The sequence below is a fragment of the Rutidosis leptorrhynchoides genome, chromosome 4 (assembly GCF_046630445.1).
Source record: "Rutidosis leptorrhynchoides isolate AG116_Rl617_1_P2 chromosome 4, CSIRO_AGI_Rlap_v1, whole genome shotgun sequence".
Classification (NCBI taxonomy): Eukaryota; Viridiplantae; Streptophyta; class Magnoliopsida; order Asterales; family Asteraceae; genus Rutidosis; species Rutidosis leptorrhynchoides.
Genome location: NC_092336.1, coordinates 23,113,994 through 23,186,082, shown reverse-complemented (window position 1 = coordinate 23,186,082; position 72,089 = coordinate 23,113,994). Strand labels below are relative to the sequence as shown.

Below are 72,089 nucleotides of genomic sequence, written 5' to 3'. Positions count from 1 at the left end.
GTTAATTTGTTGACAAGGTTCAGCTCAGCCCCTACCAAAAGACATTGGAATGGGATCAAACAAATAGTTTGATACCTTCGGGGAACTACTGATTTATAATTATTTTATTCTAACAACTCGAAACAAGATTTGTTTGGTTATACAGATGCAGATTATTTATCCGATCTACATAAAGCTAAATCTCAAACTGGATATGTATTCCTAAATGGAGGCACCGCAATATCATGACGTTCTCAAAACAAACACTTGTTGCAACATCATCAAATCATGCCGAAGTGATTGCATTACATGAAGCTACTCGGGAATGATTTTAGTTAAGATCAATGATACAAATCATTATTGATTCTTGTGGACTAGAACGCTATAAAAGCGTAACAACTATCTATGAAGATAATACAGCTTACATAATACAAATGAAAGAAGAGTATCAAAAATGACAGAACAAAACATAAATGCTGACGAGGCGCTAAAGCTATAAACGGTCTTAACGGTCATAAGTTTGATGGAAAAGAATGGTATATTGGTAAGGCTCAGAAAAAGACTGAAAGGGAATAGGAACTGAAACAACGGTTTGAACAAACCATGAATGAGACTGTAGACAAATCACGAGGGCCAAACTTGTACATAAAAGATTTAGATGATACAGTTTCAGATGAAAACCTCAGATTTTTCTCATATACTCAAGATATCGTAAAAGACAACCAGATTAAAATGAGATACGTTCAATCAACAACTCTGCTGATCTTTATACCAAAGCACTGCTAACTGCTATTTTCAGAACACACGTTCATAATATTGGCATGAGGCATGTTCAGAAGATGTAACAACTCAGGCGTTGCCTACTTGAGGGGGAGTCAACTTTATGCTGCACTCTTTTTCCCTTAGCTAAAGTTTTATCCCAATGAGTTTTCTTTAGCAAGGTTTTTAACGAGGCAGTACTAGTTATTCTCTAATAAAATTGTCATCCAAGGGGGAGTGTTATAAAATATCTAGATTGTGTTATAAAATATCTAGATTGGATGTTAATTTTATTATTATTATATTTCTTGCATAGTAATATTTTATACTATAAATAGACATGTATGGTAACCATTTAAGGTGCACCATTTCTCTTGAAATATCAATATCAATATTTCTTCTCTCCTTCTTCTCTCTTTTTTCTCTCTTTGTTCTTATAACCATTAAAGGTAGTTATAAGCCTACTGAATTATAACATAAATAATTTTTTTATATATAAAAGAATAATAAAACTTTTATAACTCAAAAACTTATAAAAATATTACTATAACTATTTAACATTCATGATTCATCGTCATTTTTATAAACCTTTTGGAACGTATGGATACGGAACGATTACAACAAACAAACTTTAATTACAACCAAGTATGAACTGATTTCTAAACTGGATAAACCCCCTCTCAACATCTCATCTCACCATCTTCTCAAAATATTTTTCAGAAGATTTCTTCTCAAATCAAATATTACTTCAACCACACATTTCCTCGAAATTAAATATATCTCTTCTCAAAACACTATTAAATGTCTAATTTCAAAACAACCTGCAAGATTTTTTTATTGTTGGTGAAGAAACGATGGTCACGATGGACCCTAGATCGGAAGCTGTCCGACGATTGTTGTCGGTAACATCCCTCGTGCACCAAATAATGATGAACTAGAAAAGGTTTTCGAAAATAACTTGTGTGATTTTATTAAGAGGTTTTGATTTTGGGGACAGAATCTTAAAAGAGGGAGAAGGGGTATGACAGGAAATAAGTTTGGGTGAATGGGGACAAGTCTACTTTTATGGCTGGATGCATAACTTGTCGGTCAGCTATTCATTTAGTTTTAAGCCCCAAGTAAACAAGATATATTGGTGACCGAATAATCATTCCATAACATCCAGCTCATTAATCCCTTAGTAAACAGGCCCTTAGTCATCATTTATATAAAAATTAAGTTTGCAAGTGACAATTTTATTCAATTAACTTTTAGATAACCGTGTTCTCAGTTTCAAAAGTTATCATTAGTCATCTCTAATTTAAACAACAGTACTACTTATTTTTTTGAATTGAATTGAAAATTTAAATTGTTTGAATTTAGTATAAAAATATGAGGGTTCATGATTTTAGGATAAAGGTAAGATGAGTTAAGGGGAGAAAAGAGAGTGAAGAGAAGAAAAAGATAAAAAGACAAAAATACCCTCACGTGCCTAGCACATGGGATGACTTAACAGAAAATTTAAACGGAAGTTAGACGGAGGGATGACCGGAGTTACAAAGTACAAGTTAAGGGATGACGCCAGCAAAAAAAGAAGATTAAGGATGACCTGAGAAGACTGGATACAAGTTCAGAGACGACGAGCGTAATTTTGTCATTTATTAATATAAGAACATGTTGCCTTTCGAGAAAAAAAAATATCTATAGTTCAATTTGACTAGATAGGTAATTTCACACTTTTTTGTTTTGTTTTTTAGCAACACTTATTTAGCCTTCAAAAGTATAATCTGTAGAATATGCTAAATGGACACTCATAGCTAGGGATGACAATGGATCGGATATGGATCGGATGATGCCATATCTATATTCATATCCGTTTAGTTTTTTGTTCATCCATATCCATATCCATATCCATTTAGTCTCAGGTCATCCGTTCATATCCATATGCAATGGATTAAGCGGTTTAATGCATATCCAATGGATATTAAAAAAATGTTATAATATTTACTAATATGTGATTAAAATAAAAAGGAGTATATCAAAAATAATTATAGCATGACATAATCAAATTATATCCATAAAAATGTGTAATCTTGTCGAAAATGTAACAAAATTTATTAAATTTACTAAGTATAAAACATAGATTATGAAAAATTAAATATATTAAATTTACTATAAAACATAGGTTATGAAAAATTAAATATGAAATTTGTAAGTTTATTTTGTTAGATATACGTGTTTTATTGTAATATATTATAGTTATTTCATTATAGGGTTGACAGCAAAATGTAAATCTAACGGTAAATGAGCTTGTAATAGTAAATATGTAAGCATATATCTATATTTATGTATTTGTATATGTATTTCGGGTGGTAATTGATATATCTATGAATGAAACTTTTTATCCATATCCATTTAGGTTCATCCATATCCGTATTCATATTCATTTAGGTTCATCTACATCCATTACGAAGCAGGTGGATTGGGTGGATATCCACCGAATCGGGTGGCCATTGCCATCCCTACTGTCATAGCCCACTTGAATGGTATTAGTTTACTCACTCGAGAGGTAAGGATTCGATCTCAATGATCATTTTCTTATATATTTCTCAATTCAGCACTTTTTTTATTTTTTCATTTTTAGTGTTTTTTTTTCTTTTTCTTTTTTATTCCTCCTTTTATTTTAGCCCTCTCACTTTTTTTTTTTTCATTTGAAGTCCTTCCACTCTTCCACTCTCTTTTCTTTTTCATTTTTAGTCCTTCCAATTTTTGATTTTAGAATTCTTCTTTCAACATTTTTACAGCCTTTTTCCTCTAAAATTTATTTTACTTCCTTTACTAACTTTTTCCTCTATTTTTTCACATTCTAATATTGATTAACAAAAGTATCCTAACAAAAGTATCCAAATTATGTGAGTTTTGATTAGTTTAGTTATAGATGATTACATTATGCGGATTTGGTATTTTGAAACGGGTTGTTATTTTTTAGGTTTCGTTAGGCTCACTAAGAGTAACCAGTTTTAATGGGAAATGTATAATAACTAGATGAAGGTCCGGATAAATAGTGTTTATTGTAGGGGTGCGTAAAGAGGTAAGTGTCCCATGTTAGTCCACAATTAGGGTGTTCGATCTGTTCTTGATAGTGTTAGTGGGTTTTGAGAGGATTTCTTGTAGAGAGATGCTAGTGAGAAAGTAAAATGTTATTAATGACTAGCAACATGTTCAATGGTGGGGAGCTTGCTTTATATAGTAGCAATCTCCCAAGTTACAAACACATGGTAAATACTAAGTTACCGTGGTAAATAACCTAATCTAGACTATTACAATTATAAGACTAAAACGCACACACCACTAGACTAATATAAGATATAAACCATACGACATTAAATATTACAATAAAGATTTTCAACAATCTCCCCCTTATCGTAAGGTTTTGGATTACGACCTTTGCTGAAACGCCTCCTGAGTGCGTGTACTTGCACTCTTCACCTAGGAGTGTTATGGTTGTGTAATCGGTGAGATTTTAAAAAATCTTCCCTCTTGATAGGGTTCATTGATCTTTCTTCTTTGAAAGGTGCGATCATGTCTTCATCGTTTTGTCTTTTTGCAGTGGCATGGGTTTCTCAAAATATAACCCCTCTCGTGACTCTTGTAGATTCTTATTGAGACTTCTTACGAGAGTGTTACGTTATATAAACATTAACACCTATTATGATCATTCTCTTGCAGGTTCTTGTGCAGCCTTCTTCTGGGCTTTGATTTTGATTTGAAGCTATGAAGCTTTTGATGCTATTAACTTTGAACACGAACTTTTGCATATATAAGGAGCTGATCTGGGAGTGTTATGTTTGCTTTGATTTATCTTCTTCTTGGGTTCAGACGAAGAGGTCTTGAGAGTGGCTTGATATGATCTTTCTTCGTTGTGAAGACCTCTTTTGCTCCCCCTCAAATGTTGAGTTGACTTTTTCATGATCGTGATTGATTTGTTTTGACTTGTGTGTCATTCTCCCCGCATGATGAATATGGTGTAACATGTTCAGCATGTGTAGCACGAATATGGCATCCCGTGTTTATCGCAAAATAGCAGAGAGAGAATATATGTTTATCTCCAGAGAGGAAACGTGTACCTACTAAGAAGAGACAAAGAGGTTAAGGTAAAATTTGATTCTTAGAGAAAACAGGATCTTCAGAAACCGTTTTTGGTTTTGTAAAAATCAGGCTAGTTATTACACTAGACAGGTTTAAATCACGCATGCTAGCTGTTACACTAGACAAGTTTTCTGAAACCAAAACTATTTTCAAATTTGGAGACCTCACCGGTATTGGTAGGTCCAAGTTTAACCTCGGTGGATGTTGAGGATGATTGGTTACCGAAGTTCCAGTCGGCGTTAACAAGCTATCTACCTCCATGATTAAAGTATCATGGGACTTTTGTGCGACTATGCCGCTCTTGGTTATACCAAGCCTTCCAACTGTACCTAACACCTCATTGGTGTCGGTCGAAATTGATGTAATGTAGGAAGATGTTACATCGCGTCCTGAAGTCATTGTTATGTCATGAGGTGACAAATCTATTTCAGTTGTTGTACTCTCTAAGGAGTGTGTGTGGTCATGCTTAAATGTTGACTGATCGTTAAGGTGATCATCCTTCCGGAGGTCTGATAAATCTACCAAGGTAAGCCTAAGCATTGTCATATTGCCTCTCCGTTGAGGTAGACAGATTTCCCTCATCAAGATAAGTTTGACCTCTGGATCCTATTTGACAATGTTTGACGTTGAGGTCCTACCTTATAAATTCAATAAGGCATTGATAGAGGATTTCCAGCCGATAAGAAGGGTTCCTATTCAAGATTTTTCGAAACCCCTTCGGCAGTTCGAGACTCCAAACACTTAATTTTCATCAAGTTGTTGGGTCATTCCACATTTGAGGCAGTCATCTAGACACATCCTCCTGAGGCAGTCAATAGGATACATCCTCTGTCATTTAGTGACTATTTTGTTTGAGGCAGTCATCTAGACACATCCTCCTGAGGCAGTCACTAGGACACATCCTTCGTCATTACTGACATTTGGATCTTTAAACTCCCCCTTGATAGTTGCATGTTTTGGGTGAGTTTGATGTGAAAGGTCGGGTTTTACAGTGTTATGTGTGCAAAATCCGTTTTGATGTTTAACACCACTTTGGGTGAGTTTAATGTGAAAGGCCGGTTTTTACAGTGTTATGTGTACAAAAGCCATTTTGATGTTTAACACCACTTTGAAGTGTGTTTAACACCACTTTGAAGTGTGTTTAACACCACTTTGAGATGAGGGTTCTACACAGATGTAACGACCCGGCTTTTTCGACTTGCTTTTGTGCTTTGTGCTTTCGCGAAACTGCATATTTGTGCGTACTGTGCTATTTTATACTCTGGAATCTTACTACACGTGGATTACTTTCATTTATATGTTAAAATGTGCCTTTAAGTACGTAGGATATTTAACTTGATCACCGGATGCCTTTATGACCGTTAGTGTCACTTGACGTTTCGAACAAACTGCGTACTGCGTACACGTTTAACTTTTGTCGTAATCGAAATATTATGACTACAAAATCTTAATTATTATTTTATAATAATAATTACTTGGGTTTTTGGATGCTTAATTATGCGTAGTAATTTACTTATGCTTACTAGTTAGTCTTGTTGGACTTTCTACCTTGTTGGGCCTTAGCCCACCCTACACTAGTTTGTGGACTATTTAATTAGCCCAATTATTATTAGCTAGTGACCCATTAATATGTAAGACAAATGCCCATTTATTAGAGGGAACATGCTAGCATTTATGTCAAGTATTATCCTTAATGTTGCATAGGATCCCAACTTAAGCACCAACTTTAGACAACCATTAACCAAAAAGCAAACTTTTGTCCCCCTTGTCCCCCCTCCTAATTCACGTCCACCTTCACCCCTCCCCTCCCTCATTCACCTATAAATACAAGCCTCATCCATCCATTTTACACTTGCTTTCATTTGTAATTCACACACACTCACTCTCTAATTCTCTCTCTAGTCTTTCTCTCTCTAAAAAGTGTAAGTATTTTGAATTTCTCTTCTTCTTCTCCTTCTCATCTTCACGAATTCATCATCATCATCATCATCATCATAGGTCTAGCTTTTTAGCTTTGATCTTGATTACATCTTGTAGATTCAAACATGGATTTGAATCCTTCAAGAACATGGAAGATTCAAGCTTTCTAGCTTTGAATCTTCACCCACTTTGTAGATCTATGTCTTTTAACTTTAAATCTTGTTATTTTATTATAAATATTCAAACTTGTGTTTGTAATCTTCATTTAACTTAAAGATCCAAGCTTTATGCTTCAAGATCTTCAAGAACAACCAAGATGCAAGCTTTCTAGCTTGAATCTTCATATCTTTTGATGGATCTAAGTTTTCTAACTTATGATCTCATTATTTTGTTATAAAGATCAAAACTTGTGTTTATGGTCTTCATGTAACTTAAAGATCTAAGCTTTATGCTTCAAGTTCTTCAAGAACACTAAAGGTTCAAGCTTTCTAGCTTTGTGACCTTATAACTTGTGTGAAATGGATCCAAGCTCTCCAGCTTAGGGTTTCATCACTTCATTTGACTTAGATTATGTTCATACTTGCTTAATTGAAGTAAAGTTTGTAGCTTTAGTTGTAAATGTAACTTGTAATTGTATTAAGACTAAGGATATGATGTAACCTTGGTTCATCATCCATCTAAGACTCTTAAATGAGTTGTGTTCTTACTTGGTCTTAACATATTATGTGTTGATGGTAGAATCTTGGTCAAGGTGATGCTAACCCATCAACGAGTTGTACACTTGAAGCTACATGCATCAAGGATGAGAACCGTGATGAGCATCAAGCACTAAGAACCCCACCGGAGCACCTTGCTTACTGTTTTCGGGATTTTATCAAACCACCTGGGATACTAGAAAGTTGATTTTCAGTTAGTTCGGTTCGAGTATATGATTTTCCATTTAGACCTAGTCTTAATCCGAGTTACGGTTTAGGATTTATGACCTTCCGAAAGTCATTACACCCTATTAATGTTGTGCTGAAATTTCTAACCTACTCGCACTTAAACCGTCGCCACGGTCAAACGAAGACGATTTTGCTTCTGGAAATTGGTCAGAAACTAGGGGACTCATATACGGAGCCATAGCCACTGATTACGCGTCTTTTTGATTTACGTAGAGGTCGTAGCAGCTGACCGAAGTCAGCCTATTGTTTCGATCTCTATTCTTGTCAAACTTACTTAGCTTTTATGATGATGAACGATGATGATGATGACACTTAAACTTATTTTATGCACTAATAGAACTTATAAAGACAACCTACTGACCTAGTAACCTTTGATTTAGGTTGACGAACTTTCGGACCGACTTACTACTTGCACACTTTCGTACAGACTTGTATTGCTTATTCACTGTGAGTTATAGCATCCCTTTTTACTTATACTATTTTTGAGACTAAGAATACATGCGCTTTTTATGTTTTACTTACTTGACACGAGTACGTAAAATTTACATATGTGTGGGTTATACAACGGCATAAACTTTCCCCTTAGCTCGGTAACGTTTAGTCATTGGTTTTTGAACCGGTGAACGCGAATCTTAGATATGGATCCATAGGGTTTGACATCCCCACTCGGGCTAGTCACGCTAGCATTTAACGGGTGTTTAATACTTTGTAAATATACGCACTCGCCAAGTGTACTTTTAGGGGGTTATAAACATTAAGTTAGTTACCAAGTGCCCACGGTTAAACATATACTTTTCATACTGTTTTGATACGCTGTCTTGAAACATTGAAATCTCGTGGTCAATCTTATATTACTGTTACAATTTAAACTATAGCTCTCCAACATTATTGTTGACATTTTTAAGCATGTTTTCTCAGGTTCTTAGAGGTATCTTGCTTCCGCCGTTTAGACTTGCTGTTAAGGACCTGCTGTGTTAGATATTCCGCTGCATAATCTTAGAGATGTCTCAATCATGGAACTTTTTCTTTTGCATTCGTAGTTTATGTTATTTTCAAATAATGACTTTGTAACGACCTTTGTGTCACGTTATCTTTTGTAAACGATATGACTTTCATGAATGCAAAACTGGTTTTCAAATAGCATGTAGTACTTGACCGTGTAAAGATCATGTTGTTGACGAATCGTACATGATGGTTTTGTACGGGGCGTCTCATTTGGTATCAGAGCATTGGTTGTAGGGAATTAGGTTGCATTAGTGAGTCTAGACCAGCTCGAGTAGGATTCACTAATAGGACTAATCTACAACTTGCTTGTTTATCTGTTTCTGCGGACCGCTGCATGCTACTATGTTATATTACTGCATGTTACTGCTTACTACTAATGCATGCCACTGCTTACTTCTACTGCTGTATGATCTGCTGCATGCTACTGCTTACTCTTACTGCTATGTGAACTCGCTGTATGCTATTGCTTATCCTCGCTACTACATACTACTATCTGCTTTCGATTGCATGTTACTTCTGTTTAGTACTGTTAATATTGCCATGCTATATACTGCTGTAGACGATCTAGGTTGCTGTAGTGCCTGATTATGTGCTTGCTTCCTGCCTGCTATTCGCTGTACCGACTTGGAAAACTTACCTTTCCTAGTTCAGATGTTTTTCTGAACCCTTTTTCCACACGTCTAACCCTAAGGATTGGTATTGTAATCTACCTGTTACTATCGTCCCACCGTTCTGGAGATCGAAACGATTCTTCACGCAATCTAGGAGGAGTACCCCTCGGATTACACGCCCACTAAAGTTGACCTCGGAGGAGGAGATATTGGAGGATTTGTCAGAGTAACCGCACCCCGAGCTCACCTTAATTAGCCACGTATGACGTATGAACATTAGAAGGTTGTTCAGTTTCTGCAAGATGACCCGAATCCCGTACGCTTTCATGACCGTCACTTATCTCTTTCATTCTTCACCACTACTCGACGATCTAACGACACTTCTGGACTTAGGTCCCCAACACTCTTAGGGATTGGAGAAGTTCGGAGGACATCTCCTTTCACAAGATCGTAGTGTCTTCCACTGATGCTCAGCCATACCCAAAGACTTGGGAGTCACCTCAAAACATATCGTATTACTACTTGCTACATTTACAACTCGACGCGAGACCCATATTGAATTTCTAGAAAGGAACCTAACGACGTTACCTGAACCGAACATTTTGAAGAAATTTCGGGACATTTAGGCATTGGTGCATGACTTACGGAACCTACGCACCTACACCGAGAAACCGTGAGATTAATTATGTAGATTTTGTTTTGAGATAGCATAGATAAAGCACCGTTAGATGAAATTGAGTAGAACTGGAAGTGATCACGTTACATTGACCATATGAAATGATATTGGAATGAACGTACGATTTAGTACAATATAATGACGCCAGACCAGTGTGATTATATTGAAGTAAATCATGCAGAAGTTCCAATGTTACTACATGAGGGATATGAGGTGATTCAGGGAAAACTTTGGTAGGAACCACCTGAGTATACGCATTATGGTCTGTTAAAGGTAGGGAAAGGATAACCACTTCGCCCGGATACTGTACAAGAAGGGCCTCGATTGATAACTCAAAAATTTGTTATAGATATAGACACCCTGGACACTTAAGGAAAAAGTTCTCAAATAGGAAAAACTTTGGACTTACTTGCGGTAGAGCAATCGTTATCTCAGCTATGGAGACTCGCATGGATCCTGATTTTAGTTAGGGTAAGTTTCGTCACAACATTTTATTGTCTCGAAATTTTTTAATACTAGAGCGATAGAAACCTTATATCTAAGAACTTTAGTGTTATGACTAACAAGCCATTAACAACCATGAGAGTTACGACAAACTAACGGTAATCTGGCAGAGATAGAGGAGTAATTTAAGGTAGTACCTTAAAATTAATAGGTGGGTCATTGGAGATGACCTCATGCTAACAAAACTTGGAAGTTTTAAAGTAGTAATTGGAAAGGATTAGCTACCTACAAGCAGACGTTATCTGAGAAGATTGATAGAATTTTTCACGGTAGTATATTAATGAACCATTAAAATTGAATTACTAACAACGAGCTGCTAACTACGGACTAAGGAATTATTCAAAGTATTAAAAGTATAACAAGTATATATATGTGACGTTTGTTTAAAAAGAAAAGGTATTGATATATTATATATGGATAGGTTCGTGATATCAACCGGAGACCAAGTCAAATTATATATATCTTCAAGACGAAAGTGAGTATATAGTCCCACTTTTAAACTCTAAATATTTCGGGATGAGAATACATATATTTTATGTTTTACGTTATGGACACAAGTAACTGAAAAATATATTCTACGTTGAGTTGTACCACTGGCATACTTCCCTGTAGCTTGGTAACTAATATTTACAGCGGTATTGTAAACGCGAATCCTGTTGATAGATCTATCGGGCCTGACAACCCCAACCGGACTGGACGACCAGTATTCAACGGTTGCACAGTACTTCGTTTCGTGACTACACTTAGTACAGTGTAGTAAGATTTCATATTAAAGGGAATATGCGACGTGATTAATTGTTAAGTATGGTTACCAAGTGCTCAACCACTTAGAATATTTTTATTAAAATGTTTATATATGAAATCTTGTGGTCTATATTTATATCGCTGTCGACATTAAACCTATATCTCACCAACTTTATGTTGACATTTTAAAGCATGTTATTCTCAGGTATGAATTAAGTCTTCCGCTGTGCATTATCTCGTACTAAGGATACTACTTGAGGCCATTAAGGACTTATATCATAAGGCGTTGCATTCGAGTCATTGAAGTTCATAGAGACTATTATTAAGTAAATGGCGGTTTAGGTCATTTGAATATTATGAAATGTCAGGCGAATATGTCAATTATGGATGTAACTATAGATTGCCTTTTAAGAATAAATGCAATGTTTGTAAGATGTATCATATAGAGGGCAAGTACCTCGCAATGTTATCAACTATTGTAATTCGTTTGTAATCAATATGGACAACGTCCGGATGATTAGTTTCGGATCCTTTCAGTTGGTATCAGAGCGTTGGTCTTAGCGAACCAGGCCTTGCATTAGTGTGTCTAACTAGTAGTTGTTAGGATACATTAAGTGAGTCTGGACTTTGACCGTGTCTGCCTGTCAAAAGTTTTGCTTATCAATCCTAGTCGGAAATCATCTGCTTATCATCCTTAGGGAACTGCCTGCTTATCATTCTTAAGTCTAGACACGTCTTACTGCATTTAGTGCATCGATAATGTATAGACAAAATTCATATCCTAGCGTATCTGTTACTATAGACATTGCCTGACGTATTTCAAAGATTCTCCGTAATTCATGGGATTTTGATATTATATATACATATGTAAATTATGTATTGAAGAGTACCAAACCCAACTCCTATAATCTATTCCAAACCAAAAATTCATTTCTCCGACCATACAAGATGGATTCTTCATCCAGCTCAAATTCCTCCGACTTCGATAGTTTCGCCGATATGGATTTCCATTCGAGCTCCGAGAACAGCGTTACCGGAATGGATCAACCAATTTCCCATCATCTATTCTGGATGAATTGGGGATGGGTTCGTAATATACTAAATTTCTGGAGGCAAGAAGAAGGTGATCCATTCCATCCACCAAATTGTCCTCTTAACGATGAACCTGAAGCACTTACCGGCGAACCTATTCGAAACACCATTTTCTCGCTCATTTCTAGAGTATCTCGTCATGATTACATACTATCCCATATTTCAAATCTTGTTCATTCGCTCGTTCCAACCGTCAATCATCCCGGTATAATAGAAGAAGTCAACGAACTCCGTGCTCGGGTAGTGGTTTTGGAGAATATGGTGCGAAGGTTACAAACACCAACAGCAGCACCAGCAGCATAATCCGTACTACCATCGTCAACGCCGACAGTACCTTTATCACCCCAAACACAACCGCGCCTTAAATCTCAACATCACAATCTGTATCTCGAATATCAACATCACACGACTCAATATCTGTACTTCGAGTATGATCTTCGTTCTATATATCGTTCTACATCGATTATCTTCGCTTTACGTATCGTATGACGATTATGTAATTTCTAAAGTCTTAGAGATTATGTAATCTAGAATTAACGATAAATCAAATGAGTTTAATATCTTATTGACTCATTAAATCTATGATTATCTCTGAAGAAAATATATATGCAAGTATATTTTCATAAAGATAGTAATTAAAAATTCCTTCGTACAAACTATTAATGATGAAAATATTTTAACGGGTGGGTAGTACCCGAGGAATATTTAGAATTCACATTAATAAGTTATATTGTACATTCTTGAATCTGATTCAACGGTTATCTATTATCTTACTTACAACCACCGATATTCGTATCCGCTCACCCCAGAATAACCATTTTCAATCAAATTTCATATTCGGATTTTGACCTACCAGAATCCAACAAGTGGCATAAAGAAGAAAACATTGGACAAAATAAAAAAAAAATTGTTAGAAACACACGATTTAACTAATTAAAAATCTATTAAGGATTCCACGCTAACTGTTCCGGCTAACTCTGGACAATTAAAATGAATTAAAATGTTGATTGTAACATATGAAGCTAAACAATTCTTCAAGCTTGCCACTTGATTTTATCTTAAACCTCATTCGTAACTTGACGATTACAATTCGCATTCAAATCCTTTCATGATTCCTGAAAACACCTCGACCGAGAAGTTGAACCCGCCGCACCTCGCCTACGGAATGAAGATTTATACATACAGTTATACACCTGAAGAACTCTCGAACCCAAATTCATAATTTAACACATAACGTATTGAATCCTTTGCCATTTATTAGCAAGAACAACCCTACAATTCCTTTTCAAGAAGCTAATTTTGTCACAGCTCCACTTCGACTTTTCAGTGAGATTATTTCTATTATAATCATGATATTTATACCTTGTCCTTTCGCCGTCATTACCGGAAAACCTTTTATATCCCTCGACAACATCAACAGGTGCACCAGCAGATCGTTATCCTTTTGGCGAAATCAACAATCATTATTTTGAAAATCTCGCGGAACTTCTTCCATCATATCTATAATGTCTATCCCTAAGAATTTCATAATCTGAACGTGAAGTTTCTGAAAAACACCCGGGACTATGAAATAGTTCTTGAAATGCTAACGAAGCAGCAAAAACTGTAAACGACTTTAACGGTCAAAAGTTTGATGACAAAGAATAGTAAGGTGGTAAAGCTGAAAAAAAAAAAAAAAAGTTTGGAACTAGAAAACGGATGAAGCAAAGTATGAAAGAGGCTGTGGATAAATCACAGGGACTGAACCTGCTCTCAAAGAATACAAACGATTCCGTACCTCCTGAAACCGTCAGTAAGAACCCTACTCTTTATTCAAAACCTTGCCCGGATGATATTTTTCATCATCATCTTATCTTAGATATTATAAGATATCTTCATATCATTCGTTATACATATTTTTCATATTTCTGGAGATATTTTTACAACTATTCCTATCTGCGATCATTTATCTCTCCGTAACATCTGCGTTACAATATAAAAGAAACTGTGTTAATTTCTAAATTCTGAAACCTCCGAGATTAAAATATAAATGATTTGAAGTAGTGTTGGGAACTGATGCATGAATTAGTATAATATAATGAAACTTGATCAACTTTATTATATTACAGTAAGTCATGTTAAGTTTCTAATGGAATGTGATGATTCACAGTACCGTCATCATGTGCCATGTTACACGGCTCTTACCTTCTATCAAGTCTCCAAACATATTTGAACGTATCACCTTGATAGTTCTATTTTTCCGGAATATTCGAGTAATTTAACGAATCAAGATCGTGTCATTACAATTTCATTCTAAAACCAATAGCTAGGTTCATTCCAAATTTCCTACCTACGAATTTCGGACCATTGTTCGCTTGGCTCGAGGACGGGAAGAAGAAACGAAGGGACAAAACCTCAGAATAGAAATAGGAACATAAACCACAGCAAATAAGAGAGAGCATTAACTGTGGATGACAATGATTTTAAGGGACGGGAGTAGGAACATCGAAATATAAGGGAAGCTATAAAACCTAACAACAACCCCGAAACTACAAACCGTGCATATCAATACGTATTGCAACGTAAAGGCACGGGAGAATTAAAAACATTATAATTCCAAGGAAAGGATAAAAGAGAATAGATTCTTCTGGTGATAGATGAAAGAGAAGAATGAAAGATATGAAAGTTAGAAATATAACAAGGATTAGAATGGGATGGAGCATATTAGCGAATGTCTTAAAGTAGGAACTAAAGAGAAAGAATAGAAGATGTGGGAAGAAAGAAAGGGAAGGAGGTAAATTTATAGTGAAATATTCGACAAAGAAATCAAAACAGATTGCCGCGTTAAATCAAAGAAGATCCTGATCGCCGCAAAACTAAATCTTATTACATAAGATTTTCTTTAAAACCCTTAAATCCCGGAAATCGATCATAATCACGTCATCGGTTACAACAATTCTATATTTACTCATTTCACTCTTTTGTGATAGCTTCGCTCGTGCGTCTCACATAACCGAATCGTTTTATCTAAATCTTTCAATAATGATAAAATTTAATTATTACCTCATATTCGTCATGAAAACATTCCTATTGTTATTTATGACAACCTCTACCAAATTTCGAGGACGAAATTTCTTTAACGGGTGGGTACTGTAACGACCCGGAAATTTCCGACCAAATTTAAACTCTAATCTCTATATGGTTCCGACACGATAAGCAAAAACCCTAAAGTTGACCCGCACTTTTTCGATCGTTCTATACTCATAAGATTAATATTTACATAAATTAAACCTTACCAACATGATAAGCAATCCAAATTGTTGAGACTTATGTTTTCGAAAAGAGTTTTACACAACGTTTGACCGTCTAGTTTGACCGATGATATCACGAACTATACAATATATGATAATTATACGTTTGTGTATATATATGTATATATACATATTTAACATGATCTAAGAATGTTTTAATATCTCATTTTGTATTAATAACAATAAGTTATAAGTATATTTTGAAACTACTAACTTAAGTTTTCAAAACGATAACCATACGTAACGTTATTTGACTTAAATACTTATGACCTATAATGTTTATACATATATCGTATAAGTAATGTATTTAATCACTTTTAAAGACTTAAATACATAAAACAATATAAGTATATTTACAAAAGATAGCTATATTTGAATCCTCGTTCCGTTTTCTCAAAGATTTCTATACGTGTACCTAGGGTATATGTACCCGTATCATACGCAGCTTCTAGATGTATTTACTATTGGTATATACCAATAAAAATCTGCTCCTTAGCAGCCTTAAATGATTAAGAAACATGTGGAACCAACCATTTGTCAAGTAGCATGAATTATTTAGCAAGAAAACAAAGTTAGGTATTTTTTTTTCCTTTATAACCTAAAAACGTTTTTATGCATGCACACCATTTCTTCACCCTATTTTCTCATACTTACACTTCCATTTCTCTCTCAAAATACTCTTAACTTCATACTTGATCATCTCCAAGCATTTTCCCCATCATTTAGCTTCAAAAACCTTACTTAAACACCATAAGAAAACCATACAAAAACACTTCAAGAAATCCTTCCAAGAACACAAACTTACTTCCAATCTTTCATCCAATTCCATCACCCTTTTGGTTCTAGATTTTTACTCCTCTTTTACAGCAACCTTGTCCAAGGAACTTGAGGTAGTATCTATGTTCATAACCTTATTCGATTCATATATATATATAGCTATCATATTTTGTGGTATACAATTTTAACAACAAGAACATAGTTTGAAAGTTTTCAAACTTGTTTGCAAACTAAATAGATCCTTCTAACTTAACTTTTAAAATACTTCAAGACCTGTAATATAACTTAAATATATGCTAACTTAACAAGGTATAACTTGGTTTTTCAAAGAATATCTTAAAAACTGTTTTTACGACGTCGGAGTGCAACCGGGGACTGTTTTGGGTTGGATAATTAAAAACCATTTTAAACTTTGAATTGGAGGTTTATTTTCTGGAAAAATAATTTTTACTATGAATATGATAACACATAAAAATTTCATGATTTAATTCAAAGTATAAGTATTTTTAGAAAAATGGTCATTAAGTGTTATTTTTTTGTAATAAAAATGTTTAACTTCATAAGTTTCACTAAAGTTTCACCTATGCCGTGTGATTTTGAATACAAACCAAGGTATTTTCAGTTCATAGTCTTAAAGAGGGACTCGATCCAAGGAGATGGCAAGTTGAATCAACGAAAACGGATTTGTAACGAAGAAACTATGACCGAAACAAAATTGGTTATCCTAGACTTGTTTAACTTCGGGATTAATTGGGAAAAATTAAATAAATCACATATTTCTAAGATAACATGATATTTTATATATATGTACTTATAATTCAATTTTATATGGTTCAGGATCACCCGTAAACAACACGAGAAGATTAATCATAAGATCCCATGTTTGTACGCAACACGTCATTTGACAACACCGGTACTTTATGTACGCAACACGTCATTTGACAACACCGGTACCGTGGGTCAAGATTAATCTCGACCAATACATATACGATGGGGTTTTATTTATTTCGTTGGGGGTTTTATTTATTTCATTGCGGGTATATTAAACATCTAAAAATGAACCATTAAAATTGAATTACTAACAACGAGCTGCTAACTACGGACTAAGGAATTATTCAAAGTATTAAAAGTATAACAAGTATATATATGTGACGTTTGTTTAAAAAGAAAAGGTATTGATATATTATATATGGATAGGTTCGTGATATCAACCGGAGACCAAGTCAAATTATATATATCTTCAAGACGAAAGTGAGTATATAGTCCCACTTTTAAACTCTAAATATTTCGGGATGAGAATACATGTATTTTATGTTTTACGTTATGGACACAAGTAACTGAAAAATATATTCTACGTTGAGTTGTACCACTGGCATACTTCCCTGTAGCTTGGTAACTAATATTTACAGCGGTATTGTAAACGCGAATCCTGTTGATAGATCTATCGGGCCTGACAACCCCAACCGGACTGGACGACCAGTATTCAACGGTTGCACAGTACTTCGTTTCGTGACTACACTTAGTACAGTGTAGTAAGATTTCATATTAAAGGGAATATGCGACGTGATTAATTGTTAAGTATGGTTACCAAGTGCTCAACCACTTAGAATATTTTTATTAAAATGTTTATATATGAAATCTTGTGGTCTATATTTATATCGCTGTCGACATTAAACCTATATCTCACCAACTTTATGTTGACATTTTAAAGCATGTTATTCTCAGGTATGAATTAAGTCTTCCGCTGTGCATTATCTCGTACTAAGGATACTACTTGAGGCCATTAAGGACTTATATCATAAGGCGTTGCATTCGAGTCATTGAAGTTCATAGAGACTATTATTAAGTAAATGGCGGTTTAGGTCATTTGAATATTATGAAATGTCAGGCGAATATGTCAATTATGGATGTAACTATAGATTGCCTTTTAAGAATAAATGCAATGTTTGTAAGATGTATCATATAGAGGGCAAGTACCTCGCAATGTTATCAACTATTGTAATTCGTTTGTAATCAATATGGACAACGTCCGGATGATTAGTTTCGGATCCTTTCATGGAGATATGAGAGAAATGGTATTTAGAGAAGCTCATAAAACCAGATACTCAATACATCCTCGAACGGGGAAGATGTAGAAGGATCTTAAGAAACATTTTTGGTGGCCAGGTATGAAATCCGATATTGCTAAATATGTAGGAGAATGTTTGACGTGTTCTAAGGTCAAAGCTGAATATCAGAAACCATCAGGTCTACTACAACAACCTGAAATCCCGAAATGGAAATGGGAAAACATTACCATGGATTTCATTACTAAATTGCCAAGGACTGCAAGTGGTTATGATACTATTTGGGTAATAGTTGATCGTCTCACCAAGTCAGCACACTTCCTGCCAATAAGAGAAGATGACAAGATGGAGAAGTTAGCACGACTGTATTTGAAGGAAGTCATCTCCAGACATGGAATACCAATCTCTATTATCTCTGATAGGGATGGCAGATTTATTTCAAGATTCTGGCAGACATTACAGCAAGCATTGGGAACTCGTCTAGACATGAGTACTGCCTATCATCCACAAACTGATGTGCAGAGCGAAAGGACGATACAAACGCTTGAAGACATGCTACGAGCTTGTGTTATTGATTCCGGAAACAGTTGGGATCGACATCTACCATTAGCAGAATTTTCCTACAACAACAGCTACCATTCATGCATTGAGATGGCGCCGTTTGAAGCATTTTATGGTAGAAAGTGCAGGTCTCCGATTTGTTGGAGTGAAGTGGGGGATAGACAGATTACGGGTCCAGAGATAATACAAGAAACTACCGAGAAAATCATCCAAATTCAACAAAGATTGAAAACCGCCCAGAGTCGACAAAAGAGCTACGCGGACAGTAAAAGAAAAGATATAGAGTTTAAAATTGGAGAAATGGTCATGCTTAAGGTTTCACCTTGGAAAGGCGTTGTTCGATTTGGTAAACGGGGAAAACTAAATCCAAGGTACATTGGACCATTCAAGATTATAGATCGTGTCGGACCAGTAGCTTACCAACTGGAGCTACCTCAACAACTCGCGGCTGTACATAACACTTTCCACGTCTCAAATTTGAAGAAATGTTTTGCTAAAGAAGATCTCACTATTCCGTTGGACGAAATCCAAATCAATGAAAAACTTCAATTCATTGAAGAACCCGTCGAAATAATGGATCGTGAGGTTAAGAGACTTAAACAAAACAAGATACCGATTGTTAAGGTTCGATGGAAATGCTCGTAGAGGACCCGAGTTCACCTGGGAGCGTGAAGATCAGATGAAGAAGAAATACCCGCATTTATTTCCAGAAGATACGTCAACACCTCCAACTGCTTAAAATTTCGGGACGAAATTTATTTAACGGGAAGATACTGTAGTGACCCGAACTTTTCCATGTTTATATATATATTAAATGAAATTGTTATTTACATAATTAAGTGTTTCCAACATGTTAAGCAATCAAACTTGTTAAGACTTGATTAATTGAAATAGGTTTCATATAGACAATTGACCACCCAAGTTGACCGGTGATTCACGAACGTTAAAACTTGTAAAAACGATATGATGACATATATATGGTTATATATATAGTTAACATGATTTTATTATAAGTATATACATAAAAATGAGACTATTAATTTAAGAAACTCGAAAACGATATATATAACGATTATCGTTATAACAACGTCTTACTAGGTACATATGAATCATATTAAGATATTGATACACTTGGTTAATTATGTTAAATGATAAGTAAATATATTATTAAGTGTATTAACAATGAAATACATATGTAAAAATAAGACTACTAACTTAATGATTTCGAAACGAGACATATATGTAACGATTATCGTTGTAACGATATTTAACTGTATATATATCATACTAAGATATATTATATATCATAATATCATGATAATATAACAATTTAACATCTCATTTGTTATAATAAACAATGGGTTAACAACATTCAACAAGATCGTTAACTTAAGGGTTTCAAAACAACGTTTACATGTAACGACTAACGATGACTTAACGACTCAGTTAAAATGTATGTACATGTAGTGTTTTAATATGTATTCATACACTTTTGAAAGACTTCAAGACACTTATCAAAATACTTCTACTTAACAAAAATGCTTACAATTACATCCTCGTTCAGTTTCATCAACAATTCTACTCGTATGCACCCGTATTTGTACTCGTACAATACACAGCTTTTAGATGTATGTACTATTGGTATATACACTCCAATGATCAGCTCTTAGCAGCCCATGTGAGTCACCTAACACATTTGGGAACCATCATTTGGAAACTAGCATGAAATATCTCATAAAATTACAAAAATATGAGTAATCATTCATGACTTATTTACATGAAAACAAAATTACATATCCTTTATATCTAATCCATACACCAACGACCAAAAACACCTACAAACACTTTCATTCTTCAATTTTCTTCATATAATTGATCTCTCTCAAGTTCTATCTTCAAGTTCTGAGTGTTCTTCATAAATTCCAAAAGTTCTAGTTTCATAAAATCAAGAATACTTCCAAGATTGCAAGTTTACTTCCAAGTTTTCTAAATCCATTCCAAGTAATCATCCAAGATCAAGAAACCTTTGTTACTTACAGTAGGTTATCTTTCTAATACAAGGTAATAATCATATTCAAACTTTAATTCAATTTCTATAACTATAACAATCTTATTTCGAGTGGAAATCTTACTTGAAATTATTTTTGTGTCATGATTCTGCTTCAAGAACTTTCAAGCCATCCAAGGATCCTTTGAAGCTAGATCTATTTTTCTAATTTCCAGTAGGTTTATCCAAGGAACTTGAGGTAGTAATGATGTTCATAACATCATTCGATTCATACATATAAAGCTATCTTATTCGAAGGTTTAAACTTGTAATCACTAGAACATAGTTTAGTTAATTCTAAAATTGTTCGCAAATAAAAGTTAATCCTTCTAACTTGACTTTTAAAATCAACTAAACACATGTTCTATATCTATATGATATGCTAACTTAATGATTTAAAACCTGGAAACACGAAAAACACCGTAAAATCGGATTTACGCCGTCATAGTAACACCGCGGGCTGTTTTGGGTTAGTTAATTAAAAAAAACTATGATAATCTTTGATTTAAAAGTTGTTATTCTGGGAAAATGATTTTTATTATGAACATGAAACTATATCCAAAAATTATGGTTAAACTCAAAGTGGAAGTATGTTTTCTAAAATGGTCATCTAGACGTCGTTCTTTCGACTGAAATGACTACCTTTACAAAAACGACTTGTAACTTATTTTTCTAACTATAAACCTATACTTTTTCTGTTTAGATTCATAAAATAGAGTTCAATATGAAACCATAGCAATTTGATTCACTCAAAACGGATTTAAAATGAAGAAGTTATGGGTAAAACAAGATTGGATAATTTTTCTCATTTTAGCTACGTGAAAATTGGTAACAAATCTATTCCAACCATAACTTAATCAACTTGTATTGTATATTATGTAATCTTGAGATACCATAGACACGTATACAATGTTTCGACCTATCATGTCGACACATCTATATATATTTCGGAACAACTATAGACACTCTATATGTGAATGTTGGAGTTAGCTATACAGGGTTGAGGTTGATTCCAAAATATATATAGTTTGAGTTGTGATCAATACTGAGATACGTATACACTGGGTCGTGGATTGATTCAAGATAATATTTATCGATTTATTTTTGTACATCTAACTGTGGACAACTAGTTGTAGGTTACTAACGAGGACAGCTGACTTAATAAACTTAAAACATCAAAATATATTAAAAGTGTTGTAAATATATTTTGAACATACTTTGATATATATGTATATATTGTTATAGGTTCGTGAATCAACCAGTGGCCAAGTCTTACTTCCCGACGAAGTAAAAATCTGTGAAAGTGAGTTATAGTCCCACTTTTAAAATCTAATATTTTTGGGATGAGAATACATGCAGGTTTTATAAATGATTTACAAAATAGACACAAGTACGTGAAACTACATTCTATGGTTGAATTATCAAAATCGAATATGCCCCTTTTTATTAAGTCTGGTAATCTAGGAATTAGGGAACAGACACCCTAATTGACGCGAATCCTAAAGATAGATCTATTGGGCCTAACAAACCCCATCCAAAGTACCGGATGCTTTAGTACTTCGAAATTTATATCATATCCGAAGGGTGTCCCGGAATGATGGGGATATTCTTATATATGCATCTTGTTAATGTCGGTTACCAGGTGTTCACCATATGAATGATTTTTATCTCTATGTATGGGATGTGTATTGAAATATGAAATCTTGTGGTCTATTGTTACGATTTGATATACATAGGTTAAACCTATAACTCACCAACATTTTTGTTGACGTTTAAAGCATGTTTATTCTCAGGTGAATACTAAGAGCTTCCGCTATTGCATACTAAAATAAGGACAAGATTTGGAGTCCATGTTTGTATGATATTGTGTAAAAACTGCATTCAAGAAACTGATTTCGATGTAACATATTTGTATTGTAAACCATTATGTAATGGTCGTGTGTAAACAGGATATTTTAGATTATCATTATTTGATAATCTACGTAAAGCTTTTTAAACCTTTATTTATGAAATAAAGGTTATGGTTTGTTTTAAAAATGAATGCAGTCTTTCAAAAACGTCTCATATAGAGGTCAAAACCTCGCAACGAAATCAATTAATATGGAACGTTTTTAATCAATAAGAACGGGACATTTCAAAACATTCTCTCGTTGTTCCAACGTTTGCTCGATGTGACAATCTTTCATTAAGTGTGGTCCACCGCATTGCTCACAACTGATTCGTATTGCGTGAATATCTTTAGACATATTTTCCATTAGTCTCTCGAAAGCATCTATTTTTGCAGAAACGGAATCAAAGTCATGGCTAGAATCGGCTCTAGCCGCTTTAGATGATCGAAAAATATCTTTTTCCTGGTGCCACTCATGTGAGTGGGAGGCTGTGTTATCAATAATTTTGTGAGCTTCGGCTGCGGTTTTCTTCATAATGGAACCACCAGCTGTTGTGTCGATGTCTTTTCGTGTAGCAACGTCGACACCTTGGTAGAATATTTGTACTATTTGATAAGTGTCTAAACCGTGCTGAGGACATCCTCTCAACAACTTTCCGAATCTTGTCCACGCCTCATATAATGTTTCATTTGGCTTTTGCGCGAACGTAACAATTTCTCCTTGAAGTCTTACGGCTTTAGATGCCGAAAAGAATCTTTTAAGAAATTTCTCAACTAAAACATCCCATGTGTCAATCGCTCCTTCAGGTAACGATTCTAACCAATCTTTGGCTTCTCCCTTTATAGTCCAGGGAAACAACATGAGATAGATCTGTTCATCCTCAACTTCTCTGATTTTGAATAGAGTACAAATCCTATTAAAGGTTCGAAGATGTTCGTTTGGATTTTCTTTTGGTGTACCACTAAATTGGCATTGATTAGTTACCATGTGTAGGATTTTTCCTTTGATTTCATAATCTGGTGCATTAATGTCTCACCGAATAATGGCGTGACCTTGGCCAGTGCGTGTAGTTCTCATTCGATCTTCCATACTTAGAGGTTCCTGATTTTCCATTATTGAATTTGTTGAATCTGAATCACTAGAGGATTCTGATTTAATGGTTTCTTCCTCGACAACCTCTGGTTGTATGATTTGTGGTTTCGGAGGAATGATTAGTGGTTTAGGATCTCTGAATTGTCCTTGAATATCCTCCGGGTTCTCAATTGTGAGGTTGGGTTCAAAAAATGGATTATCCGAAATTTGAATTGGAGTACTTATTCGACTAGATGATGATTCTAAAGAAAAATCAATGGCGACAATATTGGCTAAATGTCTTGATCGAGTTACATGTGGTGAACGTATGAAATGTGGTGAACGTTTTGCTCGGTGCATTCACTGAATATCCTATTAGTTATAAAGATAAAAATTATATAAGTTGTCAAATTAATAGACTTTTCTGATTTTGCCCACGTTGCGAATAGCCAATAGATGCAGCAGGTACCCAGGACCCTTTAAATCGAAAATCCACAACTCGCCACTAACAAATACAACTATTACTACGAACCAGCAAATTTTGGATGTCTATCAATTTAACCACTTAAAATAATTTTTCGTTGAAATTTAAAGAAAATAAAGAAAATTCTATGTCCTAAAAACTAGAGCGTAGAAATGAGAAAGAAAAAGCGCGTCGAAAAACAAGAAGTCGAAAATAAGCGTCGAAAAATAAAAGTCGAAAAATAAAAATAAGAAAGAAAAGCGTCGAAACTTAAAAGTCTAAAAATTAAATTTAAAAAGTTGCGCCTAAAGGTATTAAAACTTAAATTCAATTCTATATCAAAAACGGCAATAACTTAATTAGGCACTAAAATAAATAAACGGCGTTGCAAAATTCTAAAGCGCCTAAATCTTAATTCTAAAGAAAAAAGCACTTAAAGGATTTTACGGCAACGCCTAAAAATCTATAAAATAACTACGGCAAAAACTAAGTTTAAAACCAATTACGAACGATAAGTATACAAATTACGAATTAAACGAATAAAAAGATACAAAATATAAAAATAAAACTTAAAGTTATAAAAATACATTTTTTATAAAAATATTATTTTTATATTATTTATTAAAAAGGTACTAATTTATAAATTAATAAAACTAATTAAAACTTAAAATACAAAATTAATTAAAATTAAAACTAATTATTATTAAATTAAAACCCTAACTATAATTAATTAATATAATTATTATTAATAACGTAACCCTAATTCGATAGTCTGAGGTTCAGACCTGTCACCTCACACCATGCGAACGCATGAGTTTGAGGTTATACTTCCATGCGGTCGCATGGCCCGTTAATTCAGAAATTGTATTGGGCCGCTACAGTACTCGGCCCGATTACTTTTTATTTTAAATTTTTTTTTTGATTTTAATTTATATAAAATATTTATATAAAATATAAAAAAACTTATATTTAAAATTCTAAAAATAAAAATATTTTTTAATTTTATATATCTTAAAAATATATATATATATTTAAACACTTATATATATATATATATATATATATATATATATATAGTATTTTTTTTATTTTTTTATTTTTTATATGTTTTTATATAAATACAAAATATTTTTACAAAATTAGAGATGAGAAATATAGCGTAAAAATATAGCGTTTCGCCAGGTCCCCGGTATCGGCGCCAAAAACTTGATGTGTGCAACGGTGGGGTACGAAATACTATTATTTTTATTACAAAATACTATTAAATACGATATAATTTTACACAAGTTATTTATTTATTTATAGAATGGATATACCTAAACCTTGCTACAACACTTATAGGCAGTGTACCTAATCGTAGAGTAGTGTAGTTATTAGTAAGTCCGGTTCGTTCCACAGGGAGCTAGTGATTACGTACTATATTTTTATACAACTATATATATATATATATTTTAAGCGTAAAGATAAATGACAATAATTAAAATGCGTAAAATAAAATTGCGATAAATTAAATGACAGTATTTAAAGGTACAATGAGATATAAAATAACATAATTATGCTTATTTAAACTTCCGTAACCATGATGTTTGACGTTTTGATTTTAATTTATTACTCTAGGTTAATTGTCCTTTGTCCTGGTTTATTTGATACCTATCTGGGTTTTGCCCATAATAGTCCATCGGTCATAATTATAAAATGCTCGTCAAATTAACCTTATTCTCGAAGTCAAATATTCCAACTAATTAGGGATTTAAATTGTAACAAGGTTTTAATACTTTGTTAATAATTACACCAGGTTATTGACTGCGTGTAATCCAAGGTTTTAATACTTTGTTAACAATTACATCAATTACATCAATTACCCTTGTATGTAATCCACCCCTGTTTTAATAAGATATGAAAATTAATTTACCCACTTGATCAGTTTGAATAATCAATTACCCAACCCGAATAATTAATTAAATGATCGTAAAAGATGTCGTATAAACGTCACTAAATAGGACATGCATAATCATTTAATAATTATTAGATTAACTAATTTGAAGATAGGTTCGACAGATTCTAATGAGTTGTCATTCGATTATACAATACCCCCCATCTATTAATAGTCCATAGTCCAATGTCCACAACAAGTGTCGGTCTTTTGTCCAAACCCGAATTATGGTACAAAATCCATTAACTCCGTCTTAATATTTAGTCCAACATCACGATTACTTCGGCTCAAATAAGCATAATAATAACTTAGTTACAAGACATTAATTTAAAAAGGAAGAACATAGCTTACAATGATTATTTATCACGTAGCGTTACACGGACAGAGTTCCGACTTTAAAACCCGTAAAAAATTTCTTACAATAACCCAATTATTATTAATCTTAACTTAAACTTAATATAAATATAAATATAGTTTACATAAAGAAAGAAAGAAGAGTGTGAAGGTGTGTGTATTTTCGAGCAGAAAACGTATCAATTTATAGACTTGGCCTGCTTCTGACACCCGTGCGATGGCATGAATTTTGTGCCTCCTGGCCATGCGATCGCATGGCCCTCTGATCCAGATATTTTTGGCTTTTAAAAACGTGGGCTCCTGAATTTTAATAATATATAATATAATATATATAATTAATAATATATTATATTATATTCTTGTGCATAGTTGACTTGTAATTTTAGGTCTGTTGACTCGCGCGTTGATGCTCGGTTTATGTCTCGATTTCGGATTTTTGAACGTCTTTTCGTATGATTTAATATCTTGTACTTTGCGATTTGCAACTTGTAATTTGCACAAAAAATTATTTTCCTTAAAAGTATGGTTTGATAAACCGGCATTCTGATAGCTGATTTCAATAACATCTGACAAGTATGGTTTCATAAACTGGCATTCGTATAGTCGGTTTCAGTAAAAGCTGTCAAACACTAAAAGCTGAAAAACAGTAATAGCTGCAAGAACAGTAATAGATGAGCTGACAAACATTAATAGATAAGCTAACAAATAGTAAGAGCTGAAACCAGCGTTTATAATGCCGGTTTATGTTATGGTTATATAAGTTGCTACGAACGTGACAAAAACAATACCTATGTTCCCACCCATATTGACTTGTACAAATCCCCATCACATGTAGGATACCAGGGTGTCGATCTGTTATGACACAAACCTGTCTATTTTGAACGACATGTTGTTGGAACATTTCTAAAAACCAAGTCCAACTAGCGTTAGTTTCGTTGTCTACTATTGTGAAAGCAATTGGCAGAACTTGATTGTTAGCATTTTTTGCAACAGCTAGAAGCAACTTACCATTGTAACTACCTTTTAAATGGGTGTCGTCGATGAAAATTATCGGTACACACATTGTATATGCTCTAATAGCTGGACATAAAGCCCAAAAGACATACTTGAATGTATCGACATCGTTCTCATTTGGAGGGCCATCATTTAAGAAATATATAATTGTATTCGGATTGGTATAGAGTAATTCATTTAAATACCTGGGTAGCTCAGCAAAATTACTTTCTCAAGTTCCATATATCCGTTCAATTACAATATGCCTAGCATTCCATGCCTTGGCGTATGTAACATCCACTTGCCATGTTCGTTTTATGAATGCTTGGATGTTTGCCACCAGAATACTAAGGTCAACCTTTACTAAATGGTCAATGTCGCTAGCAATCAGGCTTGAGGTTTGTTTTCAGCGACATTTCTATAACAATTGAGAAAATCGTGTCATTTAACAAGTTTCCATACCTTGGATCTATTTTTAACTGAACCACCACAACCACACGAACAATGTCTCTGTTCTTAATGTCCTTTGTATTTTGGGCTAGTTGTGTAGCATTTTTCTTTCCAATAACCCGGTCTACTGTCTTCAACGATGATTTCTCTATTATTTTGTATATTCCATCTCCGAACAACATATAAAAGTTTGGCTTTGTTCTGGAAAACCACTCCTTGTGTAATAACATTGGAATCCTTATTCCAAATAACCTATGATGTTTCGTCGTCATCATCAATACACAAAAACTAGCCTCACCAACTCTATTAAGAATACCGAAACGTGAAACAGGGGCATCTTGTGGCAATGGCTCTTCTCTACCGGAGTCATCCGAAAGATTTTCTTCAACACTATAGTAATCCACTGTACGGTTACTAGCAGTTGACATACCTTCATCATCACCAGAATCTACATGTTGTTCGTCATGTTGTTCTTCATGTTGATCTTCTTCTTCAAAAAATGTTGAGTGGTTGCAAGATGTAGATGGACCAGCTTCAAAATATTGAATGAGATTCATAAAACTTGGTACTTGTGGGTTTGGTAACATTTGCTGATACTGAATTTCAATATGAGCATGATAGTGTTCATCACGCTGAGATAAAAAAAATACATTGTTTCTAACGTTTGATCGTCGACAAGTTCATTTATGCAATTATGATTATAAACATACCACAATATCATTTTCAACGAATGTGTTCTTTGATCGAAACCTAAATAATTGTAAGCCATATTATTTAACTGCATACAATTAATCCGCTGAGACATGACAAAATTCCTTGTAAATATTGTCTCATCACCAGTAAGCCAACCATTTTGAAAAATAATTCTGCCACCCCAAAGATTAACCATAAATGGACGAACTGTATTCATTTGATTATGTGAGTTTCGTGTTTTTTGAGGTTTTTAAGTGATGATTTATGGATTTCTGAGATTCAATTTCATGTTTTTGAAATATGTTTATGTTCTTTGTGATGATGTTAATGAAGTTAAGTTAAAAAGGAGTATAAATAACAGTAAAAAGATACGAAATATATAAGATAAGGTTTTAGAGTCTTGTAAATGAATAATTCAGCTAGGGTTGCGTCAGAAAAGTCTGCCATACCGAAGTTCTAAACTCCAGTTAGGTCTTTGTATCATTTGAATCTATTATTACTTTTTCGAAAAATAAAATAAAAATTGACAATGGTTGGCTTCATCCAACTTTATATAAACGTGTGAAGTTAAACAAAATACAATCAAATCTTATTTTCCATCCTTACTACGTAGTAGTATAAAATGGTACTCATTCTACATAACATAGCAACACCAAAACCCCTAAAAACACAAAGGCAATTAAACCATTACTAATTTTGCCCAAATAATATCCTCAAGCTATCAATGGGTTCAAAATCATACGATGAACTCCATGGAAGCAACAATTGGGATGGCCTTCTTGACCCTTTAGACTTGGATCTACGTACTCTAATTCTCGGATACGGTGATCTTGCATCAGCCGCTGAACGACTATTCAATTACGATGCAGGGTCCAAGTACAATGGCTATAGTTATCATGGCAAAACCGCATTTTTCAAAGGAGTTATGCTCCCTTGGGCTGAATCCAAGTATCAAGTTACATATTTTATTTACGCCACTTCTCGTGCGAAAGATGGTCTTAATTTTGTTTTTCCTGGTCGTGAAGGCGGCGAATTAGAAACAAATTGGATGGGGTATATAGCTGTGTCTAATGATGAGTATAGTAAATCAATTGGTCGTCGTGAAATATGCATGGTGTGGCGTGGGACATCTAGGCCTTACGAATGGATCGACGACATCTTGGAGCCAACACCAGTATCAGCTAAACCACTGCTCCCTGGTGCTGACTTAACAGGTGCAGCTTAACCCTCTTAACTTTCTATTTAATGGATATTTTTACAAGTTTAATATAACTTATATATCAAATTAATAATATAACTGTTATAATTCAGTAGGCTTATAACTAATTTTGACCTAAGCCTATACAATCCTTAAATATGAGAGAGTAGTAATGGAAGAGAGAGATAGTATATTTCTTATATGTAAGAAAAATGGTGTGTATATGTGTGTTCATTATCCACATATATATAGTACAAATTTTACTATCCATATTTGACTAATTACCATCCATATTTTACTACTAAATTTACAACACTCCCCCTTGGATGGTAATTTTTTTTAAAAAGCAATTAATACTGCCTCGTTAAAAACCTTTCTAAAGAAAACCCAGTGGGATAAAACTTTAGCTAAGGGAAAAAGAGTGCAGCATAGAGTTGACTCCCCCTCAAGTAGACAACGCTGAGTCGTCACATCTTTTGAACTTGCCTCATGCCAATATTGTGAATGTATGTTTTGAAAAACAGCGATTGACAGTGCTTTGGTATAAAGATCAACAGAGTTGTTGATTGAACGTATCTCATTTTAATCTGGTTGTCTTTTACGAGATCTTGAGTATATGAGAAGAATCTGAGGTTTTCATCTGAAACTGTATCATCTAAATCTTTTATGTACAAGTTTGGTCCACGTGATTTGTCTACAGTCTCCTTCATGGTTTGTTCAAACTGTTGTTTTAATTCCTATTCCCTTTCAGTCTTTTTCTGAGCCTTACTAATATACCATTCTTTTCCATCAAACTTATGACCGTTGAGACCGTTTATAACTTTAGCGCCTCATCAACATTTATGTTTTGTTCTGTCATTTTTTGATACTCTTCTTTCATTTGTACTATGTAAGCTGTATTATCTTCATAGATAGTTGTTAGGCTTTTATAGCGTTCTAGTCCACAAGAATCAATAATGATTTGTATCATTGATCTTAACTAAAATCATTCCCGAGTAGCTTCATGTAATGCAATCACTTCGGCATGATTTGATGATGTTGCAACAAGTGTTTGTTTTGAGAACGTCATGATATTGCGGTGTCTCCATTTAGGAATACATATCCAGTTTTGAGATTTAGCTTTATGTAGATCAGATAAATAATCTGCATCTGTATAACCAAACAAATCTTGTTTCGAGTTGTTAGAATAAAATAATTATAAATCAGTAGTTCCCCGAAGGTATCAAACTATTTGTTTGATCCCATTCCAATGTCTTTTGGTATGTGCTGAGCTGAACCTTGTCAACAAATTAACTGCAAAATAAACGTCAGTTCTTGTACAATTTGTAAGATACATAAGAGCTTCAATTGCATTAGGATATGGTATTTCTGGTCCCAGAATATCTTCATGATCTTCACAGAAATTAAATGGCTCAGTGTCAACATTAAGTGATCTAACAATCATAAGAGTAGTTAATGGTTTTGCCTTGTCCATATTGAAAATGTTTTAAAATCTTTTCTGTATAAGCTGTTTGATGTACAAGTAAATCATTAGGCATATGCTCAATTTATAAACCAAGGCAATACTTGGTTTTTCCGAGATCCTTCATTTCAAATTCTTTCTTTAGAAGTTGAATGACTTCATGAATCTCTTTATTTATACCTATGATGTTAAGATCATCAATATAAACAGCTATAATCACATATCCGGATGTTGTTTTCTTAATGAAAACACATGGGAAAACAAGATTATTTGTATACCCTTTGCTTATCAAGTAATCACTTAATCGGGTATACCACATGCGACCCGATTATTTCAACCCATAAAAATCTTTGTGATTTAATGGAATACATTTTCTTGTGTTTTGCATCAGATGCTTCTGATACCTTAAACCCTTCATGTATATTCATGTATATATCATTATCAAGTGATCCATACAGATAAGTAGTAACAACATCCATGAGATGCATTTAAGTAACTATTAGGTTGATTAAGTATCTAATAAGTAATTGTATCCATTACAGGAAGATAAGTTTTCCTTATAACCCATTTTCGGTCTTTGTGGGAAATCTTGAGTTACAAGTCTAGTTTTGCCTTGTAACTTTATTTGCACATTTCTTTTTCGGATAAAAATTCATTTGTATCCCTTACGTTTCACATCTTTAAAAGTGATAACGATTGATCCGAAATTTTTTTATTGAGCGATTCTAGTTCAGCTCGTAATGCTCCTTTCCATTGAGCTCAATCATATCTATTTTGATATTTAATTACAGATTTTGGTTCTAGATCATCATCTTTAATCATGATGTCATTGTAATATTATATGAAAATATCTCATCAAGATTTTTCATTTCATTTTGGGTTCCATAATATTGCATAAGTTATCGCAATTTATGTATTTACATTTATCAATATCCTCTGCAGAAGGAATATTGATTTGTGGTTCTTCTTGAACACTTTCTTTTACCTCATTATCAGCTGATTTTCTTTTTCGAGGATTTTTATCTTTAGAACCAATTGATCTCCCACGTTTCTGGCGTGGCAAAGACTCATGAGTGACATTATTGCCAACTTTTAGAATTTCAATTCTAGCTGAAGCATTTAACGCTAGTTTATATGATTTAGTCACTCCTTTTTGTATCTGTAAATACATCGGGTAATTTATTTGCAAGTTCTTGCATATGTATTATTTTTGGACTTTCTTTTCGCATTCTTTTGTGCGATGATCAAGATACATTAATTTATGTTCACATCATGCAACATCTTTTTCTTTATTACCCTTTTTTTTCCCACCCTAATATAGGGAACAATTTTTCATTATAATGACAATCAGCAAAATGTGCTGTAAAAACATCACCTGTCATGGGTTCAATATATCTTATAATTGAATATGTTTCATGTTCAACATATATGCTCATCCTCCTTTGAGGACCCATTTTAGTGTGTTGTGGTGGTGCGATAGGAACATAAATCGCACAACCAAATGTTCTAAGATGGAAAATATTTGGCTCTCGACCAAAATTAAGTTGGTAATGGAGAATATTTATGACTTGCACTTGGTTTATTGCGAATTAATGTCGCATCATGTAAATTTACATGTCCCCATATAAATATTGAGAGTTTTGTACTCATTTCTAATTGTCTAGTTATAAGCGTTTATCTATTGATTCAGCTAAACCAATTTTGTGTATGCACAAGAACAACTGGATGTTCAACAACAATCCTTGTAGACATATAATAATCATTAAATGCTTGAGATATTAACTCATCAGCATTATCAAGTTTCATCCTTTTAATGGTGTAATCAGAATAATGTGTTCTCAATTTAATAATTTGTGCAAGAAACTTTGCAAATGCCATATTATGGCTTGATAACACACAAACATGAGACCATCCGCTAGATGCGTCTATTAGAACCATGAAATATAAAAATGGTCCACATGATGGATGAATTGGTCCATATAAATAACCTTGAATTCTTTCAAGAAACATTGGTGATTCTTTCTCAATATTCATTTCATTAATTACCATATGTGCTTTTCATTAATCACCATATGTGTTTTTCATTAATCACCATATGTGTTTTTTCATTAATCACCATATGTGTTTTTCATTAATCACCATATGTGTTTTTTTTCATTAATCACCATATGTGCTTTTCATTAATCACCATATGTGTTTATCATTAATAACCATATGTGCTTTTTCATTAATCACCATATGTGCTTTTCATTAATATATCCTTTTTCGTTCATTTTATCAAGTTTGCAATACCTGATATAGTATTTATAATTCCTTCAGTTGATTTCAAATTAATGACATATTTCTTAGATTTTGTACTTTAGCAGTATTCAAATTAAAATTTCAACAAGATAATCAAAAAAATCTATTACCTGCAAACAAGTTACAATTCGCAGTACATAAAAGATAACACCTAATAAACATATGTGTTATGGTTTAAAATTATTTATTTAGGGGTGACACATAACAAGCTAGGCATCTTAGAAAATTCAGGTCATTTAAGTCTGAAGGTAGCTTAGGGTGTACTTAATTAAGATTTTTCAACAGATTCACTCACGTTTTCTTTTCAAACCAAACCCCCATAAGTTTGTAACGTCACATAGTGTAAACTAAGGAGAGGGCAAACGTACTTCTATAGATTGATTTTATCGGACTAAAACAAATAAAATTAAAATTATTACATCGAGTATGTTGGCGTGAAAAACGAACTAAAAATAGTGAATATACGAAGTACCAATTTGACAACAAGAAAAAGTTTCCACGTATACGGAGGATCGTTGCTCTTTTTTTTTTAATTTTAACTAAGTAGTACGTACGTTTTTTATATTACGGAGTAATAATTTAATTAAATATATGCAAGGAGACATGCAGAATGAAAAAAGGAAAAAAAAATAGTTGATCCACATCTTGTGTCACCTGTTTTGTAAAACATTATTAAATATAAATGAAGTTACAAACAGGATAATCATTTCCATATTGATAAAAACATTTAATATAAAAAATAAAGGTTATTACATCTTTATTTTTAAGACTAATAAAAGTATATATCTATATCACATCGATTCTTCTTTTAAGAGCTTTATTCCATACCAAGCCTAGTGAAGAAGACAGCGATATTGACTACGGAGTACTTTTTATTTGAATGTTCAGAAAATCATAGCATATATATATATATATATATATATATATATATATATATATATATATATATATATATATATATATATGATGATTTTACTTTATATATTTATATAAATAAATATAAATAAGTTTCTTTTAAAATCCATGTTAAGCTTTCAAAGATATACATTAACATTTTTTTTAACTCAAATATAAAAAAATATATCTAAAATCTAAATTGTAAACTATAAATTTTGTTACGCTTATGTCAAGTCTTTGATTATTACTGTGTAAGCTCTATTATTGCCATTAAAGAATTCTCAAATTCTTCAATTTGGCGCATGTTAGCATGGGAAGGTGCACATTAGCAACTAACCAAATGAATCCAAATAATCAGTCCTTTTTAAAGGGACCCATTCCCGTGTAAATCGGGGTCATGTTCGCCATCCTCCCTATCTCCCTATGTAACACATTTTTATTTTATAATGTACTACCCATAAAGCATAATGTACATTATCTTAAACTCATGTGCTTTTTTTTTTTTTTTTTTTTTGTTATTGTACCATTGCAAAATCCAGCAATTGGTCAATATTTTTATGAAGCATAATATACACTCTCATGATAAGTTCTTTTATATGGTGCTTTTTGTTATAATGACTTGTTAATAGTATATATATATATATATATATATATATATATATATATATATATATATATATATATATGTATATGTATGATTATAATATCCCACCATATGATTGTTTCCTTTCTATTTCCTATCCCAATCGACCACCATTATTTCCAACGAACCTCATAATTGAAATTTGTGCTATTAATTTATTTACTATTTAACTTTTAAGATTATAAATTTAAGAATAAACATTAGTATGCATGAAATAAATAATGATTAATTGCATAAGTAATCATAAATGTTAGATAACATATAAAGACCCCATCGTATTCGTATTGATCGGAATTAATCTCGACCCATGGTACCGTGTTGTCAAATGACGTGTTGCGTACATAAAGTACCGTGTTGTCAAATGACGTGTTGCGTACAATCATGAGGTCTTATTAACATAAATATAAATGTTAGTGAAGTTAATAAGAGTTAGATTACAGAAAATATAATTCAGGCGGTATAACCGGCCATATATAACTTAAATAACATAAATATAAATGTTAGTGAAGTTAATAAAAGTTAGTAAACATAAATGATAGTTAGGCGACAGTGTCGACCATATATAATTTAGGTGGCAGAGCCAACCATATAATAAGAACAATACAAATGCACTAAGAACTTAATAAAAATTAGTAGTTCAAAATGTTAGTAGTCCAAAATTTGATATGTCCGAGTCTGAAAAACCTTAATAATTTCATACCTTGATTAGTGACTCGTGATCGTTTGAGATATCCTTTGATTACACTAAGCTCTTCGTGCTGATAACGTGTTATAATTCAGTAGGCTTATAACTAATTTTGACCTAAGCCTATACAATCCTTAAATATGAGAGAGTAGTAATGGAAGAGAGAGATAGTATATTTCTTATATGTAAGAAAAATAGTGTGTATATGTGTGTTCATTATCCACATATATATAGTACAAATTTTACTATCCATATTTGACTAATTACCATCCATATTTTACTACTAAATTTACAACAATAACTATGTATATATCAAGTTGAATGGGTACACTTTTTGGTGACATCTATTTGGTGACATCTATTGAAAGCTGTAGGATTGTGAAGGTTACTATTTATCTAGTGTGAAGAAATATCACAAATATTTTATAAATTTTTCAAAATTCACACAATTCTCATACTTCGGAACATATTTTCCTTCATTTATAAGCTAGCTAGTGCAATTTTTTGGTCATGATGTATGCGACTAGCTAGCTGCATGCATCTTGCGTGCGTATCATCAATCGTTCAAGGTCAATGTTCAAAGACTATATATATATATATATATATATATATATATAGGGGCAGGATCAATGGGGAAGTAACCAATCGGGGGGAAGCGGGGGGAAGCAAAAATTTTTTTTTTTTCGTTTTTTTTGAATTTTTTTTTCCGGCATCAAGATCACACGAAAATATGAACATTTAGAAGAGACACTTCGTGATGAATGTTATTATTTAGGCGGAAAAACGATCGACAAAAATAACATTCAAGATAATATTGTTCGTGAAGAATATGAATGTTTTTTTTCTTCATATTTTGTGAAGTAAAATTTAGCGCGATCTAGGGTTTAGGGTTTAGGGTTTGGTGTTTTGAGTTTATTCCATAAACCCAAAACACCAAACCCAAAACCCTAAACCCTAAACTCTAAACCGTTCGTGTTAAAAACTCAATCTAAATCCTAAATTTAAACCCTAAATCTAAACCCTAAACCCTAAATTTCTAGACCCTAATGTCTAAACCCTATAAACCCTAATATCTAAACCCTAATATCTAAACCCCAATAGCTAAAACCTCAAAATACGTTCGAAAAACACGATAATTGTTGTATATTACTTCTTCGAGCGTTTTTCCGCCAAAATAAAAACATTTATCACAAAGTGTCTCTACTAAATGTTCATATTTTCATCTCATCTATAATGTTCGTGAACAAAGTTTTTTCAAAAAACGAAAAAAAAAAAGTTTTTTCTTTCCCCCCGAATGGTTACTTCCCTCTTGATCCTACCACTATATATATATATATATATATATATATATATAAAAACATTCAATGCATTGAATGTTTTGCTGTTGAGTTTTTTTTAAGGGGTTAGAAATTAGGGTTTAGAAATTAGGGGGTTATAAATTAGGGTTTAGCTATTAGGGTTTTGGGTTTAGAAATTAGGGTTTAGATTGAATATTTTAACACGAACGGTTTAGAGTTTAGGGTTTAGGGTTTTGAATTTTATATGATGTAATACAATGATTAAAAGTTCAAAATCTAAATGATTTAAAAGTTTTAATTATCTTTATTTTTAACAATAATAATATAATATGATTGATATGATAATTAGAATGAACCCTCCAAAAGATGTAAAATTATTATATTTATATTAACATATTAAATGAACAGAAGATAACGAATAATTGAATTGAAAAAGAAGTAAAACTATATGGTTAAAAGAGTATTTCAACGTTGAATGGTTCGATAATTTTTTTTTTTTTCATTCAACATCATTGTAAATAACGTTTCGAGTCATTTTGAATTATATAAAGTAGAATTTGATATGGTGTACTTCGTGTTGTGATTTATATTGTTGAATATAATGAGATAAATTGAGCTCTAATTAATACTTTGATTGGATGCAGGGACTACTGATACACCACAAGTCATGGAAGGATGGCTTACAATGTACAACACAAAGGACCCAAACTCCGAATTCCTCAAATCAAGTGCCCGAACACAACTCACCCAAAAAATCAAAGAATTACTCTTAAAGTACAAAGACGAAAAAGTAAGCATAACATGCATAGGGCACAGTCTTGGTGCATGTTTAGCAGCTTTATCGGCTTTTGACATTGCCAGAAACGTTGTGACACCTGATATAAACGTATCGGCTTTCATTCTTGCTAGTCCACAAATCGGAAATCAATCATTCAAAGATGAAATTGAGAAACTACCTAACCTTAAGATATTAAGGGTTAAGAATGAGGGTGACATTGTCCCATTTTGGCCAAGTAAAATAGTAGAATGGTTTAATGAAAAAAAATGGAATATCCTACCAAGTGAATTACTTGAGTTTGTTGATGTTGGTGTCGAGTTATGGATCGATAGCGATAAATCGCCTTACTTGAAAGTCGACGTTCGAAAATATGTGTATCATAATTTGCAAGGTATGTTGCATACTTTGAGTGGTTGGAATGGGAAGGATGGTGAGTTTGATTGGGGTATATGCGAGAGAAGTTTAGGGTGGGTTAATTTGTCAACTGATTTTTTGAAAGAAGAGTACAAAATACCAGCTATTTGGTGGGCTGAAAAGAATAAAGGAATGGTGCTTAATGATGATGGTGATTGGGTTTTATCACCGATATTAGATCCTAAAGACCATGATCTTCCGGTCTACTAGTTCTATTCTATCCATGAGCTAGTTACACGATTTACGAATCTTTGTGTTATGTTATGTTGTGTTAAATAAGTAAACTTGATATAAAAGTTTAGCGTGTTTACTTTCTGGTACAAGTGTGTGTATGTATGTAAACCAACCAATAAGCACTTTCATAAAGGGTTGTAATAGTGTGTTTTGCTGCATGTTTTTGTATTATATATTTATATTTTTTGTATTAATTCATGCTTTTATATTCTTTGTATTAATTCATGCTTTTAGACAACTTGCGGGCATAGTCTAACGGTTCTCCCCATGTACTTTGTGTTATGGGATAGGGAGATGTCATGTGTTCAATCCTTAGAGATGACATGATTTTCTTTAAAACAATTGAACACCAATAATGGTGGTATATATTGACCCTATAGGGAGGTTTTACCGGATTCGTTCACGGACCTCTACCCAGGAACACTGCCCGAATGGATGTGTCCCCGGATACCGTCGATCGGGTTCGGGTTTCCACCCGAACGTGTGTGATACGTGCAAATGATGATGGTCGTTGAAATAAATGATCTACTAATGCCAAAAAAATCTCCATTAAAAAAAATTCATGCTTTTAGAGTTTAATATTTACCTAGTAAGTGTGTGTTGTGAGTGTTTACTTATTATATTTAATAATTATATTATAATTATAATTATATCAATTGCAACTATGTTTCTAGTTTCTACTGTTCACTCAATTATTTTATTACTGAAGGGTATTTTAGTCTTTTTGCACCTTAGATATTTGTTGGTGATGGTTAACCCTCTTGGTCCTTCATTTTTCTAGATCTTTCACGCCATTTTCACCCACACTTCCATCGCATCACTACCATCTCCGGTGCAACAAGCGATGGCCACCTCAAAGTCCATATTTTAGTTACTAAATTAAATTAAGGTTATGTTTGATTATCTCTTAATGAAATGATTCATGGTTAAATGATAAATCGTTCAACATTTAACGCTTTTGTTAACCTCTAAATAATAACAAAAATGGTGAATGAAATAAATTTTTGTACTAAATCATTCAGAACTGAAATTATCTCTTAACTATTAAACACCTTCAACTTTTTTTTAGATACCCTCCTTAACATATATACAACAGTTATTATACAATTATATTGTTTTATTTAATCATTTGATATGTCAATACATTAATTTTACATCATTTAGAATTTTCATTCGGAATGATTATCATATAAATTATATTAACTTTGTACTTTTTCTGCATATTTGAGGACGAAATTATTGTTTAAATTATCGTAACTTTTAGCTCGTTTATACATCTTTTGGCGAAAATAACGAATACTACATAACAAAGGTAGATTCATCAAAAGATGAAAGGCCGAACAATAATACAACCAAAATGTTGACGAGACTCGAAACTAGAAAACGAACCCTAAAACGTTATCTACAACCGTGCCAAGACAACAAAAAACCAAACCACCAACACAAAAAGGGGCAAAACTAATACACCAAAGAGCGTTTGCAACACATAAACGCTAAACTAAATAGAATCTAAGATACCGCTTAAACAAAACCTAAACAATAATGGTACATGGTGCTAAACCTTAAACAAAATTAACTAACTCATAAATCGAACCAAGAAATAGACCTTCACGACCCTTTACACCCAATTTGATCACGAAGAACTTTCTTACATGAGCGGTTGTCAAACCAATAAGATAACACATTTGTTGACCCGTCCCCGATCAATTAATGTGATCAATAAACCTCGTTTTACAAGACCTTTAAAAAAACATGGCCCATTTTCGTCTCAAGCAAGCACTTCATCCTCATCCCGAAGAACAACCGTTCGACTGCCTTTTTATGAATGTGTTAAAGGAATTGAAATCCGAATGAATTAGAATTAATAAGTTCCATGAAATGTGAAAAAAAATGTGTAATTTATTGACATGGAATAAAATTGAATTTCATTTTATAAAATAACTAAAAAGTTATACAAAAATTTTACGTTTCTCATTTTTGTTTTCATTTTCAATCTCGCGTTTTTAGTTGAAGTTTTCATATTCGCGAATTGAAAAAACGTAAATATTTGAGGATGTTTTGAGTTTTTATAAACTTTTGAGGATGTTTTGATTTTTTATAAATTTGGAAAAATTCAAATCCATTAACTTGTTTGATAGAAATTTCATAGATGAAAGCAATTAGTAAAGATTTTAAGAAAATATACATATATTCATTTGAAAAATACACCCAAAAAAAAGGAACTATTCATTTGAAACTTAAATGCGCTTTCTTCAACTACAACCCTCCATCTTTACATATATATTCAATAGAGCCTATTTTGGCTTTTCTTCACAGCGATTTTTAATGAATAAGTACATTTTGCTTCCTCATTATTACAAGAGGTGGTCTTGGCTTAGTGGTTGGCTATCTCCTTATATAAGTATTCACCCCATGTTCGAATCCAGGGGGTGTTTTTTTTTTTTTTTTTTTTTTTTTTAGGCTAGCGATTTTGAGTCCAGCGAAGCGGGCCGACCCGAATACTTGTTTTTTTTTTTTTTTTTTTTTTGGCTAGCGATTTTGAGTCCAGCGAAGCGGGCCGACCCGAATACTTGTTTAATTCATTTCAAAATAAAACTAAACTAAGGAGTTCGATTTTAAAAAAGCCTGATAAAGGGATGTGCAAATATAATTTTTTAATACATTTATACTTTTATTTCATAATGGGGTCAAGATGGTTATTGTAAAACACTTTACTCGGACTACTATGATCGATTAGGCTCAACATCATCCAATCTCCGATCCACATCTTTATACTACATCTTGGGAGGAAGTTTTAGAACGTGTTAATGCTTAGCTGCTGCGATGGGAGGAAATTCAACAATATATCGGTATTGCTCCCCAAGTGTTTGATGAAATGCCTCTGCAAACTTTCTCTTATATCTACTTAGCACATAAGATCATTGACCAGAAACATTGGGTAATAGGAAACACCCACATTTGATAATCGTATTCATACTACTATCAGATCATCATTTTAATGATTATAGTTGTGTTCTAGAATTTAGTTGTTTTTTCATTCGGGTCAATTTACTCAATGAAGAAAATGAGTTCGTTTAACTTGTTAACTTTACTTTATAACTGTAAGCAGCTATGGGAACTCGGACTAGTCTTGGGAGTTTGATGAATATTCTACCTCCAGTAGACTTTTGCTATGTATATGGTTAAAGTCATTATCTAATAATACTGACAAGGTTACCGTTCCATCTGTTACAAAAGTTATGTTTGCTTTGTTCTCATTGATTATGTTGATTTATCTGATATACTCATCGATTGAATATTATTTTCTTGGTGTATAATTCCTCAAGATTGGCATTCCGACGTATGTTACTACTCATTTTGCCAACTTAAATTGAGTTTATCACATAAAGTCCATTATCTAATGCCTAAACGACGACCAAACACTCGAACGTGAGAGCAAGGGATCACCCAACGAATGGTCTTGTCATGTTATTATTATTAGTTTTTTTTTTTTTTAGTTCGGTCAAGAATCTAAAAATGATACGGGATCACTATGCCTCATAGATGGCATCTGGTAGAGCAAAACTGTTGTTTTTTTCATGTTACCCACTTTGAATTTTAGAATATACTTATTGTGAAATATTTATTTGAATCCTTAAATTTACTTGAAATCCAAAAGACCAATCAGAGCGCATCAATCACATGTGGTAAACGCGGGAGGTTCACATGTGATTGACTCCTTTTATTTATTTATTTCTTTTTTTAATTTTTTTTTTTAATTTTAATCTGTTGTTAGAAAAAGGTTTAAAAATTAGGGTTTAGGGTTTAAATTTAGTGTTTAGATTAAGCTTTTAACACGAACGGTTTAAAGTTTAGGGTTTTGGGTTTACTAAACCCGAAACCCTAAACCATAAACTCTAAATCAGGCTAAATTTAAAAAACAAAATTAAAAAAAAAAAAAAAACATAAAAAAAGAGGAGTCAATCACATGTGAACCCGCGTTTACCACATGTGATTGTCGCGCTCTGATTGGTCTCTTGAATTTCAAGCAAATTTTAAGATTTTAAATGAATACATCTGTATACTTATTATATATATTGTTTAGTTGGTTTATTTTTAAATTTCTAAAGTTGCAGATCAAATTGGAGTTGGTGTACACTTCAACCCGTTTGTTTCTTGGAACAACAAGGTAGTTTTCTGTAATGCGTCGAGCGTTTGTTTCTCATAGTGATTTATTGTTGTTCCTTTAACTTTGATAGATATGTAGCAGTTATACATGTATTAAAATGTTCATACGAATGATCTATCTCATGATATGCTGAATTGGGATCATTATTACCTTTGTCTTCGTTTACAGAAACTTGGTGTACACTTCAACCCGTTTGTTTCTTAGCCATGAGCTATCTATTACCGTATAAACTTGGGCTAACTGGTTGTATGTCTGGAAATTTACCAATATTTATTTTTGCCATTTCAGGTGCGTATAATCGTAGTCAATATGGATATAGAAATGTCAACTTAATGGCCGTCTCCTCTTCTGCGCTGCTACCACGTAGGTTTTACTTCTGTTCTCATTATTAAGCTTGTCTAAATTTTACCGTTGGAGCTGTTCTTAAAGAGATATAAAAAGTCTTGCTCATCTTCAACACTAAGTTGTACTATTGCTACCGATAAAACTTTTCCTAATGTTATACTGTAAGAATTACTGATAACAAATGAGACCCTTTTTTACTTCATTAAGAATAAACTAGAATAGCTGATAACATAATAGGATAGCTATCTTAAAGTTCGATTTTTTTCGGCTTAATTTTTGCAATTTATAAACTTGTCAGGTTGGGCTGGCTATACAGGTATTACTTTCTGTCCAGAATGTCCTTGGCAACTGAATTTGGATTATAAACTTGTCACTTAAATATGATTACATAAACTATATTATATTCTTATTTGAATATACATTATTTTTTATATAATGATTTAGGATGTTGCACTAAAATTGTAAAAACTTTCGGCAGATTTTGATCCATTCAACCAGCTTCATTTTTAGCTTTTTTTATTTTGATTGTTTGGCCCCTCAGAGATAAAACGTTACCCAAATTGACTCGTTCACAACTAGATGGGTCGAAATTCATCCTCTAATTCTAATTTACTCTAACACAAAAAAAAAAAAAAAAAAAAAAAAAAAACTCTCATTATTACCCTGCATAGAAGAACAGGTTTTCGAAATCAATACACAAACACAATCAGTAACAGAACTCACTTGTACTAATGTTTAACAATTACATCTCTCTAAGCATCACTAGTATTCGATCGGTTTCGTTGAAACCTGCTAACTGAACTCCTTCGTGGCATCGGCTCTATATCGCTCGACACCGAATTTCTCCCTTCAGCCTGATCCTTAATCTCACGTCGTCGAGAACCCATCGACGAATTTCGACCATTTCCCAAAAAAATCTGACCCAACAATTCCTCAATCGATTCAGGTGGCGAGTATGATTTCACAGTTAACAAACTCGAAAACTCGTCCAAAAATTCTGAATAAACCGGGACAATAAGCTTCACGGTTGCCTCTTTTATCTGCTCACGTAAATCGGGCTCGGGAATTATGTACTTACTTGTATGCCTTTGCGCGATCTCTTCAAACCCCTTCAAAAACGCTTCGATCTTACCCTTTGCAACAGACTCGATTCCTTCATCGTTAACATCTACCATGTCTTCTTTATCAAGTAATCTCACCAACGGGCCCCATGCTTGCTTCTCGTACAAGTAAGCAGCTTCTTCTGCAACAACTTTGTAATTCTTCCTCATGTAACTCTCACCCAATAATTTCGACAACTCGGTGTTCTTCGTCCTCATGTAAATATACCAGTAAGTATTCATGGTAAACACATGATAAAGAACTTTATCTTTATAACCCGACTTTTTAGACTCGATATTTCTATGTAAAGCTTCCATAACATTCGAAACCGCTTCTTTTAGCAAATCTTTATCGGTCTCGGGTGCTGATAAAATTCCCGCCTTCCATATGTGTTCGGTTCTGAGTACCTGAGCCATGGGTGCACTGTAATTATCAGAAGTTAGGTATTTCAGGTAGTTAATGGCGTATCGGACTAATTTTGGAACCGACCCATCTTGTGGTGAAGGCAACCCATCTTGGTTACCTTCAATCTGAAGCCCAAATTCCCAATAAACTTTAGTCGAAGCATGAATGAGAAGCTTTTCTAATTCCCGAAACCGAGAACATATATCAGCTCCTGGCTCCCCTTCAAAAATGTCGGAAAACTCGATTTTCAGATTTTCTAAAGAACTAAACATGTCTAATAACTTAAAGAGCTTTTGTGGCTCTTTATTACTTCGGGCAACACCTTCCCCGAACCGGAAGAATACTGCCATGATTTTGTCGGCTATTTTAACGAAGCATTCTTGCCAGATCATACCGTCCATGATGTTTGTAAGTACGTGGTTGCATAGATTCTTTTCAGAAACGAAAACGGTTCGGACTGCTAGTTCGAAGTGCTGGATCCATAGGCTTATGGAAGTCTCTAAACTTTCCCATTCCATCTCATCGATTTCTTCGGGTTTGTAGGTTCTTAGGTAATCTGGGTTTAGTCTCATTAGTGCTTTTGCTGCTCTCTTATACCTTACCTGTAATAACATTTGAAATTTCATAAACTTTTAAGACGGTAGTTCGTGACGAGAGGGTTGGATGAGTTTGGAAATAGGTCTTTCAATACGGGTGTCAATGGGCTGGATTAGTTGACCCGCATATATAGGTTACCCTTTTCCCAAAAGAACCATGATATGTAGGATCGTGTTTAGCCCGACATGTTTTACATATAAGCCCATGAGCTTTCTAGTACTCTAAAACCAGTCAGTGATAGAGGGAGGTTTTATATGCATACATTAGTTTCTTTTAATTACCTTGACGAAGATGTCGATGCATATATCCAAGCAATCATTAGCCGTAAGCGTTTCCGATATCCGTCTAAGTACTTCAACCTCCATCTCCGTCCCCAACTCTGCAACTTCCGCCACATCACCACCGTCATCACCGTGCACTCCAATATTATGATGCCTCAGCTGCAGCAAAATCCCTTCAAACTCATCTTGTAAGTTTAATAAAGCCTCGTCTAGTAACCCGTCAAACTTCATAGAATCAACTTCCGTTTCATACAACGCCTTTAAAGTGACCAACGTCTCTCTTAACCGTTGAGTTCTAAATTGATCAGTAGCTTTAGTCCTACTCAAAAACTCCACCACCTCTTGCAGCCGTTGAATCGCAAGCCCACCCTCTTGACTAATCAAATTAATCGCTATATTCAACTTATCAACACAATCAACATACTTGATTAGTAACCTTAGTCTCCTGTTTTGAGACTTTTGGTCAGGAAGTTTTGTTGAAATGTCGACAAGTTTTCGCTGCAAAGATTCAGATATCCTGAACCCGTCAATGAGTACTAGCGCTGGTGAAACCGCCCGGTTGATCCGTGTTTCAAGTGATTTTGAGGCAATGGAAAGCGATTGAATAGGCGCTAATCTTCTTGAAGCTGCATTTAGACTTTCTTGTAGAGAAGTATAGTTATCGTCGAATTTTTGAAGGTTTGTTTGCAAGTTTGTTGACGAATCTAAAACGATTTTGAGTTCAGAACATGCTGATTCTAGCTTGGTCAGAATTGGGAAATCTTCCATATTTTGTGCGTGTGAATGGGCTGCTAGGGGGTGAGATTATGATAAGATCAATAATGTTGGTTTAAAAGACAAGATTAGGGTGGCAACATATGATTATATAATGAGAAGATATATTGAAATAGAAGCAAAGACTAAATCTCGATGTAAACTAAGAAACAAATGGCAATACAAAATTGGGTGTGGACAAATCAATGGGGTTGGAGGGATACAGCCGGGTGTGTGTGTTTCTTGATTTGGTCACATTCGTCATCACTTGTTTCATGAGTGTGACATCTTTTGACTCTTTAAAGTTCTGTTTAATAATATGTTTATATAAATCTGCATCTTACATAAATTATTGTGTAAGCATTATTCCAGTTTTCTTATTGCAGATTAGTAAAGTTAAAGTTTACGAACACGCTAATCAAAGGTCTTTTAGACACAAGCAAGGAACTATTTACTTTTTGATCTGGTTCTAGTGATTTTATAAGACTAAACATATGGTAAAGCATTATTAATAATTAAATGCATCTTAAAACTAATGATTTAAGCATTCGATGATCAGAAAGTTCCATCTAGAAACATGCTATATATCAGGGTGATTTTCATAGTTTAGTAAATAAAGCGATTAATTATATATAGTGAAGATGAAGATGTATGATGAAAGACTTTTGAGAGTATGTTATAAATATTAAGTGGCCGACAACTTTTGCAGATATAATAAAAAACATGTGAATTACAATTGGATAAATTGTGAAGCTGTACATGACTTTATGTAGTATAAATATCGGACGAATGTAAGCATATCGATACACCATTCTTGAAATATAGAATATTTTGCTCTCTTCTTCACTCTTCTATAATATCAATATTAATAATATATCGTCAAGAATCAAGCCTTAAAAGGTAGTTATAAACTCCTAAACTCATAACACGTTATCAGCACGAAGTGCTCCGTATAATCAAGGTTTATCTAAGCAAGCACAAGTCACTAATCAAGGTAAGAAATTCTTTAACGATATCTTCTATTATTTATTAGTAAGGTAAATATTATTATCATCATAAGTAAAATTATATTTCTGTAATCTAACTTTTATTAACTTCACTAACATTTATATTTATGTTATTTAAGTTATATATGGTCGGTTATACCGCCTGAATTATATTTATGTAATCTAACTTTTATTAATTTCACTAACATTTATATTTATGTTATTTAAGTTATATATGGTCGGTTATACCGCCTGAATTATATTTCTGTAATCTAACTCTTATTAACTTCACTAACTTTTATATTTATGTTATTTAAGTTATATATGGTTGGTTATACCGCCTGAATTATATTTCTGTAATCTAACTCTTATTAACTTCACTGACATTTATATTTATGTTATCTAACATTTATGATTACTTATGCAATTAATCATTATTTATTTCATGCATACTAATGTTTATTCTTAAAATTTATTATTTATGCATAATATGTTTATTCTCTTAATCTTCGTATTTATACTAAACGTATTTATACTAAACGTATTTATACTAAATGTATTTATAGTAATCGTATTTGTACTAATAATTTTTTTTATTAAAATTATTATTAATACAACGAGTACATAACAGTCGTTAACGTCAACTAACGACGTTACAACGGTCATATATACATAACGGTTGTTAACGTCAACTGACGACGTTACAACGACTATATTTTTCAAATATAATATAAACATCTCCGTTTTCACATTTTCACAAATCAATCTTCATTTTCACAGATTACCACTCTCAAAAAGTTTTTTTTGTAGTGATGATTCACACATGATTCACACAAGGATGATTTTTCCTATTGTATTGGTCATACTAACTATCATCATTATTGCTAATATACCACCGGGTGAACCTATATTCTATCCTGCTCTTGTGGTTTTATCATTTGTAATCATGCCATTATTCTGTTGTTTGCTACTTATGAATTTAAAATGATTCTAATTTCATTTTATTATTTGTCTATGAATATAAGTTGATTATGATTATGATTTATGTTGTTCATCTTTTTGATAATAGAAAATGCCGAATTTGAAAAGGCTTAAATTTGCTCCTTTAGAATCAAGTGGGAACAACTACTTAACATGGGTTATGAATGTAGAAAAACATCCCGAATCAATCGGTATTTTAGAAACCCTGAATGAAAATAACAATTGTTCCGAACAAGAGAAAACAATAGCAAATATTTTTCTTAGCAAACATATTGACGAGTCCTTAGAATCTACATATTATATGATCGAAGATCCAAGTGTATTATGGAAAATACTCAAAGATAGATACGATATTAATTATCAAGAAATAACGGTGATCCATGAAAGAATAAAATTGAAGATGTTAGTAGACGCTCTTATAAGAATCCCGGAGATTCTTATTAATGATCTGGTAACGTGGATCATCAGTCTAGTATTTCTTGAATACATGAACTTCTTGTTTATCTCTACAAATAAGTCTCAAAAGAAAAGAAAACGAGAGTGAATATGTTGAAAAATCTTGATTAAATAAACCCCGAGCTACCTTGAGACTTGAATGGTTTGAATTTTCTAAGATGCCTAGCTTATTATGTATCACTCATAAATAAATGGTTTTAGACCATAACGCATATGTTTATTAAGTGTTATCTTTTATGTACTTCAGATTGTAACTTGTTTGCAGGTAATATAATTTGATTATCTTGCTGAAATATAACTCATTATTTGCTTATCTTATTTGAAGTTTTAGTATGAATCCTGCTGAAATACAACATCAATTAAATGGTAAAGACCTATATATTGCAGATAGTGGTAACATACACACTATGATCAAATCTAAGAAATATTTCATTGATTTAAATCAAATGAAGGAATTATAATTACTATATCAGGTCTTGCAGCGCATATGATTAAAAGCGCATATGATGAAAAGTGCATATGATGAAAAGCGCAGCGCGTATGATTAAAAGCGCATATGGTGAAAAGGATATATAATGAAAAACGCATATGGTGATTAATGAAAAAGCACATATGGTGATTAATGAAAAGCACATATGGTGATTAATGAAAAAAATATTGAGAAAGAATCACCAATGTTTCTTGAAAGAATTCAATGTTATATATATGGACCAATTCATCCATCATGTGGACCATATTGATATTTCATGGTTCTAATAGACGCATCTAGCGGATGGTCTCATGTTTGTGTGTTATCAAGCTGTAATATTACATTTGCAAAGTTTCTTGCACAAATTATTAAATTGAGAACACATTATTCTGATTACACCATTAAAAGGATGAGACTTGATAATGCTGGTGAGTTAACATCTCAAACATTTAATGATTATTATATGTCTACAGGGATTGTTGTTGAACATCCAGTTGCTCATGTGCATACACAAAATTGGTTTAGCTGAATCAATAGATAAACGCATGCAGCTAATAACTAGACAATTGGTAATAAGTACAAAACTCTCAATATTTATATGAGGACATGTAAATTTACATGATGCGACATTAATTCGCATTAAACCAAGTGCAAGTCATAAATATTCTCCATTACCAACTTAATATTGGTCGAGAGCCAAATATTTTTCATCTTAGAACATTTGGTTGTGCAGTGTATTTTTAATTGCACCACCACAACAAATGGTTCCTCAAAGAAGGATTGAAATATATGTTGGATATGAAACATCTTCAATCATAAGATATATTGAATCCATGACGGGTGATGTTTTTACAGCACGTTTTTGCTGATTGTCATTTTAATGAAAAATTGTTCCCTAGATTAGGGGGAGAAATGAAAAATAAATAAAATGATGTTTCATGATGTGAACATCAATTAAGGTATCTTGATACTCGCACAAAAGAATGCGAAACAAAAATTCAAAAAAAAAATGCATATGCAAGAACTTGCGAATAAATTGCCTGATGCATTTACAGATACAAAAAAGGAGTGACTAAATCATATATACCAGCAATAAATGCTTCAGCTAGAATTGAAATTCCAAAAACTGACAATAATGTCACTCATGAGTCTTTGTCACGCCAGAAACGTGGGAGATCAATTGATTCCAAAGATAAAAATCCTCGAAAAAAAATCAGCTGATAATGAGAAAGTGTTCAAGAAGAACCACAAATCAATACTTCTTCTGCAGAGGAGATTGATAATGTCAATACGAAAATTGCAATCAATTATGCACATTCAAAAAAAAAAGTTATGGAACTAAAATGACATGAAAAATCTTGATGAGATATTTTCATATAATGTTGCATATGACATCATAAATGATGATGATGATCCAGAACCACTATCATGGAAAAATAGACACGATTGAGATCATTGAAAAAGAGCAATACGAGCTGAATTTGAATCGCCCAATAAAAGAAAAGTTTTCAGATGTATCGTTCTCACACCTAAAGATGAGAACTATGTGGAGTATATATGAATTTTTATCCGATAAAGAAATGAATAAAAATGAAGTTACAAGGTAAAGCTAGACTTGTAACTTAAGATTTCTCTCAAAGACCATGAATGGATTATGAGGAAAACTTATTCTCATGTTATGGATGCAATTACTTTTAGATACTTAATCAGCCTAACAGTTTCTGAAAAAATTAGAAATGCATCTCATTGATGTTATTACTACTTATTTAAATGAATCACTTGATAGTGATATATACATAAATATCCATGAAGGGTTTAAAGTATCAGAAGCATTTAATGCAAACCCAAAGAAACAGAGGCGGAGGTACATATAACATACTGTGGGCATGTGACAACATCCAATAACCCACTAATACAGAGCCCAATAGTTAATTTAGTGAAAAATAATTTGACTGTGTATATGTGACACCATCAAAATTTGATGTGCACCATCTTTATACTAGTCCGTACTAAGCAAGTAAGCAGCTTAATTTTGCTAGTAGCCCAACAATTTTTGTAGGATGCCCAACTAGCCATTATTTATTTATTACTCCGTATTTATAATTTTTTAAACTAAAAAAAAAATTTTTAGTCAACAAAATATAATTTTAGCAGATGTAAATTTATCTTTATACACGTAAATTAACAAATTTTCAACGATACATCCATATTTGTTTTAGGTACTGTATATCAATTTTACTTATATTTATAGTAATTAAATTTTGTACTTTAAATATCCAATATATCCAGTGTTTTTTAATGACGGTTAGAGTCACTAACAGGCTGGAACGCGATGTTGATACCCTCCCACCGGATCATATTCTTGGTATGAATCATTAAAATTTTATCACCCCTCATGAAAAAATCTCACGACGAATCCATACAAGCATCACGTGTGGTAATACCCCCCTCAGGTGAGGCCCAAACGCAAGACGTCGGAAACCTTCGAGGCTCATGAAATGGACGGGGTAACAAGGGAAATTTTGCATTGAGTAAGAGTCGAACCCTTGACTTCTCATATGGGAAAGCAAGTCACTACCACTACGCCAACTCATTGTTGTTATATTCCGTGTTAGTTTGTGACACCAACCATTTAAAATCCTGGCTCCGCCCCTGCAAAGAAATGTATTCCATTGAATCACAAAGATTTTTATATGAGTTGATACAATAGTATAACTAATTAAGTGATTACTTAATAAGAAAAAGGGTATACAAATAATTTTATTTGAACATGTGTTCTTATTAAGAAAACAACATCCGGATATGTGATCATAGCCGTTTATGTCGATGATCTTAACATCATAGGTACAAATAAAGAGATCCATGAAGCCATTCAACTTCTAAAGAAAGAATTTGAAATGAAAGATCTCGAAAAAATCAAGTTTTGTTTTGGTTTACAAATTGAGCATATACCTAATGGTTTACTTGTACATCAAACAACTTATACCGAAAAGATTTTAACACATTTAATTATGGACTAACAGAACCATTAAGTACTCCTATGGTTGTTAAATTACTCAATATTGACGCTGATTCATTTCGTCCCCGTGAAGATCATAAAGATTTTATTGGATCAGAAGTTTCATATCTTAGTGAATTGGAGCTCTTATGTATTTCACAAATTATACAAGAACTGACATTTCTTTTGTAGATAATTTGTTAACAAGGTTCAGCTCAATTCCTTCCAAAAAGACATTGGAATAGGATCAAACACATGTTTCATACCCTTGAGGAACTACTGATTTATGATTATTTTACTCTAACGATTCAAAACAAGATTTGGTTGGTTATACAGATGCAGGTTATTTATCTGATCCACATAAAGCTAAATCTCAAACTGGATATGTATTCCTAAATGAAGGTACCGAAATATCATGGCGTTCTCAAAAACAAACACTTGTTGCAACATCATCAAATCATGCCGAAGTGATTGCATTACATGAAGCTACTCGAGAATGTTTTTGGTTGAGATCAATGACACAACTCATTACTGGTTCTTGTGGACTAAAACGCGATAAAAGTCCAACAACTATCTATGAAGATAATGCAGCTTGCATAGTACAGATGAATGAAGGATATATCAAAAGTGATCGAACAAAACATATACCTCCGAGATTCTTCTCATATACTCAAGATCTCATTAAGGACAACCAAATTGAAATGAGATATGTTCAATCCATTAAAAACTCTGCTGATCATTTTATCAAAGCACTCTCAACTGTTATTTTTAGAACACACATTCATAACATTGGCATGAGACATGTTCAAAAGATGTAACAGCTGAAGCGATGTCTACTTGAGGGGGAGTCAACTCCATGCTGCACTCTTTTTCCCTTAGCTAAAGTTTTTTCCCACTGGGTTTTCTTTAGCAAGGTTTTTAACGAGGCAGTAACTCGTAGTTGATCTCCAATGAAACAAAATTGTCGTTCAAGGAGGAGTGTTATAAATATTAAGTGGCCGACAACTTTTGTAGATACAACCAAAAACATGTGAATTACATCTGGATAAATTGTGAAGCTGTACATGACTTTATGTAGTATAAATATCGGACGAATGTAAGCATATCGATACACCATTCTTAAAATATAGAATATTTTGCTCTTTTCTTCATTTTTCTTTAATATCAATATTAATAATATATTGTCAAGAATCAAGTCAGTTATAAACTCCTAAAGTCATACAGTACAATTTGTCATGTTGTTTGTTTTTATATCATTTTGACAATGGGCCATCAGTGACCCTTGTCTCTCCATTTGTTTTCAGTACGTCACATGAACTTTGTCAAAAATATTATATTGTGCACTTGTCAATGTCCACGTATTAGTTTTTGCAAAGTATAAAGATGTGATTAATTAACTATTGTTATATCATCAACAATTAACAATGAAGAATCCATGGCCTTAAACTTATTAAAGTCCATGGTTTACGTTGCATGTTTAAAGTCGAAAATACAAAATATACATACCATAGAAGTGAGCACACGACTACTAGTTTTGCTAAATAACAATCGATAGCCAATGATTGATCTTGTCGTGAACGGGCTATATATTATTCAATACCCCGATTACTATTAGAAAACATACAACTTAACACAAAAAGTATACAGGAACTAAACATTTGCGAAACCTTGAGATGTCTCTTGTGTGAAAGGTAGCTAAATGAAGCTACTATACTAGTGAGAAAAAGGAGTATTTCTCGTTACTTTTGCAGTTCGCGAGACATTATGGCGTGGTGGGTCACAAATTATATAAAGACATTTTGTTCGGCTTTTGAACGGTTTGTGCGTTTTGTTGAACTTGTAATGGTTTGATTTTATTTTCGTGTGTTTTAGTTGTGAGGCGGGTCATTCGCTTTTGTTCGGCGATTGAGTAAGGATAATTCTCACCAAGGAGACGAGGTCCTGGAGAAGAGAGAAGGTCTCTAGTCAACCATTCTCACCGAGGAGACGAGGTCCTGGAGAAGAGAGAAGGTCTCTAGTCAACCAGTCTCTTGTGTGTTATCTCTCCCCCACTTCTCTCTAACCTTCAATTATGCAGGGACTTAAAGTGTAAAATTAATATTTACTTCATAAAAACCAACACACACTTCAACCGGCCTTATCTTCCTACTCACCGCGAGTTACTTTTCACCACTACCACCATTAAATTTGAAATAATTTTACCAACAAAACGAGACTAACTACGTTCGAAACGGACATTTTTTTTAAAAACGCTAATCACAACGACATCTAAAACGGGTCTTAACAAACGGTTCGTTTCCCCCTCTGTACATACCCAAAGCTACGTTAAATATGAATACGCAGGCCAAAAGCCCCCGCCGCATCGCGCTGACCGAATCCGGACTAGTTATAAAGAAAATAGAGGAGGGCCAATCCATTAAAGATAGCCCGTCAATAGCTCACAGAAGGCTCAATATGAATATGTTGATCAAGCCTAATAAGAGCGGCCCACTAAGGGTAGCTTACGATCTAATAGTTGACGAAACTCACAAAGAGTATTCCACCACTGGGTATCTACCTAAAAGACACTCATTAAGACCAATTTTAACCCGGCGGCATAGTGGTGGTATTACACCATCACGCCGGTTATCACGCCATAGTGCGGCGGCATACCACTTTTTTTCCGGCGGCATGAGACTATCACGGGAGAAAGGAAAAGCAACATCCAATCCGAAAAAGCCACATGTTTGCAACAGCTAGTTTTATGAACGGCTATTTTTTTTCTTCTATAAATACCATTAACCTAATTCAATTTTCTCATACATCTCACACTTCTCTCTCATTTAAAAACCATTTTACAATATGAAATCTATGTTCCAAATATTAGATATTTCGGATAAGAGTGACGAAATAGATTTGGATATTTTACGAGCATTGGCGGAAGAAGCAGATCGAGAAGAGGGTGAAAATCCTAATCAATGAATTCCACGAGATCGAGTTAATATTCCTAGAGATCGTGAAGGTGCTGGGGAACGACTATTTGAAGACTACTTTACCGAGAAACCAAGGTATCCTCCTTCTAAATTTAGGCGACGTTTTAGAATGCGTAGACAGCTTTGTTTGCGTATCATCCAGGACATAATTGATTACCCGATTGAACCGTTACCGGAGCATTTTGAATTTTTTAAGCAAAAAATAGATGCAATTGGTCGTAAAGGTTTTACCCCGATTCAAAAATGTACTTCCGAGTTGCGCCAATTGGCTTATGGTACGACACCGGATGCTCTTGATGAGTACTTACAAATGAGTGAGTGTATGTCAATTATTTGTCTTGACTATTTTTGTAAATGCATTATGGAACTATATGTTGATCAATACTTGAGAAAATCAACGGCAGGCGATATAGCTCGTTTGTATAGTGCACATGAAGAAAAACATGGATTTAAGGGTATGCTAGGGAGTATCGACTTCATGCATTGGAAGTGGAAGAATTGTCCGGTTGGTTGGAAAGGACAATTTACTAGTGGTCATCAAGGTCACCCTACCATAGTACTTGAAGTCGTTGATTCATATGATACGTGGATATGACATTTATTCTCTTTGGTGCGGCGGGTGCGAATAAAGATGTTAATGTTTTATAACAATCTTCGCTGTTCGATGACATAAAAAATGAAATTGCGCCACAAGCACCATTTACCGTAAACGGTAATAAAATACACCCATGGTTATTATTTAGCGGATGACATTTATCCGGATTGAGCAACGCTTATCAAGGCACCATCGTCTCCAACTGATGAGCCTCGTGCAAAATTAAAATTATATCAAGAAAGTGCACGTAAGGATGTCACGAGAGCATTCGGTGTCCTTCAAGGTAGATTTTGAATTTTACAACAACATGGATGATCACACAGTTTGGACAAGATGAGTTGGATTTTGTATTGTTGTGTGCTATTGCACAACATGATAGTAAAGGATAACACATACGCAATTTCGTGACTCGAGGCAGAATTACTTACAACTATAGGAAGTGCACCGAACTATGTAAAGAATCGAACTACAAATAGTAGACGTGCACGTGAGATAAGAGATAAAGAAGTATGAGACATGAACGTGCTTAGCCAACTTCAACATGATCTCACCGCACACATTCAAGGCTTTCCATCAAACTTTTGAAGTTGGAATACTTAATTCAGGATTTGATTAAGTAGTAATCGTATTATGAATTTTAATAAATGTAATTTTCTATTTTTAGATATTTTAATAAATTGTAATCCTTTTCTTAATCTTTAATATAAGTGTGTTTTATTATTTTTAATCAATGAAATATTTTAATATAACTAACTCAACATAATAAATGAAAAAGAAATTAAATATGGTGAGACCTAGCTTCTATAACACCACCATCACACCAACACAACTGCAAACTCAAAATCAATATCCTACTATCACATTTGCCACATCAGCACTATACCCTACCAAAACCTCTATAACACCACCATCACATCATCACCATTAAAAATGGTCTAAGATAAACTAATGAGCTAAGAGTGTGTCATGATATTAGGCACACCGTCACTTATAAAGTAAACCAAATCGTTTCTAATTTAGTAAATACGAAGTAATCAAAGTTTCTGATTCGATTATATACACCACAACATCATTTTCTACACGCTTTTAATAACATTTAATAAGATAATTCATCTTTTCACATTTATATTGTTAAAAATTTTATTACGTTTAAAAGCCTGAAAATAATATTAAAATAGTGACGTTTTACACACTTAAGATTGAATAAAAAGTGCACGCTTACGGTGTAAAACAAAATTTTGAACACACTCAAAGGCGTGAAGTAACCTCAATTCTTCACATAAGAGGAAATGTGAATAAACTTGGAGTGACAAATTTAATTTAACACTTCTAAGTGTGGTGAATGTTAGGTTTATAAACACTAATAAGAGCGCTCCCAACGGTTGTGTGGTGGAGGCCGCCCTCCTCTCCGCCCAGCACCACGTCGTTGGCACCACCATTCCCTGCTAGTCATCATGAAGTTGCCCTGCTTCCTTGCCCTTGTTTATTTCTTCCTGAAGCAGATTGCAGCACAGATGAATGTCAAAAAAAGGCTAGTATGACTTGCACAATTTGTTCCATTATTTGTAACATACGATATTAAATTAATATATTGGGTTCAATTTATTTTGAGGAAGTATCTCATAGTTGAGAATGTTTAGTCTTGAGTTAGTCCTGGTAACGAATCGCTTACATGGCGCTGATGTGGCGGCTGGTACTCGTAAAAAAGTGTTGTCCTGGTAACGATTTTTTTTTTCTTTCTAAGTTTTGAGTGTGAGAATGTGATTATAAATGATACTTATAAATATTACAAATTTATAATTGTTTATAAATGTGATAAATTAAACAATAAAAATTCTTTCTTTTTCAAAGGGGGATGATTCTCACACACACTTTTTTGATCCTCACACACCTATTTTAACCTTTTACTCTTCTAATAATACTCAATTGGTGTGTGAGGATCAAAAAAGTGTGTGTGAGAATCATCCCCCTTTTTCAAAACGTATTAAAAAATGTGAATAAATGAAATTTATTTTAAAGAATTTATGATACTTGATGATACGCATAATAATCCATCTCAGAAAGACACTGTTAACAACATTCCGGCTAGAGCATACCCGGCGTAAGGTACTGTAACACCGGCCATTTTTTTTTTAAACACAGCGGAAGACTTTATTAACAAACACACTATAAAACACGTCATTACGTTAATCTGAGTAATTACGTTTAAGTTTACACAACGGTGTTACGTTATTACAAAACATTATTTATACAAAAGTCAACATCAGAGTTGGGTTGTCAAACATGTCTTCTGCATCAGCACCTATCCCAACTAGCAGTACCTAAACCTGCAAGTGGGAAATATGTGGGGGATTAGCGCACCGCTAAGTGAATGGAATCTATCTAACAGATATAGCTTAAGCCACACACAAGCTATATACTAACAACAACACTTGCTAACTACCAACTAGCATACAATAAGACAATACGAGGATCAGCGGCTTGTACGAGCACACGACTCCCAGCTGATCGGGCCTGAGTCTACCGATAGTCCCTGCTACTCGATTCACGGTATAGTTATCCAGATGCAGGGGATACATCGTTCACACTATACTCCACAATCAGTAGCCTATGGACCCAACCTCCCCTAGGCACAGTTGACCTCATACGGACTCTAACCTCTCCTAGGCACGGTCTCGAATCCCCAGTCTCCCTAGGCCCGACTGGTGTCATTCATACAGTGTACACATAATTCACATACAACATCAGGCATACTATATTATTCTAATATGGCAATTTCTACATTATGCATGGTAAAAGAGTCAACCACAGTAGCATGATATGCTACTTAAACTCTATCCGGTGATAGACCCACTCACCGAATACCAGCAACTAGCTCAGATAATCTATCACTGAGCGGCTTCCTTATCCTTATCACCTGAACATAAGGCAAATCAAGTTAGTTTCTGTCCGTTAACACAAAACAGCACAGTACATAAAATCAGTCACAAAAAGCGCCACAAAAAGGTCTACTTAACACTTATGTATTTTCAGAATTTACATCCTGAAAATCATAAAAACACACGGACAGCATAACGGCTATAATTCAACACTTAGTAAAAATTTCACTGCCTAAGACCATCGGTCGATGGTCCCATCCATCGGCCGATCGTCAACACACCATCGGTCGATGGTCTCCCCCAATCAATCGATCGTCAAAATTACATCAGCTGGTCAGAAGTCATACAACATCGGTCGATGGTCCTGTCCACCGGCCGATCGTCCCTCACCATCGGTCGATGGTCAACGACCATCGGCCGAAAGTAGTTCATCAGCTGCAACAGCAGCAAAGTGACGGGTTTCAACCCAAAATCACCAAATCTCGACTTTGGACACGTTTTTGACCTCAAAACTGAACACAACTCGTACACTAAACTTTTTGGAACATAAACCCACAACATTCAAACACAAACAACATCAATTTCTACCAATTTGACACAAATCCCCATTTTAACAAAAACTAACTTAAAAACCCATTTAATCACAGATTTGATCATGAAATCTTACAAACCTTACCTTGTTAGAATCACAATGACACAAGGAACGTTTTGACACCAAAATCAAGCTTCAATTCGAGATCAAATGATTTAGGGTTTGAGATGGTAATGTTAGGTTTAGTGAGAGAGAGTGAAATGAAAAAATAGGAAACTTCAAGAAGGGAGCTGGTCACCAGCTCTTATTTGTGTTAAAACACAATATCCCATCACACACGGGTATTTACCAGTTATCTGATATCTTTCGCACAAGATTAGGCAACCCAAACGAGGTCCAATTAAAATAAACAAACCTGTTCTGGGACCCTTGTCACAAACTGGTCACAACAAAATTATAATAAAACACTAATAAAATAATTAAAATAAAAGCACTTAAGACTAAGCACAAACCCTAAGGGCAAAATAGACAACTTACAACTAGCCCGGGTTTCAGTCTGTTACAAATCCACCCCCTTAAGAAGATTCCGTCCTCGGAATCTGGTCTTGGTCAAATAAATGAGGGTAGCGAGTCCTCATCAACTCTTCTGTCTCCCACGTAAGATTAGAACCCAAGCTGTGTTTCCACTCAATCAACACCATCGGTATCTCTTTCTTTCTCAACTTAATCACCTTTTGGTCAACTACGCGAACCGGCTCTTCCACCAATTTCTTATTCAAATCGACCCTTAAATCTTCTAAAGGAAGAAGTTGCGTTTCATCATTGATTTTACACTTACGAAGGTAACACACGTTGAATGTATTATGAATACTGGCTAACTCTGGCGGAAGATCTAACACCACAGTCTGATCATTTAACACTTCACTGATCCGAAACGGACCAATAAATCTCGGTGCTAACTTACCACGTTTACCGAATCTGATAACCCCTTTCCATGGCGAAACTTTCAGATACACTCGTTCACCCACACTAAAGGTTACCGGGCGTCTACGAGGATCAGCATACATCTTCTGCCTGTCTCTAGCGGCTTTCAACTTTTCTCGAGCAATTGCAACTTTTTTGGCTGTCATTTGAATAATTTCAGGACCTGCAAACTGTTTCTCCCCGGCTTCTAACCAACAAGTCGGAGTTCTGCAACGACGACCGTACAACATTTCATAGGGCGGCATCCCTATACTCGAAATGATATGAATTATTATACGCGAATTCGACCAACGGCAAGTGTGTATCCCACGAACCACCGTACTCTAACACACAAGCCCTTAACATATCCTCCAAAGTCTTTATCGTTCTTTCACTCTGACTGTCTGTCTGAGGATGATAAGCTGTACTTAAATTCACACGTGTACCCAGATTCTGTTGAAGACTATTCCAAAAATTCGACACAAATCTGGAATCTCTGTCTGAAACGATAGATAACGGCACACCATGTCGACTAACTATTTCTTTCACATACAATTCGACTAACTCACTTAACGAAGCTGTCTCACGAGTAGCAAGAAAATGAGCACTTTTAGTTAGACGATCCACTATTACCCAAATCATATCATGCCTTTTCTGAGTTCGAGGTAACTTGGTCGCAAAATCCATCATTATATGTTCCCATTTCCACTCTAGAATCTGTAACTGACGTAGCGAACCATAAGGTTTCTGATGTTCTGCCTTCACTTGAGCACATATATGACACTTTTCGACATAACGGGCGATATCTGATTTCATTGTTGGCCACCAATACACTGTTTTCATGTCATGATACATCTTATTACTACCCGGATGTACTGTTAATCTGGATTTATGAGCTTCTGTTATGATTAATTCCCTCAAATCTCCAAGCTTAGGTACCCAAACACGATTGTTTAAGGTCTTTAGTCCACGTGAGTCATCAATTAAGTCCACTTTTCGTTTGGTCATTTGTTCAGATTTAATATATTCGTCCTCCAAAGCACAGGCCTGAACGGTTCTTAAGCTGTTAATCAAATCTGAAGTTATATTCAGACGAAGGAATTTCACATTTTCACTCGACTTTTTACGACTTAGTGCATCTGCAACCATATTCGCCTTACCCGGATGGTATTTAATTTCACAATCATAATCTTTGATCAACTCTTGCCACCGTCTCTGACGCATATTCAATTCTTTCTGTGAGAAGATATACTGCAAACTTTTGTGATCTGTACAAATAACACAATGGGTTCTATACAAATAGTGTCTCCACAGTTTCAAAGCAAACACTACTGCAGCCATTTCAAGATCATGCACTGGATAATTCTTCTCATGAACTTTCAAATGTCGCGAGGCGTAGGCGATTACTTTATCTCTTTGCATTAATACACAACCCAACCCAGCATATGACACATCACAGTATACCATGAAGTTGTCTGAACCTTATGGTAAAGCTAACACTGGTGCCTGACACAGTAGATGTTTCAAAATCTGAAAATCCTTTTCCTGTTCATCAGTCCATCGAAATGCTACATCTTTACGAGTCAACTTAGTCAACGGGCCTGCTATTTTAGAAAAATCCTTGATAAACCTGCGATAATAACCAGCCAATCCCAGAAAACTCTTAATCTCAGTCGGAGTCTTCGGAGAATTCCAATTCATTACCGCTATCGGATCAACCTTTATACCTTCAGCACAAATCATATGACCCAAAAACTGCACTTCACGTAACCAAAATTCACATTTTGAAAATTTTTCAAATAGCTGCTCACGTTTCAACAAATTCAAAACCTGTCTCAGATGTTCAACATGTTCACTCTCTATCTTTGAATACACTAGTATATCGTCTATGAACACAATCACAAACTTATCTAAGAACAGACGACACACTCTATTCATTAGATCCATGAAGACTGCTGGCGCATTCGTCAACCCAAACGGCATGACAAGAAATTCATAATGACCATACCTTGTTCTGAACGCTATTTTTGGTATATCTGATTCAGCAACACGAACCTGATGATACCCGGATCGTAAGTCTATCTTAGAAAAGAATGAAGCACCCTGTAACTGATCGAACAAATCGTCTATTCGAGTTAACGGATACTTATTCTTCACTGTTCTTTTGTTCAATTCACGATAATCAATACACATACGCATTGACCCATCTTTCTTTTTAACAAACAATACTGGAGCACCCCACGGTGAAGAACTCGGTCGGATAAACCCACGATCTTATAACTCTTGAATCTGTGACATCATTTCACGGATTTCAGACGGCGCTAATCGGTATGGAGCTTTTGCAACTGGAGTTGTTCCAGGAACCAACTCAATCTTGTATTCGACTTCTCTTACCGGCGGCAGACCTGGTAACTCATCTGGGAACACTTCGGGAAATTCTGATACTATCGGAATATCAGCCACTGTTTTCTTTTCTTTCTTCGCATCAATCACATATGCAAGAAATGATTCACAACCCTTTGCCATCGACTTTTTTGCTTTCATCATGGTTATCAACGAAAAATTATACCCGCCCCGCTCCCCTTGGGCCACAACACGGGTTCCATCAGTCGAACGAAAGGTAATCATTTTCCTATCACACTTAATATTAGCCCTAAGCGAGCTTAGCCAATCCATTCCTAATACTACATCAAAGCTAGGAATAGGTAACACTAAATAAGTTACCGGGAAAGACTTCCCTTCGATCACTATACAAATCCCAGACACATATGTTGTGACGGGTGTGGTCTTACCATCGGCTACTTCTACACTAACCGGCTTGGGTAACACAGTAGCTGGTAAATTCAACTTAGCACAGAAATCTAGGAACATAAAACACCTATTGGCACCACAATCAAACAATACGCGAGCAGGTATTGAGTTGATTAGAAACATACCGGTGATCACTTCGTCGGTTGCCATAGCATTCTCAACCGACATCTGAAAAGCTCTAGCCTCTCCTGTTGGAGGGTTCTTCCTCTTCTGCCCACTCGAGGCAGTTGACCCTCCGGCTGATGCCGAACGCACCCCTGACCCTGCCCCGGAACTACCACTCTTCGACGGACAACTAACTGCATGATGCCCTGGTTTGTGACAACTCCAACACACACTATTCGGATACAGACATGCTGAAGACTCATGCCCAACAACACCACACTTTAAACATCTTCTTGTAGCCTCAGAACACTGACCACTATGAGAAGATCGACACGTGTGACACCAATTCCCTTTACCCGATCCAGACCCAGAACTACTCTGACCACTTTTACCCTTTGATTTAAACCCACTAGACTTCTTGGATTTAGATCCTGATTGACCAGATACTTGCCCACCTTGTTGTAGCACATTACCAAACATTCTGTTTCTGGCGGCCTGAACATCACTTTCTTCCATCTTAGCCATCACAACAGCTTGAGACAATGATGTAGTTGTTCTAACAAAAGTTCGGTACTCTGGCAAAATGATATTAACAAAATGTTGGATACGAGACGCTTCGTCTGGCACCCATTGTTGTACAAACCTCAGTTTATCCATATACTTCTCTACTACCTCATCGATCGTCATTTGAGGTGTCATCTTCATTTCAAGAAACTCAGTCTTGATTCGATTCATATCAAACGGATTACAATACTGTTCACACACCTTCCCATGAAACTGCTCCCACGTGATCATACTCACTTGCTCTTTTGGTATACTGGAAATCAAAGAATCCCACCAAATCATAGCCCTACCTTTCAACATTCGACTAGCATAAGTTACTTTCAGCTCGGGTTCACACTGACACGCTTCAAATACCCTTTCAATTTCTCGCAACCAATTGAGAGTTACTGTCGAATCAGTACTTCCAGAAAACTCAGAGGGTTTGCAATCACGGAAGTTCTTATAAGTACACCTTTTGGATGGTTGCATGTAAGGTTGATGAAACAGTTGCATTTGGTATGGGTTCATCATCATGGGATTTTGGTAAGTAAAAGTGTTTTGCGGTGGCATATAGTATTGGTTAGGTATTTGATTCTGAAACTGGTTCTGGTGCACATTAGGTATCGTTTGGGATTGCGCGGTTGGGAATCCAGGCGGTGTATCATCATTTCCAGAATGCCTCGCTAATTCAAGCTCATTAATTTTATCTTCAGCCTCTTTTAGCTTGCTTTCTAACTGAAGAATGTAACTATTCTGATCATCATCAGACTCAACACCCTCTTTGTGATGACCCGAAAAATTTAGACTTATTTAAACCAATTCTCTATACGATTTTTTATTTTGACACGTTAAACAAAGTCTGTTAGATTGAGTCTCAAAATTTTAGAACTGATTCATATATACAATTACCTTTGACTACTCTCGACGATTCATGAACAATTATATGTATGTATATATATATATATATATATATATATATATATATATATATATATATGTACAAGTAAAAACAACTTTCCTACAGTAAAACACTATTAGCTACAGTAAAAATGACTTTGCTACAGTAAAACACTATTTGTTACAGAAAAACACTATTTGCTACAGTGAAACCGTACTTTGCTACAGTACACACACTATTTGCTACAGTAAACACTATTTGATGTCGACGAACTAGCAAACAAAAATGGATAAGGTGGCTATGCGATCGCATGGTAAAAACACTGAAACCTCATGCGATCGCATGGGGTTGGAAATCAGGCCACATCTATAAATTCAGTCGAATTTGTTCCAGTTTTGCACACATATTACACTCGTATGTATTTATATTTATATTATTATTATTATTATTATTATTATTATTATTATTATTATTATTATTATTATTATTATTATTATTATTATTATTATTATTATTATTATTATTATTATAATTATTATTATTAAGATTAATATTATTATTATTAATCATATTATTATTAGTAGTATTAGTACATAAAATACTACGACGAGGCCATGAGCGGGTCACTTTTGAAATGGGTTTTCAAGCGGGATAGAGCTAAGGAAATTATGGGTAATATTCGTGGGTATTATTCGCAAGTCAAACCTAGTTTTTATCATCTCCGTTGCGTCTACGTACTTTTTTACAATATTGAATCTCAATATTGATACGTAAGCACGCATATTTTATCTTTTATATATTAATAGTGTATCCCTGACTAGTGCTCGAGTGTATATATTTATACATGTTTGTATGCTAAATTTTGTCGTTAAACAGTTTATGATGAATCACGAATTAAATACATATATTACTAGTAAAAGGTATATGATATACATGTTTTTGGAAAGCTAACGAAAAATCGATAACTTTTCATTTAGATATCGAATAGTTTCGATGAACGGATTAAAAGATATGATCAACTGAATTATGATTGACGTTAATTGGAATTGCTTTTGAATCTGCAATTAATATTTAAACAACTTGTTTACGAGATTGATAAAATGGATTTTTAAATATTACCAACCGAGTAAATGAATCCTTATATAAGGTACATCACGTTTTGTGAACTATTGTCAAAATTGACTTTTTGAAACGACTTTGGATAACTTTTGTATGTCGATCTCGAGCATTAGGATCATGATACACTATGACCAGACCTAGCTTGATAGACATTTATTGACCAACATATGCTCTCTAGGTTGAGATCTACGGTTATTTGGTATTCCGAGTTTCGATCACATTTCGGTGAACAACTTTATGTGCTGCTAAAGTGAGTTTCATTGATCCCTTTTTTAATTGCTTTTGCAATATATATTTTTGGGTTGAGAATACATGCACTTTATTTTAAACGCAATGGATACAAGTACATACTAAATTCTACACTGAGTTTGAACCGAAAATCCCTTAGCTTTGGTAACTGTTAACTGCCAGTTATAAGAACTGGTGGGCGCGAGTAGTAGTATATGGATCCATAGGGCTTGACATCCCCGTCTGTTCCAGGTATAGAAACCCTAGCCTGAACTATAAAACAGACGTATGCTATTTGAGTTTAGTACGCGTTGGTTTGCGTGTATTGTACATGTTGGTTGCATGTATGTTAAAACAGGGGTACTTATTATATATACGTTAAAGTTTAGTTACCAGGGTGCTCAATTTCGTAGAATATTTTGATAAACGTTTCTGGATGAAACAACTGAAATCTTGTGATCCACCTTTATATACAGATTATGCGCAACATTAAAACTATGAACTCACCAACCTTTGTGTTGACACTTTTAAGCATGTTTATTCTCAGGTTCCCTAGAAGTCTTTCGCTGTTTGCTTATATGTTAGACAAGCTATGTGCATGGAGTCTTACATGGCATATTTTTCAAGGAAACGTTGCATTCACCAAATCATCACCATGTATCTTATTTTGACTGCATTGTCAACGGAAGTACTGTTGTAAACTATTATTTATGGTGATTGTCTATATGTAGAAATCATCAGATGTCGAAAACCTTTGATTTAAATATTCATTTATGGTGTGCCTTTTTAAAAGAATGCAATGTTTACAAAAAGTATCATATAGAGGTCAAATACCTCGCAATGAAATCGATGAATGACGTGTTCGTCCATATGGATTTGGAGCGATCGTCACCGTTGGTATCAGAGCGTTGGTCCTAGCGAACCAGGTCTTGCATAAGTGTGTCTAACTGATAGTTGTTAGGATGCATTAGTAAGTCTGGACTTCGACCGTATTTGCATGTCAAAAGTTTTGCTTATCATTTCTTGTCGGAAATTACCTGCTTATCATTCCTAGTCTAGACACGTTTTACTGCATTGATTGCATGAATAATGTATAGACAAAATTCATATCTTAGCGTATCTGTTACTGTAAACTTTTCCTGACATCTTTCGAAAATTTCTCCGTGATTTATGGAATTTGGTATTATATATACATATGTAAATTATGTATTGAAGAATACCAAACTAAATTCTATAATCTAATTCATATCAAAAATCATCTCCCTAATTATACAAGATGGATCATGTATCTAGTTCAAATTCCTTAAACTCTGACAGCTATTCCGATATGGATATTCAACTGAATTCCGAAGACATTGTAACCAGAATGGATCAACCAATTAGCCATCATCTATTCTGGATGAATTGGGGATGGGTTCGTAGCCTACTTAATTATTGGAGACAAGAAGAAGGCGATCCCTTCCATCCACCACATTGCCCTCTTGGCGAAGAACCTGAAGCACTTACCGGCGAACCTGTTCGTAATACCATTTTCTCTCTCATCTCCAGAATATCTCATCATGATCATATACTCTCTCAAATTCTGGATCTTATTCATCCGCTCGTCTGAACCGCTAATCATCCCGGTGTAGTAGAAGAAGTCAACGAGCTTCGCGCTCTGGTAGTGGCTTTGGAGAATATGGTGCAAAGGTTACAAGCACCAGCAGAATCACTGGCATCAACAGTACCACCGACAACAACACCAACAGTACCATTACCACCACCAACAACATCTGCACCGCAAGCCTCAACATCACAATATGTACCTTGAACATCAACGTCATACGCATCGTAGTTACCAAGAAATACCAGCAACAATAACCGATGAAGTATTAACTCATTTCCCCTGAAGAAATTTTATGTATATTTAATATATATGAATTTTGAAATCAAAATAAATCTTTTCGTACTAAGCTATTACGTGTGAATCTTAACTGGTAGGTACTACTCGGTTAGTTCATATTACTAATATGCAATGATGTACATCCTTCCTTAACAACTTAACCATTGTTAACTACAATCTCTGTTTCAACTTAATGAATTCCATTTCATAATAAACCAAGTGTATTATTCAATTACATAATTGATTTTACATTTTCATTTTCGATGTACTCGAAACTTTCCAGAAAACATCATCTGTGCCTTGTAAGGTTCACAAAAATTCCACGAGCATCAACATCCTTCACCGAGGAATAAGAATAAATAATGAAGTATCGATTACATTAGCGAAATACTCCGCAAAGATTATGTAATCTTTAATGTTTTAGAGATTAATCATTTCTAAGTCAAGCCGAAAATTAAATGAGTTTAATATGATATTAACTCATTAAATCTGTGTTACATCTGAAGAAATTATACATACATATATTTTCATAAAGACGGTAACAAAAAAATTCTTTTGTACAAAGTATTAATTGTGAAATCTTTAACAGGTAGGTAATACCCGGAAAATATATAAGTTCGCAATTAATATGTTACACTGTATATTCTTCAACTTTGATTCAAAAATTATTAACAATGCTCACAACGATATACAATCGTTTTCATACAAATTCAATTACATATTCTGATATTAACGGATCAGAATCCAAGTCATAACTCTGAACCGGTGACATCATTCTTAGATCTCTACATCTTTCAAAGCTATACTTTGACTTTAAATCTGTGCAAGATCCATTAGCATTATTTTTACCGAAAATAACCTTGCAATTCCTTTTCAAAAGTATCCAGTATTATCAACCGTTCAACCAGTCAATGACGACCTTTCAGACTTGTAACTTTGGCATATACGTTTTTGTTACTGGGGAACCTTTCATGTTCCACCACATTAACAGTAAATGTACCAGCAAATTCATTAATATGTGACTTAAAGTCTCTCCGAAAAACCATTATAATTGTTCATTAAAACCCTATCATATACTCATCCACATCTTGTAACGGTAATTGCCATACCAACTACCGGAAATTAGCAATCAGTATTTCGAATTTCGCAGAAATTCTACGCCAACAGTTATATATATATACATATAATGTCTATCTCCTAGACTTATTTACTTCAAAGGTGAAGTTTCTGAAAAACACCCAAACTGCGAAACTAGTTATCCGAATTTTGGAAAAATGCCGATGAAGCAGCAAAAACTGTAAACGACCTTAACAGTCAAAAGTTTGATGATAAAGAATAGTATGGTGGTAAAGCTGAGAAAAAGAGAAGGTTTGGAACTGAAAACGGATTGAGCAGACCATGAAGGAGGCTGTGGACAAATCACAAAGACTAAACCTGCCTTCAAAGAATACAAATGATTCAGTATCTGCTGAAGTCATTAACGAATACCTTGCTCCTGACTCAAAATCCGTTACGAACAAATCTTCTTCATCATCCTTCGATATTAGAAATTCTAAGATATTATCATATCTTTCATTATAAATATCTTCGATATTTCTGAAGATATCTTCATAACTATTATCATCCGAAATTATTTATCTCCTCACGCTATCTGTGTTACATCATAAAAGAAAATATTTTAGTTTCTAATTTCTGAAAATTTCGAAAAATGGATGTTTTTGAAGTAGTATTGGGAATTGAAGCATGAGTTAGTATAATATAATGACACTTGATCAACGTGATTATATTACAGTAAGTCATGCTGAGTTTCTAATGGAACGTGATAAAGGTTTACAGATCATACCCTCATCATGAACCATGTTACATAACTCTTTCATTCTATTTAACCTCTAAACATATCAAGAAAATATTTTTCTTGATGATTCGGTCTTTTTCGAGGTATTCTGGTAATTTGACAAATCAGATTGTGTCATTACTGTTTCTTTCTTAGAACATTAATTATGTTCATTCTGAAATTCATACCTACGAATTCTGGACCATTATTCGCTTGACTTAAAGTCAGGAAGAGAAAACGAAAGCATGAAGCTCCGAAATATAATGGAAAATATAAAGCCCGAAAACAACCCCGAAATTACAAACCGTGTATATCAATGCGTATAGCAATATAAAGACACGGGAGAATGAAAAACAATATAACCCCAAGGTAATAGTAGAAGAAAATAACCTCCTCTGGTGGCAGATGAAAAAGAAGAATGAATGATATGATAGCCAAGAAAATATCAAGAATCAGAACTGGATGAAGCATTTTCACAAATCTTTTGTAAGTATGAAATAAGAAAAAAGATTATAGGAGTGGTGAAAATAAATGAAATTGAAGAGGTCAATTTATAGCAAAATATCAGACATAGCAATCGAGGCAGATTACGCATTTAATCAAAGGTAATCCTAATTTCCTTAAATTCTTAAGAATCAAATCTTATTTAAATTATGAAGATTTTCTATTCCTTAAATTCCGGAAATCATCGTTACTACATCAAGAGTTAAGAGGAATCTCTATTCTTCATTTCACTCTTTTACGATAACTTCTCTCATACGCTTCGAATAATCGGATTGTTTTATCCATATTATTCAACGGTGATAAAACTCTATTTATCAACACATATACGTCATGAAAATATTTTTATTGTTAGTCATGACGACCTCACTCAAATTTCGGGACGAAATTTCTTTAACGGATAGGTATTGTGATGACTCGAAAAATTTCGACTTATTTAAACCAATTCTCTATAGGATTTTTTATTTTGACACGTTAAACAAAGTCTGTTAGATTGAGTCTCAAAATTTTAGAACTGATTCATATATACAATTACCATTGACTACTCTCGACGATTCATGAACAATTATATGTATGTATATATATATATATATGTACAAGTAAAAACAACTTTCTACAGTAAAACACTATTTGCTACAGTAAAAATGACTTTGCTACAGTAAAACACTATTTGCTACAGTGGAACCGTACTTTTCTACAGTGCTACAGTGAAAACGACTTGCTACAGTAAAACACTATTTGCTACAGTACACTATTTTGCTGCAGTAAACACTATTTGCTGCAGTAAACACTATTTGCTACAGTACACACTATTTGATGTCGACGAACTAGCAAATAAAAACGGATAAGGTGGCCATGCGATCGCATGGTAAAAACACTGAAAACTCATGCGATCGCATGGGGTTGGAAATCAGGCCACATCTATAAATTCAGTCGAATTTGTTCCAGTTTTGCACACATATTACACTCGTATATATTTATATTTATATTTATATTATTATTATTATTATTATTATTATTATTATTATTATTATTATTATTATTATTATTATTATTATTATTATTATTATTATTATTATTATTATTATTATTATAATTATTATTATTAAGATTAATATTATTATTATTAATCTTATTATTAGTAGTAGTATTAGTACATAAAATACTACGACGAGGCCATGAGCGGGTCACTTTTGAAATGGGTTTTCAAGCGGGATAGAGCTAAGGAAATTATGGGTAATATTCGTGGGTATTATTCGCAAGTCAAACCTAGTTTTTATCATATCCGTTGCGTCTACGTACTTTCCAACAATATTGAATCTCAATATTGATACGTAAGCACGCATATTTTATCTTTTATATATTAATAGTGTATCCCTGACTAGTGCTCGAGTGTATATATTTATACATGCTTGTATGCTAAATTTTGTCGTTAAACAGTTTATGATGAATCACGAATTAAATACATATATTACTGGTAAAAGGTATATGATATACATGTTTTTGGAAAGCTAACGAAAAATCGATAACTTTTCATTTAGATATCGAATAGTTTCGATGAACGGATTAAAAGATATGATCAACTGAATTATGATTGACGTTAATTGGAATTGCTTTTGAATCTGTAATTAATATTTAAACAACTTGTTTATGAGATTGATAAAATGGATTTTTGAATATTACCAACCGAGTAAATGAATCCTTATATAAGGTACATCACGTTTTGTGAACTATTGTCAAAATTGACTTTTTGAAACGACTTTGGATAACTTTTGTATGTCGATTTCGAGCATTAGGATCATGATACACTATGACCAGACCTAGCTTG

At 33.8% G+C, this 72,089-nt stretch overlaps 2 protein-coding genes and 1 long non-coding RNA gene across 3 annotated transcripts; 2 read left to right on the top strand and 1 right to left on the bottom strand.

The window, feature by feature from the left end:
- Positions 1-29,615: 29,615 nt before the first annotated feature.
- On the top strand, positions 29,616-38,861 carry LOC139845306 (phospholipase A1-IIdelta-like). The gene is made up of 2 exons (XM_071835562.1): positions 29,616-30,163; positions 38,078-38,861. The coding sequence occupies exons 1-2, from the start codon at positions 29,674-29,676 to the stop codon at positions 38,833-38,835; spliced, it is 1,248 nt and encodes a 415-aa protein (XP_071691663.1). The 5' UTR covers positions 29,616-29,673; the 3' UTR covers positions 38,836-38,861.
- Positions 38,862-41,548: 2,687 nt separating this feature from the next.
- Positions 41,549-43,574, top strand: LOC139904103 (uncharacterized). The gene is made up of 3 exons (XR_011778662.1): positions 41,549-41,708; positions 42,975-43,027; positions 43,316-43,574. It is a non-coding gene; the product is annotated as an uncharacterized lncRNA (long non-coding RNA).
- Positions 43,575-44,124: 550 nt separating this feature from the next.
- On the bottom strand, positions 44,125-46,532 carry LOC139840491 (exocyst complex component EXO70I-like). Its single transcript, XM_071830756.1, has 2 exons — positions 45,757-46,532; positions 44,125-45,480 (listed from the first exon to the last, which is right to left on the bottom strand). Exons 1-2 carry the CDS (start codon positions 46,522-46,524, stop codon positions 44,125-44,127), a joined length of 2,124 nt encoding a protein of 707 aa, XP_071686857.1. The 5' UTR covers positions 46,525-46,532.
- Between the last annotated feature and the right edge of the window lie 25,557 nt (positions 46,533-72,089).

Coding starts and splice junctions, on each gene's coding strand:
- LOC139845306 (XM_071835562.1), top strand. CDS start 29,674: ATGGGTTCAAAATCATACGATGAACTCCATGGAAGCAACAATTGGGAT. Junction 30,164..38,077: donor CCCTGGTGCTGACTTAACAG/GTGCAGCTTAAC, acceptor GATTGGATGCAG/GGACTACTGATACACCACAA.
- LOC139840491 (XM_071830756.1), bottom strand. CDS start 46,524: ATGGAAGATTTCCCAATTCTGACCAAGCTAGAATCAGCATGTTCTGAA. Junction 45,481..45,756: donor GCATCGACATCTTCGTCAAG/GTAATTAAAAGA, acceptor ATGTTATTACAG/GTAAGGTATAAGAGAGCAGC.